Source organism: Mustela lutreola, chromosome 4, assembly GCF_030435805.1.
Source record: "Mustela lutreola isolate mMusLut2 chromosome 4, mMusLut2.pri, whole genome shotgun sequence".
In the NCBI taxonomy this organism is placed as follows: Eukaryota; Metazoa; Chordata; class Mammalia; order Carnivora; family Mustelidae; genus Mustela; species Mustela lutreola.
This window is the reverse complement of record NC_081293.1, coordinates 63,927,069-63,999,157: the sequence shown is the minus strand read 5'-3', so window position 1 is coordinate 63,999,157 and position 72,089 is coordinate 63,927,069. Positions and strand designations below refer to the sequence as shown.

At 36.6% G+C, this 72,089-nt stretch overlaps 1 protein-coding gene across 2 annotated transcripts; it reads right to left on the bottom strand.

Moving 5' to 3' along the window:
• Positions 1-15,900: 15,900 nt before the first annotated feature.
• TMEM26 (transmembrane protein 26) lies at positions 15,901-63,909 on the bottom strand. Of its 2 annotated transcripts, XM_059170165.1 has the most exons (7): positions 63,806-63,909; positions 62,000-62,816; positions 45,875-45,953; positions 38,991-39,104; positions 36,850-37,070; positions 22,850-22,926; positions 15,901-19,971 (listed from the first exon to the last, which is right to left on the bottom strand). In XM_059170165.1, the coding sequence occupies exons 2-7, from the start codon at positions 62,188-62,190 to the stop codon at positions 19,547-19,549; spliced, it is 1,107 nt and encodes a 368-aa protein (XP_059026148.1). In that variant the 5' UTR covers positions 62,191-62,816; positions 63,806-63,909; the 3' UTR covers positions 15,901-19,546. The 2 variants fall into 2 exon arrangements, with proteins under 2 accessions (XP_059026148.1, XP_059026149.1); XM_059170166.1 differs by lacking the exon at positions 63,806-63,909 and having other exon boundaries at positions 62,000-62,838.
• Positions 63,910-72,089: the final 8,180 nt, after the last annotated feature.

Below are 72,089 nucleotides of genomic sequence, written 5' to 3'. Positions count from 1 at the left end.
GAAGTCTCTCCAAACTCTCACGTCCAAGTCCTTACTTCTTACTTCACCTTTCTACTTAGATGTCTAATTGTTGTTAACATTTTACCATATCCAAAATGAAACTCATCTTTTCCCCCACTTCAATGGCTTCTGATCCTGTAATCTTCCCTCAGCTCATCAGCAACAGCTCCATTGGTCTATTGGGCCAAAATCTTTACTCTTCCTTTACCCCCATCTTCTCTCAAACCCATTTCAAACCATCAGCAAGCTCTGAAGCTTCTGCCTTCAAATCCAATGAAAATCTGGCCCTTTCTTATTCCTCTATAGCCATCGTTCTTAGCTGAGCCACCCAAACCCATCTGCTGGACCACCGCAGTGGCTCCAGGAAAGTTTCCTTGCTTCACCTTTCCTTTGACTGTCTGTTCTTCATGCAGGATCTCAAGAATCCTTTCAAAATGGAAGTCAAATCATGCCAAGTCTCTCCTTAAAACACCCATTAGTTTTCCACCTCACTCAGAGTAAAGTTAGAAGTCCTTACCATAGTGTAACAGCCACTCCTGGATCCCATCTTCTACCATGTCACTCGGGTCTTCTTTCTGTTCCCCAACTGCAATACGTCCACACCTTCCCCTGGGCTTTTGCATTACTTTTCCCTCCTCTGGAATGCTGTTCTCCAGATGGCTCCCTATCTCACTCCCTAATTTGTTTCATGTCTCAGATGTTAATAAATTATTGAGGCTTTCTCTAACTAATCTACCTAAAATAACAACCCTTCACCTCCATCATTCCCTGCCACCTTTACACTACTTTTTAAAATTTCCTTTTATCACCTGTCATACAATATATTTACTTGCTTTTTAACTTTTCACTTTATATTTCCCTCCTCCAGAATATAAATTCCACGTGGCAATGCTTTATTTTATTATTTATTTATTTACTCAGTGCTCTATTCTTATGTCTAAGGTAGTGTCAGAAGCAGTGGATGCCCAGTAAACATTTTTTGGTCAAAGAAATGAGCTTGTAAGTTGTTAACAACAAAGAATATTGTCATGAACTAACTTTCTGCTTCCACAAATCCATGATGATAGTGGGTCAGGATTTTTAGTTCCATGGTAGAAAAAGTCAAGACTTCAAGGAGTATCTTAGGACTCTTGTGGTCAAAGGTAACAAAAACCCACAAAAATCTTAAAAAAAAAAAAAAAAAGATAAAACTCTAGCACTAAGACATAGGGGGTCTCATAGAACCACAGGGTAGGTGTGCTGGCAAATCTTAGGTATGATCTAAATGGAGACTGTGAGATAGGAATGCTGCCAAGATGACATTCCCTCCTTCCCTATGTTAGGTTAAGAAGCATTAGGATTCAGTTTTCCTTTCCTTATTTGTTCTTCTCTTCCTTTCTACCATATTATTTTCTTCCTGCGATAGCTTTTCCTGCTTTGTTCATATGGCGGAAAGGAGCTTTTCACAGCTTACCTTTTATCAGCTCTGCTGGGGGAGAAAATCTGATGAATAAAATCCAATTAGCTATAGATAAGGAGTATGCAGACAAGACAGGCATGGCTTCCCAGAGAAGTGGGAACCATTTAAAGCTAGTCAGATACCCTTAAAACTATCTAGTAAAAAGTAGAAAAGATATTTTCCCAAAGTAAGACATCAAAGAAGGGGCAGAGGTTGGGCTTCACTGGGGTCTTTTGTTCTGTATCTTGGGCTTCTCAAATTTCCCCATATGTATGCTCTAGTCAGTTAGCGTGAAGCTTTTGATGACTGTAAGCAAGAGTAGTTACATTTAGGAAAAGGATAAAATAAAATTAAAGGGGTTATGGGAAGAAATAAATCAGCATATGAAGAGGGGGAATTTGATGTACTGAGAACCCAACCCCAACCGCCATGCAGCTAGAAAGACGGCTGCTGTAGCCAGACAGTCTGCTCATTCTGTTGACTTATATATGTGGTACTGGAGAGTTTGGGGCTAGGGAAGTATTTGCTTCATATGTGGTTCTGGAGATTGTGCCCAGCGGAGCATCAGGGGCATTGATCTGGCATAATTCCACCACTGGTGAGCACAGGCCTGCTCTGTAAAATATTTATTTTGTCAAATTTATTTCAACTTCATTCCTTTCTGAAAAAGAAAGGGCGGTAGCTCAGTGCTGCTATTGGCTTATAAAAAATGTAATTTACTTTACTTTCTGCCCACAGTTAATTTAGCCCCATTGTGTCCTTGCACCAAGTTCATGGAAATGTGACTTCACTAAGGAAGAATCCATGTAAAGATTGTACATTATACTTTAATGTCGGAAAGGTGGATGAGTTGACATCATATAATGGAGAGTGTATCACCCTTTTACCAAGAGATGTAATAGCAGAAACAGTCTTGACTGTGGAACTGCCATAATAACTGCTATGCTCATTTTTTATTGATGATGGATAAAAATTCTCATAATACTGAAGCACAGTAACTTGCTGGAATATAGCTTCAGGCTGCCCCTGGGGCAGACTTTATTTATGCATTCCTACTTTCACTATTTGTAATGATAATAATAATAATATTAATATTACTAATAATAAATATTAGTACTTTCTGAATTACAACAGGAAATAGAAGTTTCAGCTATTTTCCCCTCGACCTACCCTGCTGAATCTTCTTTTAAAGATGTAATGCACAAAAAACCATTATAACCCTCACCATTGTTCTAGTTGTTAATAGACCTATGCTAGCAATTTGGAACAGAAAGTGAAATCTGCCCACTGTGGGTTTTGCTGGTTTTGCAACTATTATTGTAGGCTTTTTAAAAATTATTAATTTATAAAGTGCCCTGAGTCTTACAGAATATAAGCTACTGGCTTGGCAAATAAAGTTACACAAATCGCTATTAAGTTAGTAGCACAAACCACAGTGACCCTACGATGGCTCAATATAGTAGCTTTGGGAGAAGAGGCACAATCAGAATTTTCAAAACTTATAAAAGAAAGTTCATTTCAAAATAAGTGTTTTTGTCTGAATATTTATAATAGAGGTGTCAAATGGAAATTAATAAAGATTCCAAAGAATCTGGAAAAAAAATACAATCAAGTCAGGATTGTGTATAAAATTCTTGTATACTTTGATATTTTGATAACTCTAGATTTCTTCATGAAAGAATCAAAATCTAGTCAGCAAAAAAAGCACAACGCATAATTGACAGCATGCTTTCCTGAGCTGGGCTTACCCAGACGGGAAATTCATCCCTGGATTTCTTGTTTGAATGCTGATGAGGAAAGCTGTTCAAAATACTGTGCACCAAGTAACTTTGACAGGCACAATGGGAGAAATTCCTGTCTGATCTTAACACCAGAAACAGTGTACTTCCTCTGAGTAATGGGTTTGTTTTTCTCTAATGGGCCATCAGAGCTGTGTAACTGACCAGGCTTCCTTTGACGGAGAGCCAATTTCTCTTGTGTAGCCTTCTTATAGCAATGCATAGGTCCTTCTAGGATGTGTTTTGTTATCATTTCTGAATCCATCTTATGTTCCCATAAGGTTTTATCATATATTAGATAACTATAATATATTATAGTTAGTTAGCTTTATACATCCAGTTATCTGCCTTACCTAAATCCTTGCTGGGATTAAATGTGAGGGGTTAGTGAGGAAAGAGAAAGAGGAAAAAATTGAATTGTTAGAACTTAGACATAAATACAATCTTCTAATGACAAATTACAAAATCTAATTTTTCTATATTTGCAAAAGAGGTAACTAAATTCCTCTTAAGAGATCCATATCCCTAATGCTAAGTAGCTCTGACAGTAAATAGTTTTAATTTGTATCATGTTTATGCATGTAACCATATTAATCCATAATGAATATTACCTCAGAGTTTAATACTATGAGATCCCTGTTAGCTTTCTTAATCTCGCTTTCAATTTATTCATCTATAACATGGTGGTAACTGCACATGCCTTGAACAAATTTTAAACTTCTTGCACCTCACTTTTCTCATCTGTCAAATGGCTATAAAATAATACCTATATTACAAGTAGGTTGTGAAGATTAAATAAGCAGGTATATCTAACACATTAGGAAAATTCTCTGCACAGTATATATGTAATTATATTCTTATTATTCCTCATATATTTATTTTACAAAGGTTTTATGATTATCCAATATTAATTTCCCCAACTTAAGGGCTGGAAATATAGGTTTACTGAAACTAGTACTATATTGGGCCGAAAATTACCATTAAAAAAATTCATGGTCTGCCATTGCCTCCATGGGGTTCTTTGTTCATATTGATCCTAAATACCACAAAAATTAGCTGCTATAGAGCAGTAGTTCTCAACCAGGTCATTTTGCACCCCCTCACCCCTAGAGACATTTGGTGATGCCTAGAGTTATTTTTGGTTGTCACAGCTGGGAAGGAGTGTGCTAATGTATTCTAGTGAATAGAGGCCAGAGAGGCTACTAAACATCCTATAATGCACAGGACAGGCTCTACAACTAAGAATGATATAGTCCCATTTGTACCCTGGTTGAAAAATCCTGGTATAGAGTTTCATAACCAAAAGGGGGTTAACAGAAGGAATTGTCATAGAACTTGTGGAAATAAAAATCTTTTTTACTCAGTTACTGCTGTTTTCTGTATATTTTTAAATTTTAGTCTTCACTTTTGTCAGAAGCTTAATAAAATATGGTAAAAAAAAAATGTGACATCATATAGTTCAAAGAGACCCAGAGACTGTCATTACCCACCTACCTTTAAATTCACAAATAATTCTATATTTTCAAAAAGTCACTTAGACCCAAACTAAGAATATCAAAGAAATCCATTAGAGTCTTCATCTAACATACATCCTAGAGAAACTTTTATGCAAATGAGTCTACAACATCATTGGTAATGGTGAAAATTAAGATACAATCTAAATACCCATGGGAAAAAAGTGGGTGGAAAAATTTAAAAGTAAATAAACTTTATTTATGTATCAATTGGATAAAGAGTGACATAATTTGAGTGAAAAAAAAGGTTGTTAAGGTAATATCATTTCTATAAAAATCTTAAAGACAAAATAATACATTAGCAGTTAAGATTGTGTTTGGCTGCATTTAAAGAAGTGTAATGACAGTGGCTTAACTAAAATGGCAGTTTATAATTTTGTCCTCTAAGAGTTCAGCTGAAGGTGATCCAGATGAAGTGGCTCCAAGGTGCCATCAGTCAAGTCCCACAACGTGAGAGATGGGACACTTGTACAATTAACTAGGTTCGGTTCAAAAGGAGAACAGGGTATGTACATGTCTAAATATGTTTAATTAGTCCATCTTTGCCAGAGGACTCAAAAAAATATTTTCAGAGGGGCTCAAACCTGAAGCCAGTGTCTTTTTTTCAAGGCTTGTTGCTCATTCTATCTCTTCTCTTCCATTCCCAAGATGACGAGATGATAGCTTCCATGTCACACATTGCATCCATGCCTCAGAGCTGAATCTGAATGTATCCTCTTTACCAAGAAAGCAATGGTTTTTCTAGAAACCTCACATTCTGACCTTCTGCGTAAAGCTTCTTGACCCAAACTAGGTCACATTCTTTCCTACCTATCCCTTCACTCCTTAGCTATACCACAGACGTGTGTGTGTGTGCCTTCCTGACCCACTTCTTCCTAGATAGGACCAGGCTTCTGATAGAATGGTAGAAGGCAATGTGACAGTGATTAAGTGGACAGTTAGAGGTATCTGCTTCAAATATTATATCATATTTAAAGACACATAGTAAAGATATAAAAATGTGGACTGGGAGATTATATCCCAAATTTATGAAAACATGTGCCTCTAGAGAGAGAGAAAGAAGAATGCAACTAAGTAGGAGTACAAAGACGATTTCTATTTAATCGTTACTTTATTTATATATTTAACATGAGAAAATTGAAAGCAAATGTGGCAAAATATTAAAATTATTTTGGGTTGGATGTTAGATGCACACATCTTATCCTCAGTTTTATGCAATTTTTCTAAATTAAGGAAAAATCTTAAAAAACTTTTGTTAACCTTCAATATACTGTGGTTAGTGGTCGATATTCTTTTGCCTTGGGAGAAGAGAGAAATGAAAGTATCTGGCCAAATAATGAGACAGGAGAGTTCTGAGATGAAATTTCCAGGGAACTACATTCCCACTGGCCACTAAGCTGGACAATTTTTGGAGGCTCCAACGCACAAACCCATATTGTATACAGCATCTCCCAGGTGCATATTCTGAAACAATTAAATGAGGATTCAAGCCGAACCATGGGGAAAGAATTTTAAGTATTCATGATTCATCTTGTTCTCACTGAAAGTCAGCATAAAAGCTTGCACGTACAGTGTTTCCAAATAGCTGACTGTCCTAACATTTTCTTTCATAAGAGATAGGTCATGCAGGATACTCATGCAAGAGGTGCTTTTATGAAGGGAACTTTATCCACCCCACCACCAAAAAAAAAAGTATAATGAATTATTTTCTAAAGCTGATGATTTCGGAGCATTCATTTTTATGAAAGTCAAAGTCACCCCCACTCAGTAATGAATTCCTTTTGGATGCAATTCAGACTTTCCAAGGTTACCAATACAAATTTTACAGAAAAAAAAAAAATCCTACTAGTCTGACAAGAGATATCCATGAGAGGTTGAGGGACAAAAAGTTAAGGAAGCCAAAAACAGGATGAGATGACTGGGCATTTAATGAGTACTTGAAGAACTTACTTTTATGCCAAAGGAAAGAAGCCAGTTTAGGATGGGTTTTAATTTATGCAAATGAAGAAGTCAGAGGAAGAAAAGAAAGAAAGACTTACTGGTTTCCTTTTACTTTTACCTGCTGTAGAGTCCTGTCCTTGTGACCTAAAGTACTCTTGTGAAAGGGAAGATTCTGGAAGGGGAGGGAAGGGAGAAGTCTGTCAAGGAAACTACAAAGGTCTGTAAATGAACCCTATATCTTCCCTGTCACTATGCCTTTCCTTTATTATCTTACTTGTTTTAGAAAATATGGAAAGGGTTTCTGTGTGGGGAAAAGGAAACTTGAGTTTTATTTTTCCCAGCTCCATTATATATAGAAAAGGAGGCAATCAAAAGAAAACACTCAGATATAATTAATCCCAGTACCACAGAAACAACAGCAACAGTTGTCTTTGAACGAATATGCACAATACCGGTCTCTCTTTGCGAAGAGGCAGTCCTATTACTTGAATGCTCCTGAGGATGGAAGCTGCTGGGAGCAAACCAGTTTAGGGACCAAAGAAATAGAGTCATAATTTAATCCTGTTCTGATTAGGCTGACAGATGGTGTCATCTCTGGATGCATGGCTTTGGACCCACTCCCTGGGACATTAGAACAATATTGCTGGTCAAAGCTAGGTTTGGAAAATTTCAGACCAACTGGAAAAGCAAATCTATTAGATTTTTAAGTTGATTTATGGGCAGGGCTGCTTACTGTTGGAATAGAATCATTTCACAAAACTTACTGGCCTGGGGATCAAAACCTTTGGCTACGAGCCCCTGTGCAGACCCCAAATCCTGACCTTTGCAAGTGTTCTAGCCATTCTGAGTGCTCATTTCCTCATTTGTTTAAGGCATTAAAAAAAAAAAAAAAAGAGTTTCTAGAGCAGTTGTGAGGATCGAAACAACTTATGTGAAAACATTGTATAAACTCTAAAATGATGGGTAGGTAAGATTATATTTAGGTTATTATAGATACTCAGTGTTATTAGATAACTAAACATAATTAATTTTTTGTTTTGTTGTATATTTTTGTTTGTATTTTGCTTTTTTGGTACAGGTCATTTTGTTCTAAAATTTCCCATTTGCTAGGGTATATCTAGGATGACCCTGCTCTTCTTCCAGCTTTTATTTCTTCACTTTTTTTTTTTTTTTATTTCTTCACTTTCAAAGAAGTAAGGAGATCTAACATCGGTTCAAGCTCAAACACTCCAAAGGTATGTGACTCAAAGCACAAATATAGAGCAGAATCTGTCTTGAGTAAAATCCTATGTGGACAACATCTGAAAGGAAGTCAACAGGATGACACTAAGTGAGGCACTTGAAACTAAAATATAGAACTTTTAATAGTTGATGTTTGCTTTGGCTTCTCCAAGAAAAGTTGGAGAAATGAGGTCTGTATTCTTTGGAAGATTCTGATTGAAAACAGGATTTTTATTAAGTTTTAGAAAAGCCATAAGGCGAGGATGAATTCTCTGATAGCCGTTCAAATATTTCCTGAACATTATCCCTTTCGAGGGATTGGAGCTTTGATGAATGTGGCTGTCACCCCCAGAGATGACATGTACTGTATAACAAATGGATCTGCGCCTGGGTGTTTAGTCTTCTATGGAAGAACACAGAATACAAAGATTTGAGGGTAAGCTTATTTTGCTTGGTGCTGATTTTACATCTGTGCAGGTAGGTGTGCAATTTTAAAACACAAATTACCTGGATGCTATAGATCTCTAGCAGTCGGGCCGTGAAGAGACACATGTGTGCAGCAGAACCAGAGATGTCTGTGAGTTCAGTCAGGTCTGACTCAATAGTCTCTAAAGTAGAAGCTATAACAGATCCAGAAATACCAGCCATTGCCCACTCATGGCTGCTGACTCTCAAGCCAAAATAAACTGGGCTGACTGAACTTTTTTGTCACATCTGATTCAGCAGCATGCAGCTTAATGGACTGCTTCCCCCAAAGAGAAAAGTGGTGGACATCTGCTCTTAAAAATGACTGACATGTTCTCCAAGCTAGCGTTTTCTCTAAGGCTTTCATGCCATGTATTGCTTCAGTAAAATTTAAAACTTTTTGAAAAGTATTTTTCAAAAACTTAAGGAGAGATTATGCTTTTCGAGTGTAGGGCAGGCATGTCTTCCTTCCAAGACTCTTTTGCTGTAATTGAGATCACTAGGATGTGATCTTCCCAAGTGTTCTTCCTTTCAGGCCAGTGGATTTGTAAAAATAAATCTCTCTGCTCCCTTACATGTAACAAATGAGCATCTTCTGCCTTGGACATCTGCTAGGAATGCACTTTAGATTATCCTGAAGGTCCACATGATGCTTTTAAGTCTCCCATGGTGCTTTCACATGAATGGTGTCCCACCACTTTGAGCCTAGAAATATGGCTGGGTTCAGACAGAAGCCTCTGCAGAATGGCTGCATCCTGTGAAAAGAAGGCAGCAGATTACAGCCAAAATCATTATATGACCACGATGAGCTCTTGCAATGTTTGAGGGATCCCACGGTGGCCATCCTACAGTGATCAAGGGCCATGAAACTACAAAATATGTTTTCAGAAAACAAACAATGTTCATTCCTTTTAAACCTGTTCTCTCAGATCTGCTCTCTTTTTTGCATCCACTCTCACATATCAAAGTGCATGTTGGGAGCAAGGCCAAGGACTACAGGTTCTACACAAAACCCACAGAGAACCAAAAGGAGCCCTTCACAGGCATGAAGATAGGTGGGAGGTAATGAAGTTTATGGAGGTTATAGTGGCATTTTTGGGGAAAGATTATGGATATAAATTTTCTCAATAGCAAGGGAAATATCTTATTCATGTGTGTATCTCACACATAGCTGGCAGTGGCTTGTGTACAGTAGGTATTAAAAGATATTTGTTGATGCCATTGATCATTCACAGAGCAAAAAATTGCTCCACATGTGCCATTTGAGTCGCCATGGGGCATGAAAAGATGAATAAAATAAGGTCCCAATTCCAGAGTTTACCACAGGGGCACCATTTGGTCCAGGCTTCAAATTCACAAAAGGCCTAAAATGTGGACATTTTTCATTTTTGAACATAAGATTATATATGCCTTCCTAGAGGTAAAACTGACAAGACTGAGGACTGAAATTGTTCATCATACAGATTTAAATGAAGCCACAATTTTTTGCAACTCCTTCTATGGTTTTTATTTTAAAGAGTTAATTAGCCTTTTATCTTATTTATGTAAACTTGTTTATGTATCCAAATATTGTCTATCATTTTCCTATCTGAAATAAAAGATTAACAAAAAGTTGGCTTTTATTAATGATGGCATTATTCATGGTAAACATTGTAGTTAGGAGGTTGCTGTTCCTTGTGATTTTTACCTTCTTTTTTGTTTTCTAAACATTTGAAGCATTACATGGAACACATATGACTTATATAATCAGAGAAAAGCAATAAAATTATATTCATTATGCAAAACAAAAAATATTCAGCAAATGTGTGAATGAGGAAAGTCAATCATAGATGACAACTTAGTTTGAACTAAAATGGCTGGAAGGATCATAAATAGAAAGTTCAAGAAAAGGAACTGATTTGGAAGAGGGCATGTTCCAATCGTGGAATGTTGATCTGGAAGTGGCAGAAGAGCATCTACATGGAAATGTGGAAGAGAGGCTTGGGGAAAAGCTGGCAATAGAGACTTAAGGGATCATTGATGAGAGCAAAATTGCAAAGGTAGGGTTGAGCCCAGATGGACAAGATAGAGCTTATACATTTAGAGAGCACAAGAGTCAACAGACCCATGGAAGAGAAGGATCAAACAATGAGAGAATATGAGACTCAGAGGTGGGGATCGCACATCACCACAGGAGTGGAGGAAGCCACAAAGAAGAGGCATTTCACAGCACCAAAGGCAAAATGTCAAGGAGGAGGGTGGTTGGGAAAGCCTATGGTGCTTTTGTTGTTTTTTTCCTTTCTTTCTTTTTTGTCTTTCTGTTTTTTAAAAAGATTTTATTCATTTATTTGAGAGAGGGAGAGAGCGCATGGATGGGGGATGGAGAGGGGCAGAGAGAGAGGGAGAAGCAGACTCCTGGCTGAGCAAGGAGCCCAATGTGGGGCTCCATCCCAGGATCTTGACCTGAGCCGAAGGCAGATTCTTGACTGATTGAGCCACGCAGGTGCCCTGGTTTTTTCTACATTCACCCAGAGGAGTAGGTAAATACTATGCTCTCAAAGAATAATTAACTTTAGGAAAATATCAAGAAATTATAATAAATGAACAAAGTAGAATATATACATAAATAGTATGGTTTCGGTTTTGTAAAAGAATTAAAGATATAAATAAGCACAGAAAAAATAACGCACTCAACAGTAGTTTCTGAGCAGCTAGTTACCATGTGCTAGTCTCTGGGACACAGAGGTGAATAAGAGATACACTTGACCTTTATATTTTCATTATAAGAAGGATAGACAGTAAATAAATTTATAAAGTAAAGATAATTTCACCTAGTGTAGGAAAAAAATAAAGATTGATGTCATGGGGATGATTGAGGAAGGCAAAAGTGATGGTCTCTTTGAGGACCTTGCATTTAAGCTGGAATCCAAATAAAAAGAAAGAGTCAGAAAAAAAAAAAAAAAGAAAGAAAGAAAGAGTCAGGGTAAGGGTTGCTGGAAGCACCAGCAAGAACAAAGTCCCCAAGACAGAAAAAAACTTGTTTTCTGGGAACAGATAAAATTTCAGTATGTCTGGAGCTGTGTGGTTTTATGATAGATTATAAGAGATGGTATAAGAGATGGCCTATGCCCCCAAACAGCTCATAGGCACAGGAGAGACAGACACATAAAGAAATCATTACATATATTATGATAAACACTGAGACAGAGGCAAGTACAAAGTGCTATGAATACACAGGAAGGAAGGAGAGTCACTCAGTTCTGGAAGCTGTGAAGTTGTGAGAAGTAAAGGAGGAAACTTCTGAGAGTCATTGGCCTGCTGCCTCTCCTATAGCCTCTAGTCTGGGACCATGATAATTGATGAATCCCCCAGTTCTACACAGAGTTGTTTCTTGGAAGGAAACCCTAGAAATCAGAGACCTGAGACTAGAGCATTCTCTACTCTCCAATAATACTTGTGTTCACTCTCCTAGAATTCCTACAGCATGAAGAACAATCTTGGCCAATGGGATTGTGTCTCCTCCCCTTATCTATCAACTCTGGATGGTGAAATGGGCCACCCAAGAGAGATGAGGGCTGAGTAGACAAAGAATCACTAATAGACTAGTAGTAATGAAGTGCATCACTGAAAAGAAAAATAGCAAAGTGTGCCAACTTTACATTGTTATGTGAAATATAATGACATATTTAGGGGAGCATGAGTACTATTTACAGCAGAAGGGGTGTGTGTGTGTGTGTATGTGTGTGTGTGTGTGTGGATGTGTGTTTGTGTGTGTGTGCACACACATGTACATGGTGATGGTAAACGAAGTTGAAAAGTCAAGTTAGGGTCAGCTTATGAAAGGTCTTCAGTGATTTTCCTGGGACTTTATACTTGATCTTGTTGGCAATGAGGCACCATCATTTTAAATAGAAGAGATACACGATCCATTGCGCATTTTGGAACAGCTCTAAATGCCGTTTGCAATATTTATGGGGGATTAACCAGGAGGTTGGAGGGTCAGTTGGGAAATGACAACAGTCACCGATGCAAGAAATGATGAGACGCTAAAAGAGGACAGTAGCTGTTGAAAAAGAGAGGACAGGTTAAAGATTTAACGAAATTATGAGCAGCATCACTGAAAGAATGAGGTGATTACTTGGGTAGGAAGGATAAGAAAGAAGAGCAGAAGGTCAGGGATATCTCCAGATTTAGTGTGGGTGCCTGTGTGGCTAGTGATGCTGCTAGACATTAGATGGAACACAGGGAAGAGAGTCTATTGGTAGTGGAGTGTGTCAAATATATATTCTATATAGACTGAGTGTGAGATGCTTACAGAGCAGCTGAGGGAGATGCAAATCCAGGCATGGAGTTCAGGAAAGAGGTTGAAGTTAAATACCAAAATCCCCACAAGCTACAGAAGTTAGTTGAAACCAAGAGAGCTGATGATATAATTATAGCTTTTGACCCAGCTGTTAGCTGTCATTCAGGTCATATGGGAACCTTTGAATAATAGGGAAGAACATTCTTTGCCAGAAGGTAGAAACAATGCCCAAGATCCCAGAACCACAACCATCTGAATTCTCCAGCTATGCACTTGGCAGACACTAAACAACAGCATCCACAGAGAAAACATATTTTGTCTTGTAGATTCAAATTTCCTTGCCCCAAATTCTTAGTTTGGATACAAAGACTATACGATATCTGACATATGGTTGGTTTAGGAATTTTTGTTTTCCTCAATAATGTGATCTGATTTACATATGATCCATTTGACCACTTACACAATCAATTTTAAGTTTAGTAAATATTTGACAAAGATATGAAAAGCTTATATACACAAGTTAGATGGACTATGAATATGGACTTGGGAACAGATGCACAGATTCCTTCTGACTTCTCTTTCAGGGCTCTTTCAGCTCTCCGTCTCTCCTGGGAAAATCAGTTTGACTCTGTAATTCAATTGGGAAATTTCTCTGTGGTTTGTTTTGGTGGCTTCAAAAATGTAAGGAGGTGTGAAAGTATCAGACTGGCCATTGCAAAGTAGTCTTCGTGGTACCCATCGAGAACCAGTGAATCGTTTTGGTCAGTTTGACTTTTCTGTGGTCTTGTAAGTCTATTCATTACTTAATTACCTAAGGTTTGACGCTTCATAAGGCAAGCAGAATTTGACATGGTTTTAACGGTTGATTCACCTAAAGAGTCCAAAGATTGTTCTTAGTTATAATGACAAAGTCTATATTTTCTTTAGTGAAAATGATTGATGTGCTTTTGCTCTATTTGCAAAATGATATCAGAGTGTCTCTACATGGCAAAAGGCTCTGTAAGTTGGTGAGGTTTCTTTTTTATTAATGATTATTTTTAAAATCACTAAAGTAATGAATACTTAAGACTTTCAAACTATGAAAAGTATAAAAGCTAAAAAAAGAAACCTCAGGAAAGGTGAGAATGTCTATGATCATCAGAAACGTGGGGATCATTTTCTAGGTTTACCAGGCACTTATAAAGGTATGAATAACATTCATAAAAATAGCGACATACTAACCGCATGGTTTGATCCCTTGGTGTTACCTAACAAAATTTTAAAGTGGTTTTTCCTTATCAGCACTTACGGATCTACTTTATTCCCTTAAAAAGCTACACACTATTATGTAGTATGGATATTTCATAATTTAATAATGACCCTACGGATGGACACTGTGCTGTTGCTACAGAAAATACTGCTTTGATCAGTCTTATACACACATTCTTGTGCACATTGTCTGTAGAATACTTCCTTAGAAGTTGAGTTGCTGGGTCAGATGACAAATGTATTTTTAATTCAGACTGTTACTGCCAAATCATTTTCCAAGTTATATCCTCACTAGCATTAAGAATTCCTACTTCCCTTGAGCCCCTCTAATGCAGCATCCTAAAACATTTTTGAATCTTTGCCAAGCTGATAATTGAAAAATGGTATCTTGTGGTTTCATCTGCATTTGAAAAATGGTATTTCATTGTGGTTTGATTTGCATTTCCTTGACTATTCCTTTCACATTGAATCATGTATCTTTGGCTGATTTTTCCAAAGGATTTTTTTTTTTCTTATTTGTAAGAGCTCTTTGCTCATTAAGAAAACTAATGCTTTGTTACATTTGTTGAAAGAGTAGTTACCCAGTTCATTGTTCAATTTTTGAATTCACTTATGGTATATTCGTGATTCTAAAACTTTCTAATTTTACAAGTTGAAATTTATTCATTGCCTATGGTTTCTGGTTTTGTATCTTGCTTAGAAAACATTCTCATCATCGCAGGGTTTTGTTTTGTTTTTTAATTTGAGTGTTTAATTCTTTGGTCCCTCTGGAAATATTTTGGACATATAGGTTGAGATAGGTATTTAATTTGATATTTTAAAGACCTTAAGGCACTTACAATACTTTATCCCTCCCCACTCATGATTTATCATATATCAAAATCCTTATGTACTTCAGTTTATTTCTTGACCTTATTCTGTTCCATTTTCTGCCTGACAGAATTGAATTTTCTTGGTTATTGTAGATCTATAATATATTTAAATATCCTTAAAGCTCATTCTCATTTTTCTCTTTACTTTTAATGTTTCCCAGGTATTCTTTCATGCTTTAGTCATAAAATCTTTAGAATTAACATGGTTCATCTTTAAAAATAAAAATCTTGTTGCTGTCATTGTGGAGATTGTGCTAAATTTGTAGATCAATTTAGGAGAAATTAATACTTTTTAAAATACCAAGGTATCTAACCATTCCCTAATAGAAATATAACCTTCAGTTTGTTAAATTATCCATTGATGCTTTTCAAAATCATTTTGAAGTTTTCTTCACATGGATCTTGCACATTTACTAAGTCTATTCTTATATATTTTATGGTTCTAATTTATATTACAATGGAACTCTCTCCTTCAAATACCTTATGTAATCTTTGTTTATGTATAGAAAAGCATTGATTTTGGCATAATTTTAGATTATTATTTTTAATAGTTTCTTATGTTTTTATGTGCTTTTCTTGGAGTTCAAGTTTCAATCTTCTACAATTAAGTGATAAATTTGACTCCTTTCTAACTTCTATAACTCTCATTTCTCTTGTATAACTGCACTGACACCATTCCCCAGAAAGGAGAGTAATAGATATATTTATGACACCTTCAGCCATATAGAAATTTTAAACCTTTATGTAGAAAAATCTGTCCATCTTTTCTCTCAGAGCTTCTGGGTTTCACGTCTTGCTTTGGAAGATCTTTTCCATTCCCTGAATGCTAAAGACACATCCTGTATTTTCTTCTAATATTTTATAGTTTTCACTTTTATATTTAGTTCTTTAATCCATCTGGAATTTATTTCTATATATTGCGTGAGATAAAAATCTAACTTTATTTTTTCCAGATGGTTCACAAATTCCCCAACATCATTTATAAAGTTGGTCAGCCTTTCCTCACTAGTTTGAAATGCCACTTTAGTCACATTCTAAATAGATCTGTTTTTTAAAATCAAAGCTTAAAAATGAAATGAAATGAATGACAGTAGAGAACAAAGACAAGAAATGCAGACAAAAAACATACATCAAGATAATGTTGTATACAAACTCTTTAATGTATATAATAAAATACAAAGGTCATTCGTAGTAAAATAGTATTGATATAAATAATTTGGAGAAAATACTCTCACAAAATATTCTAGAAAGGACTTAGAGGATGGACATGCGTAAAATATAAGGCTGCAGCCGTAGATTATTTGAACACTGTTTAAAGTTCCTCCCATCATATGGAATGTTATTTGAAGCCTCAGGGCTATAAATGTCCTCCAGCTGCCGAGTTTTACCCCCAAATAGGATATTTGCAAGAGTGGATCAGAATGGCCCAAAGTACAAAGAAATCAGCAAAACCAAACCAAAACAAAAAACCCAAACAAAACAAAAAATGTAACAGTCTCTTCTTATAATTCAAGATTTTTTGTGTGTGTACGTCATTAAGTCTCTGCAATATATTTCAGCATTTCACTTTCCTAGCGCCAAAGCAGAGTGAAGGTGGACAGACACTTGGTCTTCTACAATTCTTTCTCTCTCTTAACCAGAGAATAGATTAAGAATTGAAACTAAGTGCCAAAGGGAATAGATGTCAGTGCTGAAATCTGATACCTTGGAGGAAACTTAAACCATGTGCACCTATAATGCATACTTTTCCAGAGCTTTGGAAGCTTTCTATTAAATCACAAATCCACAATTAATATTACAGTAGAGAATCCCAATGCTTCTTGGTTGTGTCTTTCTGTTTTACAGGGCCTGAAGTGCTGCAACATGTTAGTGGAAGCACTACAGGTCCGACCAGTAAATTTGTGTAAGAGTCTTCATTTTGGAAGATTAGCTAGAATGTTATTGGCCAATACAAATATTTAATTTCCTATGTTAGCAGTTCCAGCTGAAATAAAAATTCACAGAATAATGAAAGATAAAGACAGTTTAAGGATCTTTCAATGGGAAGTCATCTTTGGGACTCATCTAGTCAGGGTCAAAAGAAAACCCATGCCATGTTTACGTTTCCATGCAACATCATTAAAATATGTACCCTGTGTTTCCTCATGAGTAGAATGATATGTTTTTAGGAAAGACATTTGATTGAATTTCCATCAAGGAATTAGGTAAAAACAACCACAACAATAACGACACTACCACAAACGAGCCACTCTCCTCACTGGCTGGGGATTGGTGTGTTGTGGGTCTGTGAGGGATCGTAGAGAGGTATGGCTTGCGACACATCGTACAGATGATCTGAATAGTTATCTGCTTACACATACCATGGAAGCAGGTCCCGGGTTGTCAATATACGCATGGCAACTGCTGTTCTAATCACTTTATAGGAAATGCTGGACTGTTTTCAAACACTACGTTTAGCAATCTAGAATAAAAACGACAATTACTGAATACAAGGTTAACTCTTTTCATCAGGGGTCTTAGATTTAGGTTGGACTTAGGTTTTGTTTTTAAATGAACTAAATGACTATAAAAATAGTCCATGAGAGTAGAAGTACCCACGGTTAGGTTAACGAATGTTGCCCTTCACAGATTTTCCTGGAAAACCTGTGGGAGCGTGTGTCTATTCTGCCACCATTTATTGCTGAGATGGTCCTCCATGCCCTTTGCCTTCCTGGAACGCTAAGTAAAGCCAGACTCTGGACTTCCCATTTCCAAGGCCTTTGGAGGAGTGCTAATTACAAAATACTTTACTGAAACACTAGGAACTCATTCACGAAGCCAAGCCAAGTCTCAGATTTGAAAATGTTTAAAAATATCCTTGCAACAGCCGTACTACTTTATAGTTTATCTATTTTTAGATGCTCAATGTTTGTTTTGCTGGAAGAAAAAAATTAAAACATGAAAAGTATGCCATGAGCAAATCTGCAATAATAAGCAGCACATACATGTTGTAGAAGAAAACATTCAACATAAAATAGTCAACAGAAAAACAGATTCTGCCGAGGCGTTTTTATAAATAGTAGCACTTATTATTTTGCTTCCAATTGCTAAGCATTTTAAATAACATGCCCTTAAAAGTTGTCAAGTTCTTTTCTTTATATAAATATAATTTCCTGATCTTAACGTTCATAAAATTATTATGAAAATTATAAATGTATTCCACTCGTCTCATGTGTAATATTATAATCATCATACTGTTAAAATTAGAAACACAAGGAAAAAAAGGATGAAATAAAAACATGCTATCAGGCACTGAAAAAGCCAAGGAGTGGAAAATATTAATTTCTCTGTATAAAAATAGAATTTGCCTTTGAAACGTTTGAATCAGATATTTTGAACAGATATCCTGTCACACAGATTTATAGATAAAATTGTCCCCAGTGGTTGTCAAACAGTTACACCCAATTTAAGGTCATACTCCGGTCTTATCTTTCATGTCCCTTTGAATTCCTCAGCATAATAACAAGGAGGAATTCTGCTTTGAACCCTAAAAGAGCAGTTTCGTAACTGCTTGCCTCGAATGTAATCATTGCTATACAGTCAGGTAAATTTTCACACTGTATCTTTAAAAGCAAAAATCATTTAAAAATGTTCTGAATGACCTCCATCTGGAAAGTACAGAGGTGTGTAAGGGGAAAGAGTGTCTATTTCAACACTGGGGAGGTGAAGTCTTAATGCAGGGAAGAAAAGCGAATTTCCTGATTTCCACAATGCCGTGGCGTGGCGTACTCTGCACCCGGTCACCAGTCAAGGGCTGCTGGCTGCGTGTCCGGCTGATGCAAGCCTCTATCCCTGACACCTTACCAGAGACCAAAGGCCGACTCAGGCTCCCATAGCCGCAGTTGGGAGGGGTTCCATCTACCTCTGGCTGACTCCAGAAACTATGGTAACACTTAAAGGGCCTGAAACACCTTTACTCCCTGTTTCAGTGTTTCCTTGCATCAACCCACATAATTCGACTTGGCAATACAGAAAATGGCAAAGTAGAGTTAAGAAAAATACTGATGAATACCGCAAATCATGTTTCAGAGTGGAAATTGTGACTTTGCTAGCATTACCAGTATTTCCTGCCTCACAACCGAAATGGCTTGCTGTGAATTTTGCAGTGCCCAAGCCAAAAGCAATAAAATTTCTGTAAGAGCATATGCACCATGACAGAATACCACATCAGCCCAGAAAAATGATTTTCCTGGGAAGGTCTGTGCAGCGATGGAGAGGGCTCTCAATGCTATGGAAGCTGGGCAGAGATTTTCACTGCTTCCAGCTCACAGTGAGGTAATTTTAAAAGCACTTTTCCCTTCATTTGTTCTGCATTCACTGAATGTACATTTTTTGATGTCAGGGACATTGCAGGAAAGATCAGATGAGATAGTCTGACAATGGAGCCAAAGTTCAAAGCTTCTCTATTTTCAGGTAACAGCCGTGACAGTTTGTCTGCACTAAATCTTTTGAGGGCATGTCACTGTAACCCTGTCCATAGCTTTTCAAACAGTTCAAGACAAACAAATCACTTAGTCGTTGAACAACTGTAACATCTGATACCATCGCACAGAAGTTGTAGCGATAGCCACTAATCAAAGTTCTTTCCATTCAGTTGAAAAAAGAAAATTCCTCAGCTTTGGTTTAAGATCACTTTTTATGTTGTTCTTTTGAAAATTATTATATGCCAAAGTTAAAAAAGAGGGAGAGAGTGGAGATTCTGTCCATAAGAAGGAACATTCTAGTGGCTGCTTTCTGTCAGTAAGGAGCTATGGGGTGGACTGCGAGTCTTCAGGGGTGACTGGTAAAGTCTGCAAGGGGACCCCCAAGTCACCCTTAGAGCCGCTCTCCGGGTCTCCAGATGAGATCTCACTTGCAGTGGGTTCACACGGGCAGTGATGTTTTGCTTTCAGGCTGCCGGGCTGATGTAGCAAGGAAGTGCGGACATCCATCGCCAGCACCACCAGGCGGTAGAGCTGTAACACCACCACAAGGAAATTCTTGGCGGCAAAGAACACAAGCATCTGGTTTATGACTTTGAAGTAGGTCATCAATATGAGACGCACGATGAGGAAGGGGCCGTCTTGTATGAAGATGCTGATCCCAATGTTCCAAAGATCGGCGCTGTATTGGCAAAAGAAGAAGCTGGGGAACCCCCTCATTGCCATGGACAAGGGGCAGACCACATGCTGTACTGAGAGCACAAGACAGACCAATTAGTGCACCTCTGAAATGTGTAAGACAGAATGAAATGGGGACAAGTCATCAACGATGGGGGCTGTAGTACTTAACAGTTAGGACTGATTCTATAGTTTAATTCTGGGGGGAAAGAGTGAGCTCATCCTTAACATTGAATACCACGTTTAGCCACCCCTTAACCACTTAACATCTGTGGTCATTTTATGTTTAAAATCAATTGTCTGTTTTAATTTCAATAAAACACACAAAAGAAAGCCAGTCCTCAGCTTTCCATCCATGTCACAAATTTTAGATCACCTTCTAGTCCCCATCCTGGGGACACCACCTTTTCTGTCCCTAGGGTCTGCAGTGTCAAGAGAGAGCACAGCAGGGCATTTTAGGCCTCAAGCCAGATAGGCTGGCTGCCTCGTTTTTTTCTTAGTAAGATGGGGGCCAAGTTACTTAACCTTCCTGGGCCCCAGTTTTTTCCTTAGAAAACCAAGGTAACAATGATGTCTGTGAGGAGGGGGCCCCAATTCCTTGGCTCTTTTTATTTCCATGAGAGTAACATCCTTGGCTCCTCTCTGATTTCTCACTTCTCTCTTTCCCTTGGGATAATGAATGACTTTGCTGATGCTGAGTTTGGGATCCTTCTGTATCCTCCCTTTGGGATTTACCTGTTTCCTGGTTGACTCACTTAGCCACACGTATAAATTATGTTGTGGAAATGCAAGTGTTTATAATTCAAATTCAAACCTAATTCATGTTAAACATATTTTTCTAATGGTGGGTGGACAAAAGCCCAAAATAAATGCCATTGTTATTTTATTTTGTCTAATGCCGTATGGTTTCATTTCACGGTTTACAAGAAACACTGGATATAATTACTGATTTTCCAGTTGAACAAAAGGAGGCCCAATCAACAGATGAACCTTTTTGTTTTAATTTCTAAAATGCTAATTTAATTCAAGGTCAAGGGCATAAAATAATCCTTTATAATAATGAAGCCTTCCATTTGGAATTTTCAAACAAAGAATGCTTTCGTCTACTGGAGCCTGCAAATATCATGAAGCTGCTTTAATATGGGTGAACATAATGTACTGTTTGTTGGAAAATACAATAGTGATTTAGTCAGAAGTAACATTTGGTCTTTGTTTTTCAAACAGCTGCATAACATTATCACCCCTGAAAGTTTATACAATTTCTTTCCCAAATAAAAATTTTCTTAGCAAGGCTATAAACCACAAGATATAGGAGGGTGAGGAGGAACAGTGTGAATAAAAAAAGAAAACCTAACATAAGATCAATAGTGGCCTCTCTCTCTTTTTAAAAAAAATTTATTTATCTTTTTTAGAGGGTGAGGAGAGAGGAGGAGAGAGATAGGGAGAGAGAATCTCAAGCAGAATCCCTGCTGAGGGCAAAACCTACACAGGGCTTGATCCCACAACACTGGGATCATGACCTGAGCTGAAAACAAGAGTCAGATGCTTAACTGACTGAGCCACCCAGGTGCCCCAATAGTGGCTTCTCTTAAGAAGTTAGGGTCAGGAAATGATTCCAAGGGACCTCCTAAGAGTGTTCTTCAACATCTAAAGTGATGGTACCAAATATTCTGTCAGGAAACACCACCTGATCAAGAGGTATAGATTGGGCACATTACAACAAAATGTGTGTGTGTGTGTGTTATTAGCATACATTTGTTTGTAATTATTAACCGGTAATTAGATTTTGGGTATTTCTAAAACTCCACCCCCATTCTTTCCATCTATTTTGATGACAGTTTTGTTTCAGAGAGTGTTTGCTAAATTCTAAAATGGCCTCCGAAAACTCTGGGCCTCTTAAAGTAAGCCAAAAGAAGATGCAGGAAGATTAAATATCTCTGTTTTAGATTAATTTTAATCCTGAGGCCATCGAGTAGGGTGCCATAAAAAAAGAAGTCAGGCTTAAGGAAAATGTAATTATTAAATCCCAGAATTTCTTCAGGGTAAAGTAGCATCCTAGAGAATTCTCAAGTCAGAATTCCAGATATCTTTCCTGGAAGTTAGGAAATGGCTCCAATTGACCTTCCTGAGATGGTAAAAAATGTTCTGCCTAATGCACTGCCTACTACAGCAGCCATATGCAATAGATGAGCACTTAAATTGTGGCTAGTGTGACCGAGGAACTGAACTTTTAATTTTATCTCATTTTAATTAATTTAAATTTAAACAGCCACATGTGGCTAGTGGATGCTATATTGGACAAGCAGCTCTAGATCATCACTAGTATGATATGCTTGGTAAACAGTTTCTTCTTACGAAGTCTTAGGAGTTGATGTATTTATTAATATGACCAATGGAATTCGAAGGGCCACTACTGAGGAAAATTTTAATTTTCCTTGTGGCCCCCAAACTGCTCTTACTCCCTGTGATATTCTAAGATATGGGTCTGACAAAAGAATGAAAATGAGGTCTTAAAATATCAAGAAGTAACATTTGTATCCCAGCAACTATGCTAAGTACTTCACAAACTCTATCTTATTTAGTTATCACAAGAAACTTCAACTCTAGTTTCTATGATTAACAGTCCCATTTCATTGGTGAAAATTGAGGCACAAAGGTCTTACGTAATTTGTGGGAGATTTTACAATGCATAGGTGATGGAACCACTCTTTGAAGTGAGTGTAAACCTGTGCTTCAGTACACGCAACTCTCTCAGGATCACCAGGTCCCAGAATGGATCCACTAGCAGTTTTCTTAAGTTTCAGTCAACTTTTCTTCTAAACTGAACCAGAACTAACACTGGAATATCAAAATGATTAAAAATGATAATCTTCTCAAATGCCTACAAAGATTATAGCTTGTAATCAGGAGTTATAATTTTCTGTTTCTTTGAGCAAATATTGAGACATTTACCTGCCAGGTCGAGTGGAAACTGTAGCATGCTCCAGGTCCATATGACAAGGATGGCATAGACCAGGGCAGGACTATTCCTAGAACACAGACAAAATTTTAAATTAGTAATAAAAAATATGATCATTTTTAAAGAAATATTTTCTCTTTTTTATCATATTTGAGCATACCTTAATAAACCTCTCAAGTGTTGTCAAAATATCTTGGTGATATAAGAAACCCATGAAAAAAATCCATTCATGATAATAATGGATTAATGAAAAAGTAAAAAAAAACTCTGAGACTTAAAATCCAACTTCCACCTGTGCCAACATCTGTGTAAATTATGGCAAAGCCTCTTTGTCCCATATTTTCATCTTTAGTTTTACAAAATCATGGAAACATTATTGGAGATAGATGCTAGGGTGAATGTTAGACTTTGACTCAGAAATTCAGAGGGCTGACTTCAAGAATTTTCAAGAAGAAAATTTAAATTTTTTTTTCTAAGATCATGATACGCTAACCTAAAGATACATCTCAAAAGGACTACATGATGCCCCCAAATTAAAAGTTCAACACATAAAAGAAAACTACCTTCAGCCGGGAAAAGAAAGTGGGAAGATAAATCCAATAATAAAAAATTTACACCAATTTCTAGGATGTAAGTCAGGGAATGTGACAGTTTCATTCACTATTGTATCCCCAGTGCCTGGAACAGCAAATAAGAGAACCTCAACAAATATTTATGGAAGAAATTATTGAATGTACGAAAGAAGGGCCGTACTTGGCAAATATACAAATACACAAACGTCATTGACCTATGAGAATGGTCTTGAAGACTGAAGTCAGAAAGAATATGTGTTATAAAAATACAAAGGATATTAAAGAAATATCAAAATTAATTTTTTTTAGCAAAAATACAAAGGAAGGTAGCAATTTGAGGTTAGTGGTATAATAGCAGATTTTATTGCCAACTTCTCTGTCAAGAGAGATTTTCAGATTGGAGGGGGATAGAAAGGCATCAAGTTGAAACCAAATATAAATGAGGTGGTTGCAAGAGATATCTTTAAATGCTTCAAGTATTGAGGCCTGGAAAAATTGGATCTCAAAAACTATGAGAGAAATTGTAAATGACATTTCTAAGCCTCGTTATCTTGGTAGTTAGTGGCAGAGACAAGGGTGATGACAAAAAAAATAAATAAATAAAGTCTTAATTTTCAAAATGAAGCAGAAGTGTATCTTAAAGTACAAAATGCACATTTACAATTAATCCCTAGTTAGGTTATATAAGTGGTTATTTAGAAGATTTCTGAAAGCCCTTATAGAAGACAATAATTACTAGGCATTAGCACGGGTTACTTGGAACAATTACACTCAGCACTAAGATTTTCTCTCTCTGTCTCTCTCTCTCCAATAGAGTTAGGATTACCAAGCAAGTAATGATATATAAATTAATATAAGACATTTGGATTTAAATAAGACTTGTGAAAAGGCCTCCCACAGTGTTCTTATTAACAAGATTAAGAAATGTTCTGGGTATAAGCACAGTTAGGTGGATTCCTAACTGTGTAAATGACTCCCCAAAGAGAACTCTCTAAGGGTTGCTGCAGGCTCTGCCTTTGATTCGATTCCACTTCACATTTCACCAATGACTTGGTTGCCACATTGATGGAAGGCTTCTCATATGCACATATGACATTAAGGCTGGATAGAAAACAATTACCCCAGAAGACACAATCAGGATCTCAAAAGATCCTGACAAGATATAACCGGATGACCTAGAACAGGATAGAAGAGGTAGCATTTCACAGCAGCTGCCATAAAAAAGGCTCAAGGATTTTCCCTTACTATGATCTAATTATAAGTTCACAGTATGACACGGATTTATGACTTTCCAAAATTAAATGTAATCATAGGTCATATCATAAGAAGTATAAAGTCTAGAATTTTAAGTGGAGTCACCTAGGGAATGCAGTCTATAACTTTATTCCATCTTTATAATGTCAATGTCTATACATAATAGACCTTCAATAAGTAGTTGAATTATTCAATAATTTTACCTACAGTTTCTGAAGTCATACTGTTTCAGGAAGTTTCTAATGATTTAACTATGATCACACTTAATCCTCATACCAATTTCACAAGATAATTATACTTGTCCCTATTTGACCAGTGAGGGAGGCATAGAGTTGTAGAAACTCTAGTTGTCCAAAGTAATGTGGTTATTTTAAGTGTTGGAAGCAGAAGTCAGAATTGGATCGCTTGTTTCAGCATCCACACTTTTAACCATGGTACCATACTATTTCCATAAAGGAAACTAAATTTTAGCCCTGCTGTATCTATAATGTTCAGAATATATCAGAAATATTACATATTGTGCCTAATGTTTTAAGTAAATTTATAAAGTTTTTGGGCTAAGGGAGAGAGGCTAGGATGGTGAGAGATCTCAGAGTCATGTCATATGTGGGATAGCTCAAGAAATTTTATATATTTAAAAGGCTATCATATGGGGGCGCCTGGGGGGCTCAGTGGGTTAAAGCCTCTGCCTTCCGCTCAGGTCATAATCTCAGGGTCCTGGGATCCAGTCGGGGCGGGCTCTCTGCTCAGCGGGGAACTTGCTTCCCTCTCTCTCTCTGCCTGCCTCTCTGCCTGCTTGTAATCTCTCTCCCCTGTCAAATAAATGAATAAAATCTTAAAAAAAAAAGGCTATCATATGGAAAAGAAATTAAACTTATTTCTTCTGACTTCAGAAGACCAATTCAGATTCAAAGAACTTTAGTGGTGCCTATAAGAATGCAAATTTTATCACAATAGAGAAAAGTACTCTCTAATAATACCAACTCAAAATGGAATGAGTTGCCCTGAGGTTTAGTGAAAATTTTCAAAGAAAGTCTGGACAAAAATTTGTTGAGAAAATTCTGGAGAGGATTTTGCAACAGATGTAAAATAGATTGTTCAATAGATGGCTACTTTTGAAGTTTCTTCTAATCCCAAACTTCAATAATTCTACCAAAAACTCACATGCAATTTGTCTGCAAGGCAGCAGGAAGCAATGGTAAAGAACAAGGTCTGGTGGTAGGTTGCTGGAGTTCAAATACCAGCTCCAACCCTCACCAGAGAGGTAGGATGTGGGCCTTCAGTCCCAGATCCATATTTACTGATACATGAACATGAACAAGTAATTTCACATCTATATGCTTTAGTTTATCCATATTCCATGTGAGGATAATGATAATAATTTAATAGCTACTAGATTTTCTATGACAATTACATTAAATATATTATAAAAATGTATTAAACATATAAAGCTCTTAACAGACTAGTTATGAAGGTTAGGTTTTATTTTTTATTACCATATAACCTTGAGACCTTCTCAACTTCTCTTGCCTGCCACAGTTCAACTTATGAAATGGTGATGACAGTATCTACCTCATAGTTTATTGTAAAGACTAAATAACTTATCATAACTAAAACCCTAGAAGAGTACTTGGAGCACAGAAAGGTATACCTAGCAGTAGTAGCAAGCGGCAGCAGCAGAAGCAGCAGCAATGTTAGCAGTAGTATTTTTATTATGTGAATATATCTCTTAAATCTTTTGTTTTAATTCTATCATTTTACAAAATAAGGATAAATAATGAACACTAGCCCTTAGTAAGCCAAATTCTAACCCTACAATATAAACATATATCTTTTGCATATGCAATATCTGAGCACACACAAAATATAGGAAACTCTGAGTGTTGAGAAACATATTACTAAATTTATCAAAAATAACTTTGGAAAAAACGGCCAGAAAAATTTTAAAGCAGACAAATTTGTACTAAGTCAGATAGTATACGTTACTCAGGAAGGTTAAAAGGAAAGTAAATAAATCACTGAGCTTAAATGACGATCACGCAAAATGTGAAGGAATTTTGGAGTAAATTTATTCAACATTATTTCTATTGTGTAATTGTCTCCTCTAATTGTCTGACCCCATTTTCTCATGTGTAATGTCTTCATAAATGTCAACTGAGAAGCATGTAAGCAATGGTCTCTACTTATAAAGAGACAAAAGATCTTGACAAATATAATTATATATGTGAGTATCACTTCTCTACTTGGAAAATTAGGAGGATAAAAGACTGGAATTTGGTAGATCAGTGCACCAGATTTTATGGGTGTAAAGTAAAAATAAAGTCATACATTGCTAATTTGCTTAACTGTTTCTTTTTGGACTTGTAAATGTTCCTATAAAAAAGAGATAACCAGTGGATAGAATTCACCTCATTTTTACTTTAAAAAAATGTTTATTTATTTTAGAGAGAGTGTGTGTGAGTATGGGGAGAGGGGCAGAGGGAGAGAGAAATGAGTGCAGAGCCCCAACATAGGACTCAATCTCACAGCCCTGCAATAACAACCTGAGTTGAAACCAAGAGTTGGAATTTTAATTGATTGTACCACTCAGACTCTTCTAATTCACCTAGTTTTTAGGAAATCATCAACCTCTTCAGAAAAGGGAAAAAAATAAAGGGAAAAAGTAAATGAGAAAATGAAGTATTAACTGACCTTAGAAGAAAAGCAAAAAGAGTTAAATGAAAAGAAAATACAGTGTAAACATAGAAAAATTCTCCTTTGTGGGGTCAAACACAGTGAGATAACAGTAATGTTATGAGAATGGACTTTTTCCTCTTTAAAAAATGATCTGTGCTCAAAAAAAGACTGCACATTAAAAATTATCTCTAGAAGTGTAAATAACCAGTTAGCTCTTCCTGGCAATGGTATTGACATTCAGAATTGTTAAAAGTGTTGGAAGATAGATGGCTGTAGCAGAATGAAAAGTTCAAAAACCTCTCTGCAACAAACATACTTGACAAATTGTCAAAAATAACCACTTTAGATCTCTAAAAAATCAACCAAAGGCAAAAAACAAATTGAATGACATTTATTTATGAGAAACTGGTAGAACTTCAGTTAAGAAGAGTGGGAGTTTGAGGCATTCTTTTCCATGGGATATTTTCACACCTCTCCAGCATGGCTATGTTAAAGAAAAATTGCATCAGATTCTGTCTGATGTTTAATTCTTTAAACAGGCAAGGAAGACTTTATTGTAGATTATTGCAAAGGAGAGAAATATTGAGTTCATCCCTACTAAAACAAAAGGCAAGAGAGGCTTTAAGCACTGGAGTGAGCTAGTGCAAAGCTACTAAAGGACATTAGAGGGGGAGATTGGTCAACAGGATTTGACCATTTTTTGTGTGTGTGTGTTTGCTAAATGGCATTGAGGTAAGTTATGGTTCTAATATCACAAAGAGACAGAGAGATAGGAGTGCTATCTTTCTTGATGATCACATTTTGAAGGATTACTCTTTCATCCATTAGAAAGATTTCTGGGGGGGCACCTGGGTGGTTCAGTGGGTTAAGCCGATGCCTTCGGCTCAGGTCATGATCTCAGGGTCCTGGGATTGAGTCCCGCATCGGGCTCTCTGCTCAGCAGGGAACCTGTTTCCCTCTCTCTCTCTCTCTCTCTGCCTGCCTCTCTGCCTACTTGTGATCTCTCTCTGTCAAATAAATAAATAAAAAATTTAAAAAAAAAAAGAAAGATTTCTGGGTAGTAAAATAAGAAAAAGGTTGGAAGAAGACTTAATCTTGAAGGGACAGAGAAATAACTTATAATAGCAAGTTTTCTAAAGTAAATGCTATAAGAAAAGGGAAGTCAAAGGTCTATACTCAGCAATAGATCTTTTTTTTGATTTTTAAAATTGTATACCATCATTCTCATTTAATTTAAAAACTTTTAAAAATACTTCATTTTTTATTTTTATTTTTTCATAAAACGTTTCTTTTTTTTTTTTTATGTTCAGTTAGCCAACATATAGTACATGATTAGTTTTTGATGTTTTGTTCCAATGATTCTTTAGTTGCAACAGATCTTTGAAAGCTTAGTCAAACTGAGAGGAATGTTAAGGCTTTCTTGGTAGAATAGTAGTTTTACGAGGGAGGGTTTGACAGTGAAAACCAGAGGCCTCTCATGGCCATAGTGTGCGGATTTGGCTTGGAGTGGATTGTGAAATCTTATGCTTAGAGGTGTGGTCAGCAAGAGTAATAAACTTTGTTGGAAATGAATGGGAGAGACCACAGCCTTGCTACTTTATGGTTGCAATCCCATTTGGGGTGAATGGTAGACTAACTTGAATTTTAATGGAGAGATTTGAAAATAAGAGCCTTAGATGGGCTATATAATGTCTCCACATATGCCAGACATGTGTCAGGAAGATCAATGCAAACCCAGTGGAAATTGAAAACTGAGTATATATGAAAACTTTCTGAATTTAAATGTGCTATCCAACTCATACACAGATCCATTGGCAGAGAGTATAGGTGATAAGGGCTTGAAGTGTTTGATCACAAATCCTGTCCAAATCATTGGCTAATCACAAGCTCTGTAGTCATAGCTACAATCCTAATAGGCCATGCTAAAAACAAATAAGCAAAAGAAGGATTAGGGGGAGAAAAAAAGGCAGAGACATCAGTGGCTACAATCTAAGAGATGAGAGATTCCTTAGATTAAGTTCAGAAAATTTACTGAGACAACAAAAACAACAACACTCAGAAACCTAAAGTACAGGGGAAGTTTGAGGCTAATACATTGCTACAAAATATAATCTAAAATGTCCAGTTTCCACCAAAAATATAAAACATCAAAAAAAAAAAATAGTGGCTGACCTATACACAGGGAAAAAAAAATCAATAGAAACTGACTAATGGGGTTCAGATGTTGGGCTTAATAGATGAAGGCATCAAAGCAACTATTATAAGTGTGTTCAAATGATAAAATAAAACTATGTTCCACAAACTAAAGAAGAATATGATGACAATGACTCAACAAACAGATAATCTAAATAAAGATATATAAACTGTAAAAATAAATAGAAATTCTGTAGTTGAAAATACAAGACCCAAAATGAAAAATTCATAAGTCTACTCTACAATTTGAGTCTGGACATAGATTTAAGATGGTAGAAGAAAGAATCAGTGATCTGGAAGGTAAATCAATGAAAATTATCCAAATTGAAGAAAAGAGAGTAAAACGGATGGGAGACAAAACAGAGTGTCAGAAACCTATGGAACACATTTAAGCATATTATCTGTAATAGGAGACTCATAAGGAAGGTGAGAGAATAGATCAGAAAATATGTTTGAATAGGTGATGACTGAAAATTCCTAAATTTTGAGGAAAAACACAATTTACAGATTCAAGATCAATAATCAACAAACTTATAGTAAGGTTAAGGAGACAAGGAGAAATACACTGACATACATCAGTGTCAAATATCCCATGCCAACAGTATCATAAGAGAATAGAGTACCTAAATTCATATGAGACAAAATAGACTTTCAGACATATTACTAGAGAAAGAGTGACATTTCATAATGGAAAAATAGTTACTTCCTCAGGAGGATGTTTTAAAAAATTAACGTATGCACACCTAAAAACAGAGCCTCGAAATACTTGAAGCAAAAACTGACAGTATTGAAAAAGGAAATAGATAATTCAACAACTAGAGTTGAAGATTTCAATGTCCCACTCTCAAAAGTTGATAGAATAACTGCACAAAAAATCAGTAAGGATACAGAAGAATTAAATAGCTTAATAACCAACATGACACAACTGACATTTACAGAACACTTAACCAAACAACAGATAAATACACATTTTTTTCAAGTATATGTAGAACATTCTCCAGGATAAGCCATACACTAGGTCATAAGATAAGTCTCAATAGGTTTTAAAAGATTAAAATAATTTAAAGACTACAGCAGAGCTAAAATAGAAAACAACAGGAAGGAATTTGGGAAATCTCCATATGGAAATTAAATAGCTTACTTCTAAATAACCCATGTGCCAAAAGATAAATCACAATGGAAAATATTTTGAACCATATTAAACAAAAAGATAACATATCAAAGCTTATGGGACACAGATAAAGCAACAGTTAGAGGAAAATCTGTAGCTTTGAATGTCATGTTAGAAAAGCAGAAAGAGGGCACCTGGGTGGCTCAGTGGGTTAAGCCACTGCCTTCGGCTCAGGTCATGATCTCAGGGTCCTGGGATCGAGTCCCGCATCGGGGCTCTCTGCTCAGCAGGGAGCCTGCTTCCTTCTCTCTCTCTCTCTGCCTGCCTCTCTGCCTACTTGTGATCTCTCTCTGTCAAATAAATAAATAAATAAATCTTTAAAAAAAAAAGAAAAGCAGAAAGATCTCAAATCAATAATCTAAGCTTCCATCTCAAGACACTTGGGGGAAAAAGAGCAAATTACATCCAAAGCAAGCAGAAGAAAGGAAAAATTGAACATCAGAGCACAAATCAATGAAATAGAGAACAGAATAACAATAGAGAAAAATCAATTAAGTCAAAAGTTGGTTATTTTAGAACATCAACAAAATTGATAAATCTAAAAAAAAAGAAAAGAAACAAGAAACAAAAAGCAGAGAAGACACAAATGACCAACTGAGAATATAAAATAGGGCATAATAAGTGACCCTATAGAAACGGACACAAGTTTAAGGGAATAATATAAAAAACCCTTAATATTAAAAATTTTATATGTAAAACTAGATAATTTATTTGAAATGGAAAAATTCTTAGGAATAAAAAAAGAAAAATGTAATCAAAATTTACTCAGGAAGAAATAGAATAACTGAGTAGGCTTATAATGAAATAATTATGCCAAATTTGTAATAAAATATCTTCCCAAAAGTAAAATCTGGGCCCAGATGGCTTCATAGGTAAATTCTACAAAATATTCAAAGAAAAAACAGTACTAATCCTTTACAAAGCTTTTGGAAAATAAAGAAAGAAGGGATGCTTCCTGAGGCATTCACTGAGTCTAATATTATCCTAATACTAAAACCAGAAAAACATGCCATTAGAAAATATTACTATAGATCAATATGCTCATGAGCATAAACATAAAAATTATTAATAAAGTGTAATTTTACCCATATAAGTGATACACTGAAACCATTATGCACCATAATCAAATTTGATTTATCCCAGGAAGTCAAAGTTGGTTTAGCATCTGAAAGTTATAATATACCATATTTATAGAATGAATACACCCATGACATAATAATCTTGATAAAAATAGAAAAAGAATTTAACAAAATTCAATGTCCAAAAGAGAGAGAAAGGAAGGAAGGAAGGAAGGATGAAAAGAAGGAAAAAAGAAGGAAGGAAGGAAGAGACCCTCAGTAACCTAGAAATAAATAGAAGTTCCCTCCAACTGATCAAGGGCATCTACAAAGGGTATCTGTGCAAAACCTATACCTATCACATCATCCTTAATAGTGAAAGACAGAATGTTTATCCTTTGAGATTGAAATGCCCACTCTTACACTTCTATTTAATATTTTACTAGAAATCCTAGCTAGTGTAATAGAGTAAGAAAAATCAATTAAAATCATACAGACTAGAAAGAATGAAAGCTACTTTTACTTACAAATGGCATTATCCTGTAAGTAAAAAATACTAAGAATATACAAAACTAATAAAGAAGCTGACATTATTGCTGGGTACAAGATCATCATATAAAAATCAATTATATTTCTATGTAGTACCAATAAGAACACGAAAATGATATTACAAAATTAAGAAAATAATTCTATAGAAAAAGAATAAAATACTTAAGAATAAGTTTAGGAAAAGTAGGACAAGACCTATATTTTGAAAATGATAAAACATTACTGAGAGAAATTAATGGATATTTGAATAAATGATGAGATCATTCATGTTCACACATTAAAAGACTTAATATTAAGATGTCATTTCTTCATAGTTTTCTGCTTAAATTTAATACAATCTTATCAAGACTCCAGCAAGCTTTGACAAGCTGATAATAACTTAAACAGAAATACAGAGGACCTAGGATATCCCCCTCACTCCCCAAAATTAAAAGAACAATGTTAGAAGATTTACAGCATCTACTTTCAAACTTACATAAAATTCCAGTAATCACAATAGTGTAGTGCTGGCATAAGGATAAATATATAGAACAATGAAATACAATAGAAAGTCTATAAAAACTCTAACACGTGTTGCCAATTGATTTTTGACAAATATATCAAGGAAATTTAATAGGGAAAGGGTAGTCTTTTCAGCAAATATTGTAGAGACAATTGGTCTCAGGTAGGACAAAAAAATCTTCTGGGACAGTGTAAAAAATGAGACAAAATAAGACAAAACACGAATTTAGATCCTTACTACACACACACAAAAGTCAAGTCAGAATATTATAGAGGGAAATATTTCTGATTTGGGGTGAGGAAAATATCTCTTAGGTATGACTCCCAAAACACTACTTAAAATTAAAAAAAAAAAAAGATACATAGGACTTTATCAAAAAATTTTCAAAAATACTCTTCTTTTTTTAACTCAGACAGATGCAAACCTTAAGAGACTCTTAACTACAGGAAACAAACTGAGGATTGCTGGAGGGTATGTGGGTTGAGGGCATGGAGTTGTGAACACTGGTTGTTGTATGCAACTGATAAATCACTAAATTCTCTGAAACTAATAATATAGTATATGTTCATTAAATTGAATTTAAATAAAGAAATTTAAAAGGACTTTTTAAATGACAAAAATGAAAAGCAAGCTGTACACTGGGGAAAAAATGTACATTTATGTATCTAATGAAGGACTTTTGTCCAGAATATAAAGAATATAAAGATCTCTTAGAATCTCTCACAATTCAACAACAAAAAAATCAATCCAACCCCCCAAAATGGGCAAAAATTTGAACAGGCACTTCACTGAAGGAAGATATAGGATTAGCTAATTAGCACATGAAAAGATGTTCATTTAGTAATTAGAGAAACAAAAATGAAAACTACAGTATGATACCACAAAAACCCAATAGAATGGTCAGAATCAAAATATTGAAAAAAATGGTAAGGATGTGAAGAAATGGAATATAAAAAGGTACAGCCACTTTGGAAAAGAATTTGGGAGTTTCTTAAAAAGTTAAACATGTACTTAAAATAAACTCATTCATTCTAATCCTAGGTATAGACCCAAGAAAAATGAAAACTCATCTATTCAAAGGATTTTAGTGTATGTTTATAAGCAATATCATTCTTAATAGCAAGAAGGTAGTAGTACGCATGTATATCAATGAATGAATGAATCAATTTGAATGAACAAATAAAATGTGGTGTATGCATGTGGTATATGCATCTATTCAGCAATTAAAAAGGAGCTCACTACTAATACATGCTATAGTGTGAATGAATCCTAAAAGCATGCTAAGTGAAAAAGCCACACACAAAATGCTACATATTTTATGATCCCATTTGTGCAAAATTTCTGGAAAAGGAGACTCGGTACAGAAAGAAAGCATATCAGGAGTTGCTTAGGGTTGGTCATGGGAGGAATGAGAATTGACTCCAACCAGCTACAAGGAATCTAGATTCTCACGATGGTTGCACATCAATAAATTTACTAAATATCATTGGACCACAGAATAGTTGAATTTTATGGTGGGTAAAATCAAGCTCTTAAGAAAAATTTGTAGCATCTCACAAGTCCATGTAAATTCATAAGAATTAGTCAAATGAACTTAAAGTGGGCATATGGAAAGAAATTGACATGTTAAAAAAAAAAAACTGGATTTGAGGTATTTAGCAAGGATACAGGAAAGAGAAGTAGACATCATTTCAGTGTACGCATTATTGAAGGTTTTCTCCTAAATCTTTCAGCCCAAATTATGGAATTAAATAAAATAGAAAATAAAATGTTATAAAATAGGTAAATGTTAAGCAGGTTATAATTAAGAAGCCAAACAAGTGAACATCTTTTATGGTACCTTAAATTTATTTTTCATGATGGTCTTTTTGAATCTAAAGGGGAAAGCTCTGCCTCGGTGTGAGTTTGTCTGTCCTTTGAAGAGACAGATACTTGTTGTGTCAATTCTTACAGTATAGATGAGACCAGTGCCAAAATCACGAGTCAGAAAGTGAGTTTTAAGAGGGAGAGAAAATTCTAGGTTCTTTCTGGGCCTCAACTTTGGAGTGATGGAGACATGTGGGAGAAGAGACTACATATACACTGACACAATGCAGTTATATTAAAAATAAAATGACTTTAGTCTGAGACCACAAAGCCTGAGAAGAAATTTTAAAACAATAACCATGGCGTACTTTATTTGATCCCTTCTCAGAATATAATGCAAGTTTGAAATAAGAAAAAAAGATTTTTGAAACATATGATTAATTTGTATGTGGCAGAAGAAATTGCTGAATTGAAATCACCTATGTTGGGAGAGGACAGTGTGTCCAGAATTTCTCTCACCACTTACCATTTGCTCCCAGTCTCCACCTAGCACATTGCCTGGTACCTACTAGATAATCAATCTGCAGTTGATGAATTAATAAATGCCTCATTATTTTTGAAGATTTTTTTTCTGGGAAATTAAGATTTTATCGATTACCTTATTGAATATTTAACATCTATTGGCAAATACTGATCTATAAAATGCATACTGGTGTTATTTGTGGATGGGCCTAATAAACAGATCAATTAAGTAGCCAAGTTTGACATTTCTCACATTTATATTACCAGCTCCACAAAACATATCCCTCCTGAATACTCCATTTCCTATCCCATATCCTTCTCATCTCCCTAGATATTAAGCATGTATGTGTTTATTTCTATATAGGTATAGCTAGTCATATTTCTTGTTTTATGTCCTTGTCACTGTGCCTGTAGTTATTTATTGTTTTTACGTTCTTGGTTATGATTTCTTCATATTTTTCTTGTAACTCCATTGTATTACAACTGTTTTAAAGTATCTGAGAATTTGTTATACAATGTACAGCACTGACCAAATATAAGATATTAAAGATACAAAATTGACATCAATATTTTGAGGACAGCAAATCAACTTAATCTGTATTCTTTTTAAAATTCTATGTCTTCTTAATAAAGTGTAAGAAATTAGTATAACTGAAACAGGAAATGATCATGTAAAGGTAACCCCTGGTTACAGATATACTTTGTGCTATAATTGGGATATTAAGTTTACTCAGTAAGTTAGTGTATTTTGCTCAGCTTTATGTTTCATTATTTGAGAAACACAGCATAAAGTAAACTGTAGCATTAAAAGCCAGCTTCATTGCAATTTATTTTTATAGCATAGTGCAAAACAACCCAAGCTGAAAGTACATTCAGGCAGTGAGACTTAAATCCCTAAAGGTAAGAAAGTGGTTCCATAAACAGATGTGATCATGGATTCTGAGTTTATTTGCTTGTGGCAAAAATAAAAGTACCAACTCAATAAGTTTTAATTTATAGGCATCTACACCAGAAGGCCTTTAGGCACTTTGAACAAAACTGACTAAAAATAAAATTTAGTAAAATAAACCCAATCTGCCCCATTCTCCATTCACACCAGGGAATATAAATTCCCAGCAAGGTAAAGAGGAGAGATTTCTCCATGTCTTTTCTAGGTGCTTTCTTGGAATTGTAGCTATGCTATGCTCTAGAAGAGAATTTTGCGATTGGCTGCATTTCAGGACACTTGAGAACATGAGAGAGGAACTGCGGATGATCATTCCAGCTCCTGAAGGTTTTCTAACAACCATGGCCCCACCTGCACATGGTCACGCAGAAGCATAGAGCTTTTCTGTTCTCACCCAAAGGAAATATTACTTGCCCTTTTTCTTCAGCAGGAAGTTCAAATATATATATATATATATATACATACATACATACATACATACATATATACATACATATACATACATATATACATATATACATATATACATACTGGCTGGTACCTAATATGTATCTGACCTTTAGGAAATTCTATGATTCTATCATTGGACATATAATAAACTGAAAATCATTTGTGTAGAATATAAATACATATATTTATATTCATATAATAAACTGAAATAGACATATAATAGACTGAAAATCCTTATTTGTGTAGAATATAAATAGACAAGTATGGGGGTCCTGACTTTGTAGACCTCCTTACCTCACATTTTGTTCTTCCAGGGTCTCACTTGTGAATTCCAGTATGTCAGCAGCTGTCCCCACAAACATAAGGAGAAGTTGAGAGAGTTGGTCCCGAGTGATCCCTCCTCCAATGGGTAGAAGCCATCTTCCAATTATGAGCATTAACAAGAATGTCTGATGGAGTCCCAAAGTCCAAACTTTCTCACATACTGTAGATAAGTTATTTACAAAAACTTGGGCCTGTGTAACAAAAATGTCATACAGGGAGAAGACTGTGAGCTACCACCTTGGAGAGATATGCCTTCTTCACCATGGCTTTCAATCAAGAGTTAGCTTTTGTGGAAGGTCATTTTCAGAAAAATGATTCCTCATTTACTAAAGAAAATAAAACTCCTTTCAACTGGACATTCTGGGGGGAATAAAAGGCTAAGATGGTCGTAAAAAGGGGCAGCCTTATAACAGGAAATAATTTAAACCTCACACTTGCTAGTAGGATTGTAACATTTGGTACTTAAAGAGCCAATTTGGTGATGTTTTAAAGATCATTTCTCGTTTTACTCTTCTCCATAACAAAGTATTGCACACAGCAAAACTGTTTAAATACCATATTAAAATCACACACACAAAAATCCTATATTTTTCTTTCAGGGATTTCAAGTCTGAATTTACTAATCTGGGACTATTTTAACATAGTACAGATATCTTGTTTTTTATTGGTTTAGAGCACTACTACATCAAATAAGAAAATGCACATTAATGCTTATTCATTACCTAAATGCAAAGAAAGAGATTAACTGTAGTTATTATTTTTATTCTGAATATTTAACATACTATTGAAAAAGTACATAAACTAGCAACCAAATTTTATTCTGGCCTTAATCTTGAACTCAGAGAAAAATTTACATCCTTTTCATGGATTCTGAATGATATCTCTTGCCCATTTAATTTCCAAATAAGTTTTAAAATATATAAATTATTGGCCGTAAAGTCTATAATCTTTTTTAAAAAGATTTTATTTATTTATTTATTTATTTATTTGACAGAGAGAGATCACAAGTAGGCAGGGAGGCAGGCAGAGAGAGAGGGGGAAGCAGGCTCCCTGCCAAGCAGAGAGCTCGATGTGGAACTGGATCCCAGGACCCTTGAGATCATGACCTGAGCCGAAGGCAGAGGCTTAACCCACTGAGCCACCCAGGTGCCCCTAAAGTCTATAATCTTTTAAGGGACTATGGGATTGTGGGTCTCCAGTGGCTTGGATAGTTGATTCCAACTAATTTATACAAGTAACTTAGCTATGTCTATGCAAAGCCTATTTATTACCCTATTGATGACTTACAGATGTTGAGTGTAGAGGTAGAGGGAGGATAAAGGACAAGGCAGGATGCTAACGTGATTGAAGCCATGCGTGAAGATCAATGATTTTTCATTTACACAGTGTTTCATACTTTTTCTATTGGACTTCACATACATCCTACTTGATTCTCACAGGAAGATTACTAGGCAGGGTGAATATTAATATTTTCAATTAGATGAAAAACTGAGATACAGAGTGATTAAGTGACTTGTTCCAAGTGATATCAGTCAATTGTGATTGGAGCTTGAATTAGAATCCGATGCTAATTCAATTAAACCTCTTAGAATCAATAATCTATCATATTGTTGAAAATGTGACTTTTTGGTAGGGAGGGGTCTGGGCCTTGGGTCTCTCCCATATACCATTTTAGAATAGGCCATGGTTAGTTTGACAAATATCAGGCAAGTAAAGAACAAAAACTGATTCATTTTGACTAGAAATCTTCCCTATTTTGTTAATACACACTCTTAAAAATATATAGGCCAGGTCTCAAACTTTTAAATATATCATTCATTCACAAATAATATGTATCTCACCTTGTGCATGTAATATCTGACCTGTTAAAGGCTACTTAATGCTGCAAGTTAAATATATCTATTAATATATATAAGATATATGTGACTATTATGATATTAAATGTGTTTAATAAATAAAAATACAATTATTTCATAAATTCCTGAGCCAAACAATTAAACAACTGACAAATTTCCTTAGGGAAGAGTGAGCTGAAAGGTGTAGAGCATGTTATTCTCTGAATGAAAGGTGATTTCCTAGATCCTTTAAAATACAATGGAAAAATCTCTCACCGTCCTAATGAGATCATCTGCTCCATTGTCTTGGTCACTTGATATCAGAGTTTGATTGAAGTTTTCTTTGCTACTGGAATTTTGTGATGTTTCTTCAGGTTGGCTACTGCAATACTAAGAATTTGGTAGAAAGTCAATATGTTAAAAAAAAAAAATTTGTTTTGCCCAAGATTTTTCAATGTATGAGCCTATGAACATTTGTAGGTTGTGAATAATAAGTTTAACAAGTAAATAAAAGGCAGGACCATTAAAAAAAAAAAAAAAACAACACACAGTATGTAGAATTTAAAATGGCTTCAATTATCTAAGAGATTATGAGTAGATATGTGTATTTACACAATATGCACAAATATTTCAAGTTACAGTCTTAAAATAGAAAACCACTTTTTAATTAATATGAGATGAAAATCAACTATACATGTTTTATTTTCCCACAAGTCTATAAGGATGTAGTCTCCAAGGTCATTGTACAGAGCTGTAGAATTTTTTAAGTTCTTATTTGAATTTCAGTTAGTACACATAGAGTATTATATTAGTTCCAGGTTACAATATAGCGACTCAACAATTGCATACATCACTTGGTGGTCATCATAACAAGTCACTGCTTAATCTCTGTCACCAGTTTCCCCCACTCCCCCATCCACCTCCATTCTGGTGAATATCAGTTTGTTCTCTATAGTTTGTTTCTTCATTTGTCTTTCATTTTTCCCCTTTGATCACTTGTTTTCTTTCTTAAACTCCATGAGTGAAATCAATGATATTTGTCTTTCTCTGAATAATTTATGTAACTTAACATTATACTCTCTAGTTCCATCCATGTCCTTGAAAATGGCAAATGGCAAGACTTCATTCTTTTTTGTGGCTGAATACACACACACACACACACACACACACATATATATGCATGCCACATCTTCTTTATCCATTCTTCTGTCAGTGGATGCTTTGGGCTGCTTCCGTATCTTGGCTATTGTAAATAATGCTGCTATAATTATAGGGGTGTATGTATCCCTTTGAATTAGTGTTTTTTTAATTCTTTGGGTAAATACCCAGTAGTGCAATTGCTGGATCATAAGGTAGATCTATTTCTAACTTTTTGAGGAGGCTCCATACTGCTCTTTACATTGGCTGCGTTCCCATCAACAGCGCACAGCGGTTCCTTTCTCTTCATATCTTCACCAACACCTGTTGTTTCTTGTGTTGTTGATTTTAGCCCTTCTGATAGGTGTGAGGTGCTATCTCATTGTAGTTTTGATCTGTAATCAAAGTGATGATGAACATCTTTTCATAGATCTATTGGCTATCTGGATGTATTCTTTGGAGAAATGTCTATTTATGTCTTATACCCATTTCTTTTTCCATATTCACATAACTTTTATTATAGTACATTATTTAAGTGTTCTATTTTATTATTAGCTATTGTTAATACCTTGCTGTGCTTAATTTATAAATTAAACTTTATCATAAGTATATACATATAGGAAAAAACAGTGTATATTGACTTTGATACTACACACATTTTTAGGCATCCACTGGGGAAACTTAGAACTTATCCCTCATGGATAAGTGGGGGGCAATGTATTTCTTCAGCTGAGAATTAAGAACTATGGGTATATCATTCACTTTCTTTATGCTATCCAATGTATTTTTATTTATTTCTCTATCTATCTATTCATTTATCTATCTATCGTCTTAGATAGCCTATGTGAGCAGAGTGGGGAAGGGGTACTGGGAAAGGAGGAGAGAATCCTAAGCAGGTTCCAGGAGAATTAGCATGGAGCCTGACGTGGGGCTTGATCTCAAGACCCTGAGATCATGCACTGAGCCAAAATCAAAAGTCAATCTCTTAACTGACTGAGCCACCTACGCACCCAGATCCAATGCATTTTAAAGCAGTTATCTAAATGTGCAGTCACTGAATTCCTCTTAACTTTCATAGTTAGTACTTAATGACTGCATTTGGACTGTACCCTGAGGCTTTGTTTCCAATGATTGACCACAGATTATAATGAATAAGACATTTAGGTCTGGTGCTAAAATACATGCCATTTAGGATTCCTTCTTAAAATGCAAATGAAATTGTACTATCATTTTGCTATCCATTTTTTAAAATTGGAATATTTGTTTTTTGAATTTTCTAAGTTCTTCATATATTTTGGATACTAACCCTTTAACAGATATGTCATTTGCAAATATCTCTTCCCATTCTATACATTAGCTTTTAAGTTTATTGATTGTATCCTTCACTGTGCAGATCTTTTTATTTTGATGTAATCCCAATAGTTTATTTTTGTTTCTGTTTCCCTTGCCTTAGGAGACATAACTAGAAAAAGTTGCTATGGCTGATGTTAAGGAATTTAGTGTCTGTTGTAGGATTTAATAGTTTTAGGTCTCATATTTAGGTCTTTACTCGATTTTGAATTTGTTTTTGTGTATGATGTGAGAAAGTGGTCCAGTTTCCTCCTTCTGTGAGTTACTGTTCAATTTTCCCAACACCAGGTGTTGAAGAGACTGGTTTTTCCCATTGGATATTCTTTACTGTTTTGTTGAAGATTAACTGATGATATAATTATGGGTTTACTTCTTGGTTTTCTATTCTGTTCTATTGATCTATGTATCCTGTTTTGTTCCAGTAGCATACTGTTCTGATTACTACAGTTTTGTAATATAATATGAAGTCTGGAATTGTAATGCCTCCAGCTTTACCTTCCTTTTTCAAGATTGCTTAGCCTATTCAGAGTCTTTGGTTCCATGCAAATTTTAGGATTGTTTGTTTTGGTTCTGTGAAAAATGCTGTTGGTATTTGAGAGCTGTACAATTCACAGAGTAATAACTGGGGTTCCTTTTTTGAAACCTGGACCAGTTGTAGAACAAACAAATCAGCAATGACAACATGAAAACACGTATGATCTGGTCAGAACATCTATTCTAAGAGTTTATTTCTTGTCCAGAAGGATATTTATCTAAAATAACATTTGCTTAAGCAGGTAATCCAATTATTTTCAATCTTGCCTGTTAAACACTGAGACAACCAAAAAAATTAACATGTTCCTCTATTAAAATATGTATTTTAGTGTCATTTTGGAGGTCAACTTGGGTTTATGGAAACTTTGACAAAGACCCAAACTTGATGTTTTACCCTTTTTGTTCCTTCATTTTGCACGTAAATTTCTACAAGTTAACTGTGCATGATTTTTATCCAGATGCTAGGAATCTGAGTAGAGAAAAAATATGTAAGAGAAAAAAAGAGTGGTACTTGAAAATACAAGTGTAACTAATGATTATTTCACAAATTAAATAAAAAAAGTTTTAAAAAAAGTTGATTTTTTTCAAACACCTGCAAGGCTAATGTACTTTTGAAACACACACATACATATACACACATCACTACCACCATCATCACCACCACATAACCACACTCACATATTTGGACTTAGAGAAAGTATTTTTTTTTAATGCTAATACTATAAGAAGTGTATTTTTCTTAATTAGTCTAGATACCACATCAATCAATCTATAAGCTACTTGAAAAAATAAAAGAAAGTCTGTCAAGAAGCTATTTTTTTCTACTCCCCATCAAAACAACTAGTGTTATGGGTGAAATGACAGGAGTACTTAGGAAAGATGGCCATGTGCCATATCTCCAGGAGCAAAAAATCCAGCTGTTTGCACACTTTTTTTTTTCTGTGCAGCTAAGACTCCATGGAAAGATAATGAAGATAAAAAGTTAAATCTTTGAACCAAGCAATAAATCCTCATTGCAGAGTAGCTTTGTGAGAATCAAAAGGGCACGAGGAAATAATTTTGACCACTTTATTCCATAGGCATGAAATCTATTTATTAGCACATATATTAAAAGTGGTGACCTTGATATTTTTTTTTAATCCTTAGCACCAAAAATTTATAGACATCTCATTACTACAAAAAAAAAAAAACAAAAAAAAAAAAAAACAAAAACCAAAACCAAAACAAACAAACAAAAAAACCCCAAAACTTCATCTGCCCTGCAGTGGCCAATAGCTTGTAGTCCACATTATGATAATGCAACCTGAGTTCCATTCCATTCTTGTAATTCTACTTGTTACAAATTGATGAAATTTTTCCTTTAAGTGACAGCTGCTTGGGACTGCAAAGATCAACCGGTTTGATTCCTACAACCTAACCTGGCTTGTATTGTTTTTATGGTAATATTATTTCCACTTAGCATTGTATAGGTGAGTTCATTTAGATGATCTGGATACAAACAAGCCACTTTTTCATGGGTCTGAAAAACTCTTATTGCTTCAAGAATATTCTTTTGGGTCAAACCAGACCCTAACCCCACCAAGACCAGAAAGTTTCCATTGTTTAAATTCTGCCACTTCACAGATAGATCTAAGAATTATGGTCATAACTCTTGTCATAATCATGCTGTTTCTAGTCATGTGGACCTAGGCAGATGCAGAAATGAAGGTACAGAACTGATCACCTCGTAGGAATGTCTTCATGAGATAGGTCAGGATGCTTTCCTAATGCCAAGACATAGGTTAGAACATTTAGGATGTAGAATACGTGGAAACTGTGAAAAGAAATTAAATCACTAACTTGTCATGAAAAAAAATCAGGTAATTTTGATAACGCCTCTAAAATATAGAACACATAACAGAGAAAGGTAGTGTGGTTTAACAGAGTAGGGGTTAAGACCTAGGTGCTAAGCCCCAGGACTGTTATTGATTAGCTGTGTGACCTTGAGAAAATTACTTAATGTTTCTGTTTCAGTGTCCTCCTCTGTAAAGTAGAAATATATATAACATGCCTAACTCATGGAGTTGATGAGTTCATAAAGGAGAAAATACATTTGAAAAATACTTTGAAAGAAAGGATTACATAAAGAAAAGTGGTTATTATCACAACCAAATTTTTTTAAATGAATGGACTAAGAGAATTGCTGTACCTTCCTTTATTCTGCCATTTCTCCTTTCTTTAAATGCAATTCCAATACTGTTTTGTCTCCTTTACGCTTACTTTTTTCTACTTCCATCGCTGCCCACCCTGCCCAATTCAATCTTTGGGCATTCATTTTAATTCTTAGTGTCAAAATGAGTCAAATCCATTACTACTAAAGGTCCAATTTCTTTTGTAGTATGAAAATTAGAGAGGTACTGCCTGGGGCTCAAAAATCTTTTTTTATTAAAAAGAGAGCTTTTGGTTGCATGCTATTTGTTGTAATGGGATTTGACCTGTATATCAATTAACTGTGCAACGCATTTATATTATAAAAGCATTTGGGGAAATGAATTGTTATTGTGGATGATAGTCATGTTATAGAATTGGATATGAAAGAAAGAAATGATTCAAATCACCAGAGCTTATTTCCATCCCCCTGAAAGTAGTAAGTAGTAAGGAAATTGAAACAGTCCCCTAACTCTTATGGTATGGTTTTTAAAAACCATGATAACTTGAACCAGCCAATCTAGTGCTACAAAAATATTTTGCTACAGTCATAGAGATAGCCTATGACTTTAATATTTTTAAACAGGGTTAAAACAGATAAATGTTTTCCTCAGGCCTATTTTATTGGTATGTGCTTGTGGAATTCTTCAGAAATAGTCCACAGAGCTAAATTCCCCTGTGTGTGCCTAAAATTTGGAGCAAGCATTTTCCAGACAAGGTTTGGATATCTGAAACATATATCAGAGGCTTAACTTTACTATAAAATGACCAACTGCAGCAAAGAAATCTGTATAGGGGCAAATTCTTATCTTGAATAATGCATTGTATCAGTGAAAATACTATAATAATATTATATCATAACTATAGCTTATCTATAACATAGCCCTATGTTATGACCCAGAAGATATGAAGTCCAGGCTGGCATCTGCTAGAGTCTGCCTTTCACAGTGTGGTACAGGAGCATTAATAGTAATAGATTGTGAATCTAATCCAGATCCTGATTCCTGGGGCTGCCCATCTAAGCAGCAACTCACTTAAAAATCTTTCTCTCTCTATAGATTAGGGACTCTCATTGGAAGCCATTGTTTATTTTTTAAGTCAGTCCTTATACACGTAGCCCACCTCTCCCAATGGTAGATCTCATACTCCTCTTTTTAATTCTTCATATCTGGCTCCAGAGTAGAATACCCATTTCACTAAAACAGCTCATGGGACCCTCAAAAAGGAATCTTTTGTAATCTGTAAGGCCTGTATTTTAAGACAGACGTTTTTTAGTAGCCCCACCAAGTTTGATTGTATTTGCATAACAGAGTCTAGACAATGGGGTTTATTTTTAATTTCTGCTACTTTTATTTTATAGGATGCTAGATTATTGAGCCCTGCCCATTTTCAGTACAATATAGGAATTCATTGAATATGTGAAGTTTAAAGCCAAATTTTTACACACAACCTTCCCGTACCTCACGTAAAAAACTCTAGCATATTTGAGGTCAGGAGTGCTTAAGAACAAGATCTTTTTTTTTTTCTTTTTTTTAAAAAATATTTTATTTATTTATTTGAGAGAGAGACAGTGAGAGAGCATGAGCGAGGAGAAGGTCAAAGGGAGAAGCAGGCTCCCCATGGAGCTGGGAGCCAGATGCGGGACTTGATCCTGGGACTCCGAGACCATGACATGAGCCGAAGGCAGCCGTCCAACCAACTGAGCCACCCAGGCGTCCCAAGAACAGATCTTTAACATAAGTTATTAATTAATTATAAATCTTAACGCTTAACTATAACATTTTTATTGGCTTTGATAGATCATGAATTCACTTTCTTTTGTTAATGGCCTCTTACTTTTTCAATTCTTGATAACTACCATTCCTTTGAGAAGTGCATTTCTGAAATAAATTATAGTATGAAAATAGTTTACTGATAAATATTCCACTTTCTTACTTTCCAAAGGGACATACCTGGGTCTCATCGTGCATTTCAAGAAGCCATAATGATGGAACAATGCTAATCAGATATAAAAATATGGCTGGTGAAAACCTGTAAAAGAGAGAAAAAAAGTTCAGTTTTTACAAAAAAAAAACCCTCTTTTTTAATTAAAGAAAAACAAATACACATACCCTGATCACATTGAGTTAAACCTTTTTATCTCAAGTGTTTATTTCAATGGGGATAAAAGCATTATGTGATTTCTGCCATATGGATTGTAGAGAAACAAAGTAACTGCAAAAGGCACTAGCAGCTGTCATTCTCACTGAATTTCTAATCCAATTAATAGAAGTTAATTTTAATATGGCTTAATGGGACACTGCCAACTAGTTTCAGGCACAAAACTGGATATTTTGTATTTAATATGTTTTACAACAAGCAAATACAGCAATAGTAAATCTTCTTGGATTTTTTCAACATTGCAATTTCAAGAAGATTAGCTACATTTTTAAATATTAACCTGGAATTCTGAAAGCCCAAATAGTAACATCCTACTAGAAGACAAAAATCAGATGATAATGAATAGGAATGAACAAAATCAACTGACTTTGTGATATCTGAGAAACCTAGTAAAAATTAAAATGCAAAGAAACAACAACAGATGAAGTGCTTGGTATTGTTTTAAAAGGCTATCTATATTCATTATTTGCTGGCTTAAAATTCAGAGGGTAGTCCAAAAAGTGAGCTTTTATAGTCAAACATATTTAGGTTCAGATACCAGTGGCTCTGTCTGCTTCTTAGTCCACAAAATGGAGACAGTCACTTAATAGCATACCAGTATACCACAGACTGGGTAGCTTAAACATCAGATAGTTATTTTCTCATGGTTCTGGAGGTTGGAAGCATGGTGAGGTCTCCCTTCCTGGTTTATAGATAGCCACCCTCTTGCTGTATCCTGGCCTCACATGGCCCTTCCTTGGGGCATGCACATCACAAGCAGAGAGAGACAGAGATCACTCTCTTCTCCTCTTAAAAGTTGACCAATCTTAATGGATTAAGATCCTACCCTTATGACATCTTTTACCTGTAATAAATTCCTAAAAGCTATATCTCAAAATAGAGTCACACTGGGGGTTAGGGCTTCAGCATACAAATTTTTGGGAAACACAGTTTAGTCCAGAGTGGTCCCATTTATCTCATAGAGGTCTTTATTACACTTTCTTTAAAGCAGTGCATGGCAGAGGTGGGTATTCCATAATAGATAACTATTATTAGTATTTTATAGGACATTATATAATAAAAATATGCCTTTAGAAATTCAAAACAAGAAAAAAGTAACATACTTTCCAAATTTATTTCTTAAAATTGCACCTCTATCGTTTTAGATAGGACTATTGCTTTATAGGCCATCTCAAAGAAAAACATTGTGAGTTAATATAATTTTATTAAAATACTTTAAGTATATGCATGTGATGGTTTAAAATGGTTTGAAAAACAGAAATGTTAATTGCTCAACAAATAGAATTACTTTAGATGAAATGGTATTAAAACCATATTATCATAATCCAGGAGAGAAAAGTGAGCAAACCTAAATGGAAGACAGCATCTAGAATGGGCTTTTTCAAGACTGTTAACAATTTCACTAATACTACATTTCAGCTTTTGGAAAGAAGGGAGAAAGAACAAAAGAAAGTGAGGTCTTTTAAAAAAAATCAATATTTCATATAGATACTCTTCCACCTTTGATTTCCTGCAAAGAACCAATTTTGAAACAAAAGGTTATGGCTCATGATATTATTGAAATCTGACTTGGAAGATGGCTGGGCGACAGAGAGATAGCAAAAGCCCCCATGTTGAACATACTCTTAAAAGAATAGGGAGAACTTGGTGTGCCTGGGTGGTTCAGTCGTTAAGCCTTCTGCTCAGGTCATGATCCCAAGGTCCTGGGATTGAGCCCTGCATCAGGCTCCCTCCTCAGCGGGAAGCCTGCTTCTCCCTCACCCACTCCCACTTGTGATCCCTCTCTCGTCCTGTGTCTATGTCAAATAAGTAAATAAAATTTTAAAAAAATAAGGAAAATTTTTATAAAAAATAAAAAATTTAAAAAAAAAATAAGGAAAATTTATTCCTTGGCCTTACATATCAAGGGAAACATCAGGAGAGAGTATTTCCTTTGTGAGATTGAGAAAGGAAATGAATTCCAATTGCAAGGACATTTGGAATATGTAAATGTTTATTTGGCTATGTCAAATGTTGACTGGATTGCAATTTTGTTGACTCTCTAGGAATTAATTTTGGGATTGACTCCCCTAAAAATATCATAACAATAATATCCAGGGAAACCATGGACTGACCATATAATAACTCTTGAAAGAGGTTCAACATGAAACAAACAACATTTAACATCTTGTATGCATAAGAATGATTTCTATAATTGGAAAAAAAATACTACCCTATTTCAAGGTATTGCCTCTAATTAGGAATCTAGATATTTAAAAACAAAAACAAACCTAAAAAACAAAAACAACAACAAACTTTAAGACCTGAGATTGTCTATATTACCTGCCACAGAACGTCTAAATTCCATAATCGGACATTCAAAGCCTCCGTATTCTAGTTTTTCCACTTCCCGTTTCTCTTCTTGCACTACATCCTCAGAACAAAATGTTTTCTACAAAGTTCCCCTCACTTTAATCTGTCTTCATAATCTTTTTCGACATAGGTGAGAAGGGGGTAGAAAGAAGGTATCAGGCTGAGAGTCTAGGAATTTACCATATTCAACTTAGTCCGTAGCGTTTCTCCCCATATGTTCCACCCTCCTAACCCTATACCAGAGAGGATTTGCTGGAATTTCAGGAGGCTTCCAGAAGAGTTACTGGGGATGTGGATAGCATGCCTAAGTGATCAAGAACAAATCACCACCCAGAACTTCCTCCTGTCCTTCCTCTCTAACTCCCCTGTAGTCAGCAACAGTAGTTGTACAGCTGAAATTAAAACAACAAAACTTATGGAGAAAATATAAGTCCCTCTTATCTAGGGAAGTATTAAAACATGTCTAAATATATTTTATTTTTTCGATATGAGGAATACATTTCAGCCACATATAGCATATGTTTTGTTGGACCGTTCATCCCTGTTAAGAACAAAGTGTTCCATGCTCCGTCAGCTTGATTAATCTGAAGAGAGGTTCTGAAATGACTTTAGAGGAAACGTCCCTCCAAATTATGACTGTCTGTTTTGGAACGCTCTCCTCTTGCCTCTCCAGCCATCAACATCCTACCTGTATTTCAGAGGCATAGTAGGAATTAATCTTAGCTTATATTTCCCTTGTGACCTAACAACACATTCTCCACTATTTCATGATTATGTGTGTATTAGCCTTAGCTTTCCTAATACAGGCTCTTTGAAGGCAGATTCTGTCTTATTTACATTTATCTCCCTCTCTTCTTTCTTCTCGTTCATCTTTTCTTCTTCTCAGTGATGTCAGATGTCTTACTAAGTCTTTAATAAACGCTTATTAAGAAAATACTTAAGCGGTTCCTGGGTGGCTCAATGAGTTAAGCCTCTGCCTTCGGCTCAGGTCACCATCCCCGGCGTCCTGGGGTCAAGCCCTGCATCGGGCGCTCTGCTCAGCAGGGAGCCTGCTTCCTCCTCTCTCTCTCTGCCTGTCTCTCTGCCTACTGTGATCTCTCTCTGTCAAATAAATAAATTTAAAAATGCTTCAGTGCCTGAATTTATGAATAAAATGGAGGGCATGGAGGGTACTGGCATCTACAAAGACCTTTTTTATTCCCATTTCAGGAGATCCAGTAGCAAGTACACCCCTGGAGTTGTGGCCTGAGAAGAATTACTACACAAACCTAGGAGACCCAGATTTGAATCACCTGTTCCAAGGCACATCTTCCAAGGTAGTGGAAATTTGCTACCTTCCCTATGAGTCAATGTCCTCATCTATAGAACGGAGATAAAATATCCAGGTCATAGGATGGTTGTGAGGATGAGAAGAGAGAGTGTGTGCCATGGGCCTGATAGTGTATGGCTCAACACATGCACATTGCTGCCTTACCTAGGCTCAGCTCTGCAAGTAAACTCATAGCTACATATTCAAGACCTACACCTAAAGAGGACCAGAGGATGCCAGGTTAGAAGGCTGTTTCTTCAAATAAATAACTCACAATCAATCCTATTGTCAATTCCCCAAATGAAAATTCCCCAAATGAAACCTGTTTAAGACCTCTTGAATCAGAGGAAATTGTTTGCACTGCTAAAGACATCAATATCCTTAACTCCACATTTGATGCTAAGGCCAATCCTGTCATCCAGTCATGGTTTGCACGGGTCATTTGCCCACAATGGCCTACAGAATGCTGCACAGTCAGGGCCCTGCCTACCTCTTGGGCTTTGCCGCTTGCCATTTTTCCTCACTGTGCTCCCATAACATTGTTTTTCATTCGGTTCTGGAGAAAACCTACGTACCTTCCCAACTCAGGACTTCACACATGTGTTTCTCTCTTGAAACATCTCTTTACCCCTACTCTTCACCTGATTATTTCCTTCTCGTAGTTCATGTCAGGTGTATGAGACCCTGTGGAAGAACTTTCCTGGTCCTCCAGTCTAAATTAGATCTCCTTGTTATACTTGTCCTATAGCATTCTTCATTATTACCCTGTAGATCTTCGAAATTTAAAATTATATATGTGCACATGTGTGAGTGTTCCCTGGCACTTAACTGTCTCCCAGCAAATGTAAGTAGTATAAGCACCAAAGTTGTGTGTTCATCCTTATATCCTCAGTGCCTCCCACAGTACTTGGCTGTGTGTTCTCCACAAATATTTGTTGACATGGTAAGGTCCTGGTTGATTTAAAATTTCTATTTTTTTCACACTCTATTGCTTGTTTGACTAGAAACCTCTTCCTGATATATCACATTAGTTGATTCTTATCAAAAGTTTTTTGAGGGAAACTAATTATTCTGTTCTTACATGAATTTAATATTGTTTTGCTACTATGAAAGATTTAATATTCCAAGGTAACATTCCAGCCATTACTTTTTAGTTGATTCTTGATCATGTGTTGTCTATGCAATTCAGTTTCAGAATCTGAAACTGAGACTCTGAGTCTCATTCAGATTCAGGAGAATCTGAGCTCTAAAAATTAAAAACTATGCCTGATCGTACCTTTTTCTGTGTAATTAATCAGATTGCATGCCTTTTATTAACAGCTACAAAATAATTTTACTCCAGACTTTATGTCAACAGCATCAGAAGTAAGCCAATGCCAAGCATTTTGTATAAAGTCTAAAACCATAGAGGGGGCTAGCCAATCCAGAAATAAATTAGGTTTCTGGATACTTGTTTATGAAAATAAGATATACTATTTATTAATAAGCTAACAAAAACTGATAAACATGATAAATTCATAAGACACGTTCAAGTAGGAAATTTTTAGAAAGTGTGTAACACCTTACTACTATACTAATCAGCTATTTGGCCTTAGAGGCTCAAATATACTATGATACAAATTACCACTATCCTGTCAGAAGACAAAAGGTTCCCAACATTAATAGTTTAATGATAAATTTTGTTGCTTAGTTTTTTTTTTCTTCAAATTAAAACCTTTCAAAAGATACTCTTTCTTTCCAAGAAGTTTGGTGTTTTTGTTTTGTTATTCATTTATTTATAAAGTTTTTTAAAGACTGTATTTATTTATTTGATAGAGAGAGTACACACACACAAAGAGCTATAGACAGAGAGAGGGAGAAGCAGTCTCCCCACTGAGTGGAGAGCCTGATGAAGGACTTGATGCCAGGACCCTGAGATCATAACCTGAGCCAAAGGCAGGTGCTTAAACAACTGAGCCACCCAGGCACCCCTTGTTTTGGTTTTTAAACCACAGCCCTTATCCAACCCACCAGTTTTCTCTGAAGTACATGGCAGGAGCAACCTCTTAAAGCATTTTTTTATCCATTTGTTTATGTACTCATTTGTTTACTAATCAAATGTGTTAAAGGTCTTGCTACCTGCTAGACACTGCCCTGAGCTCTTAAAGAACTATCCTCATTTTTGTTTGTTTGTTTCATCCAAAAATAAAATATTAATCATACAAAGTTGTCATTTCAACAAATTACAGTGTTCTTCACGAAATGATTATGTCATGACATTTAGCAGTTTAGCCCTACAAGACATCTTATTTACTTTATCTCATCATTAGTCTACAGTTAGGGTTCCATTTTCTTTTTTCAAAAAATGACAGTTACTATTTTCTTATTGGGAAGTAACCTTTGTTCCTTTTTCGAAATGTATTATAATATATATCAGCAAATAGAAAAATTAACCATATTATCCCCACTACCCTGTACGGCTTTTCTCTCTGCGAACAGTGAGGATTCTAGTCTTCTAACCATACGCATAGATCTGAAAATAGATAATATTTAAGAGAAACAAAACTACGGTTCCAAGATGACTTCGGTGTGGATCACGGTTTTATTTGCACTTCATTCCTCAGTATTTCCTAAGGTAGAAAGCCAGACTGGAATTGTAAGGATACTACACCTAAGTTTCACAGTCTCATATTAAACTGCTTTGAGTGTCCTCAATAAAATTTCCAGAGCACTTTATAATAATAGGCCTATTTTCATGGAATCAAGAAACTAGGTCAAGATACCCTTTCATGAGCCCCCAAACGGTGTCTAACTGTTTAAGGATTGTCTGTTCTCCTTTCACACAGACTACTTTGTCTAAGTGGGCCTTAACATCCGCGATTTCCCTCTGGGCTGTTCAGCAGCGGCTTGGTGTCCGTCCACGCTGGGAAGAGCAGCTGGCATGACAGCCTCCACACACACCTGAAGATAGGCTTGCAGAACACAGAACCCTGCACACATGGAAGACATGGATCCAACCCCAGATATCCCCCCGTCTGTCTTCTTAAGCAGCTCACCCTCCCACAGCCTTTGCCTGTGTTTGCCTGTTAGGCAGGGGAGGAGGCCATACCAATGGGCCGTAAGTTCATGAGAGCTCCCTCCGAAAGGAAAACTGAGTAAGGGTTGACCATGATTTAATTGGTACCCAAATCAGTTGATTGGTTTGTGTTCTCCGTGATCTTCTAGGAGAACAGGTGAAGTACAAGATCACAGGAGACTGGATGAATTTCATGTGGGCTGGGAATGCCCCTTCTTTATGCTGTGAAAGCCCTTCACAAACGCCTACGTTTGGGTTTGCCAAGAGAATACTTCTGGAGGTGAATAGTAGGTCTCTTCATTGTAATTTTCACTGTTATTGCCAGTTGTTTTTCTAATAAAGTCATATTCCCAAATTATGATATAAACTGGTGGCAAAATTAGTAATACATTCTTCACTTAAAAATTTCCCAACGTAGGGGCGCCTGGGTGGCCCAGTGGGTTAAAGCCTCTGCTTTCGGCTCAGGTCATGATCCCGGGGTCCTGGGATCGAGCCCCGCATCGGGCTCTCTACTCAGCAGGGAGCCTGCTTCCCTCTCTCTCTCTGCCTGCTTCTCTGCCTACTTGTGATCTGTCTGTCAAATAAATAAATAAATATATTTTTTTTAAATTTCCCAAAGTATATTTAAAGCAAGAATAAGTTTTATTAAATTTGAAGCTGTTCACATTCAAAACGCAGCAGTATGCTTCAATATGACTAAACAATTTAAAGGAACAAAATATGCATCAATTTTAAGATCTATGTACTATTTCTCTTGTAAAATTTCTGAGGCAAAGAAAATCACAACATCTTCTTAAATGAATTGGTTCCAACTAAAACCCTAAGTGCTGCCGTCATGATATTCCCCCAACCTGAAAAACCTTTCTCTCTTTCCTGCACTCTTGTAAAACCCCCAGCTATTACAAAGGCCAGTACATAAATCACTTACCTGAGAAGTTTCCCTTGTCTAACAAGCCTACTGTAATGATTGTATCTTTATTCTGCAAACATTCTTCAGTCTTGGACTTAATTTGTGGAAAATTATTTGGTTCTTCAGGGTGTGGTTTTTTTCCTGTTCTCATATAACTGCATGTATTTTATATTCCTTGAGAAGAACATCATTATAGCACTTAGTACAATAACTGATTGTTTAATGATTAAGTGAACCTAAGTGCTAATGACTACAGGAATTTTAATGGTCTCTGAGAGGATAAAATGCATGATGGATGTTATTTATGTAATGCTGTAACTCATTTCATTCTATAAAAGACAGTGGTATTTATTTCTGTTCTGTAGAGGAGCTTATTTCTTCACCTTAGGAACAAAAATACAGACGCTCGAGGATTTTCCCTCTTCTGTTTTGTTTTATATCCTGTGTTGGCTTTCCAAGCATGTCTACTTGTACAAGAGTGTCTCTGAGCCATGTCCATGTGTAGCCTGACTCCTCTACATTCCGTTCTAAGCAAAATCATCCCACTGCTCATTGTCAAGTCACCCCAATTTTGAAAAAGACAAAATACTTTGACCCTTTGCCCGCTATCGGGAATCCTTGATCCTAAAAATCTATGTAGTTGTATTTTCCACAGATAAACCCCAGTCTGCTTATTGAATGCAGAGCACAAGAAATCAGCTGATGGCGTTCAGAGCTGGGATGAAGATGCCTCTGAGCCTTTGCTTCCTTCTGCGCATGTGGAAGCAAGAATAGTGCCTCCGGGGCTCTAGCGAGGACCGGATGAGGTAATGTGGGCCATGTACGCTCCCGGCTCAATAAATGTGAGCGCTCTCTCCCTTCTCTTTTATAACGCACTTTCTGAAATGGAAATAAAACATGCAAACAGAAAAAAAATAAATAAATGGGAGCACTAACCAGATGCTGGGAATTGTTCTGTGATTTAGTATAATTAGTTGTGACCTTAGACAAGAGGTGGAGCCTTGCTAAGCAGCAGCATCCTCCTCATCAAATGGTAATAAAGAGTAAAGCTCTCGTCTAGGGTCCTCGTGAGGATCACTGACATAACGGATAGGAAGCAGGCTTGGAGCATTGTCAGTACTCAGTAGCTGATAACAGTTTCCACCCCCATTGTCACCATCACCATCACCTTCATCATCATGCTCATCACTACTATGAACGGACTGTCAGAAAATGGCACAGCCAATTTATTAGGAGGCTGTTCGAGGCAGATTAAAACAGGTTTGTGAGCCAGGAAGCTCAATCAGGGACCTACAAAAGCAAAGGAATACTGGAAGGACCCGACCAGGACTGGCAGCAAGGCTGATAGTAGAGAGGACTCCTCCCCCTAAAGAATACTAATTTTATTCTAATAAGCATACAACATTAAGTCAGTTATATCTCCATGGTCTTTTAAAAATCAGTTGGACAAACTGAAGATAAAATACAAGACTCTTCTCTAAACAATTACTGTAGGTTTGTATTCAGAGAAAAGAAACCAAATCAACCCCACCCTGGCATTTTATACTAATAATCTGTGTGTCCTTAATATCACTTCAATGTGACTTTCAAAGAAAGTTCAATTTTCAATACCTGCATATAAAAACCCCTGTTTTTAAAAACAAAACAAAACAAAAAACAAAACACTGTTTTTTGCACCACACCCAGTGCTCCATGCAATACCTGCCCTCCTTAATACCCACCACCTGGTGCAAAAACAATGAATACTGTTACGCTGAAAAGAAAAAAAAATGATAAAAAAGTTTAATTGTATATATATTTTTTAATTGTATACCTTAGTTAAGGTATAGGGTATACTGTGTGATATGTGACTTGTATCTCAATAAAAAAAGAAAAAAAATAATACACTTTTTTTTTTTAAAAACCAAAACTTATATCCCCTAAGTCTCACCCTTCTGATACCTGTACTCCAGAGAAATTTCTGGAGTAATGAGGGTCATGCACATGAGGAGAAGTGAAGTGACCTTGAGTAAAAGGTGAAATTTCCATTGTTGGAAAAGAAGTTAAACTATTCAGATTTGTCCTGATGCCGTATGCAAATAATGGCACTGCATGAGAAGGAGAAATGCATGAAATTGAGCATGAGCTCATGGGAGCTGCCCACATCAATTTGCACTTTGTTTTTCTCTCTGTCAAGTATAAGAAGTTACAAAATACTAGAACCTTAATTTTTAGTTCTAAATGTCTATGTTGAACATACTCTTGAAAAAAGCATGGACATCACCTTAATGGTTCGGTTTCCTGGGGTTCCCATTCTAAATGCAGACATAATTATTGCTTTGATCCCAAGACCATTGCAAAATAAAATAAGAAAATATGACAATTTCTTAGGAGGGAAGCATTTTACTAATTCAAGTTAAGGTAAGACTCTTCTTCCTAAACCGTGAGTCAGATCACTAAAAACAAAATCATTTGCTGATGACATTCAATGTGTGCTTCCAAAACAGATGCAAACCTGTCATCCTTGTGCATTGAACTCAAGGCTCAGGATATAAAAACACATACATGCAACCTGCGAAGACAATGAATATTATAAAACTCTGGATACATGCTTCAGACAGGGCTGATAAATCCAAAGCACAGTGGAAAGTGTTCCTAGAATAACTTAAAAGCTAAAGAGAGATTTCAAGAAATCTGGACAGCAAGTGCGAACAATAAGAGAAATAGTCTATCTGCTGGGAGAATTTCCATTGTCCAAGATGGCCATATGGAAATCACAGGGTCTCCTTCTAAATCTCTCCCTTTCATCCTCCCTGATATCTGAAAAGATCAGCAAGAGAAGAGTGCTTTTATTTCCCAACTTTCTCACTGGTTAAACAATTTTGATGAAGGAAGATACACATTGTCAAATACTACAGAATGACAAAGATTCTCCTACACTACCCAAGACTTGTTCAAGGTTAGGCTTTGTATGGTTTCTGTCAAGTCTGTGTTTCCACTTCTGCTGTTGAGCCTCCTAAATACAATTGAGTATTCAGAACAGACTACACTGAGGTGTTTTGTTTGTTTGTTTGTTTTGTTACAAAATTGGTTTGAATTTGAAATCCTTTTAGGATAGAATCTCTTCTGACTCCCCTTTTGTCTTTCCTATTTGTAGTTGGGGCCACCCATACACTGTCTAACACATGGTGTCTCAAATGAGATATGGTAACATAAAATTTAAAAGGAATTTTTCACGACCTGGGGAAGAGTAGAGACCTGAAAGAAGAGAAAAGAAATGCAGTTTTATCTGTCTTCTGGGGATTATGTCAGAAATGTCCCAGGGCACACTTGGCCTTTCTCTCTCCCTTTTTTCATTGCCCTGGCTATTCCCACATTGACTCCTTCTCCTCTCTAAACAGACAAACCTCAGATGTCTCCTCTCAGCCAGGCTTCTCTAACCACCCAGTGGGAACCCCCCCGCCCCCCGCTCCTTTATCCCTCTGTGACTGCTACCACTTAGGCCTCCAGAGTTGAGATCCCTCTTTGTTACTTATTAGCTCCCTTGTTTCTTATTGACTTCTTTATTTTCTGAGTCCCTGGACTAAAACGTGAGTTCCTTCAGGGAAGAATTTTACCTGTTTTTTTTCCCCCTCCATACTCTTGACACTCAGTGTCTAATACCCATTAGCTAGTCCATATACGTTTGTTGAATGAAGACTGATAAGGCTTTCCAGAAAAATCTGCTCAAGGTTTCCTACACTCCCCTCCCTCAGGACATCTTTAACTACACAGCCTTTGCACTCCTGTCTCTTACCCATTATCTCCTGTTCCAGCTCAAACGCCCTACTCACCCCACCCCATACACGTCATCACATTCCTTCTCCCCTAAACAGTTGGACTCTTGATAACCGGCTCCTTCAATTGCCAGCTAAGGAGTTGTGAATAAAATGACTTCATAACTCTGTGCCTCAGTTTCCTCATCTAAAAATGGGGAAAAACAGAGAAACAGAAAATCAGTGCGGCTGCTGTCAGGATCACATGGAATAGTCTGTGTAGGACGAAAGAGCCTGATCATCAACAAATGCTAAATTATTCATAATTATTCCTACACATTTGAGCACTTAATCAGAATGCTACCCTTAAATTTAAAACCTCAAATATTTTGGTTTTCTGTTCTTTCTGCCTGTTCACACAGAGTCTAGCATAGTATCATATGTACTTATTGTACCCAATAAGTTCAATAATTGTACCCAATTCAACAAATAGACATTTGGTTAAGCTCAATAAAGGAAATAGTAAAGAGATATAATGAAGAAAGTTGACCAGGTAGGTAAGGTCTTTTATTAACTCAATTATATTTACCTTATATTCTTAAATTCTGATGAGGAAATCTAAAGGCTTAATGAATATTTTTTGCCAATAAATCCAACTTAGATTTGAGGATACTGCCTCCTTTCAAGTAAACAGGCTTCAAACTTTTCACAATCTTGGTCCTTTTTCTTACTTCTGAGAAATATTTTATTGGTATTGGCAAATAAGCAACAGAAACATTGTCTTGTGTTTGACTTTACCTAAATGGCAATTCATAGATCTATTAGACTGTTACCTGGATAATAGAAAATAAAATCAAGAAAACAAAAAAGCAAGCAATACTAATCTCCATCGTATAGGAATGTAAGTGAATGTTCATGTGAAATTAATAAATGCCAGGTGAAAGTGAGCAAATTACACCAGCACACATTTATTGGGCTTGACAAGGGATGTGTCATTGGCTTACCCTCTCTATCCTATAGGATTCCAACAAATTAAACTTCTCCAACTGAAAGTTATGAGTGTTGACGTAATGTTGCTGTCCCTGGACGGCTGAGCTCAGCAGCACTAGTTCCATGTTTCCTTTCCAAAGGATAGCTAAAGAAACATTCTTTTGACAAGTGTAATATGTTTGCTATGTTTCAGGAATTTTTTTTCACATTTTCCTCTATAGCTCAATGTATCGTTCCATGATTTCTGTGGGTTTGATTTATGTGGGGTCAGGTGCAAAAGTTAGTAAAAAGCACAATGTTCAGAATAGACCAGAGTAATCTAAATGAGGGTCATAGATTTGATGCTCTGGAAAAGAAATGTTCACCTCCTGTATGTATGGAGCTTCATCTACCATCCAGGCATTATTTGACTGGTTGATTGATTTTAAGTATGGAAAGGTTTCACCTTATTCTTCTTCTTAACTTGTAAATGGATAATGTATCCAACTGATACAAAGGATAATTCTTTTACAAGTCCTTTTAAAAAATTAACCCATAGTATACATAATTCTGTAACTTTATTCTCCTGACAATATGTCATAGGCATCTTTCTAGGTCAATAGCTAAATTCCAGCTCATCACTTTTAATACCAACAAAATATACACAGTATGGGTATATTAACAATTTTCAACCAGTCTTTTGATGGCTAATCAGGTTGTTTTTAGGTTTATTTTTTACTTACTACAAGATGGAAATTAATATTTTCGTATATATGTCTTTACATATGACCACCTTGGGTTCTATAGGGTAGATTCCAGATTATAAGACCAATGGATCAAAAGGTATACAATATGTAGATCTGTACATAAATCTATATATTTATATTTTTTCTATAGAAAGATCTAGATACTGTCATATTTACTTGGGTTTTTTTGTTTTGTTTTGTTTTTGTTTTTACTTCATCAGTCTTGATTTCCTGATGGAAATTGTTTTTTTAATCACACAAAAATAACAAGAAGTCATGCCTTGCCTTACTCAGAGAACTTCCACCCAGCAATGAAATATGTCTCAAATCAAATATTTTTTAATTGTTACCATGTTATACATGGATAATTGTCTATATTTTTTCAGCATCCTATCTTCTGATTTTTTTCCCCCTCAAACTTACTGACAATAGTGTATGAGCTTTGTCCACCACAAAAATGACCACATTTTCAGGCTCAGCAGAACAAAGCATTTAGTAATATCAGTAGAACAAAGCATTATTCATCACATTTTTATTTAGATCATTTACAAAGACTCAGTTCTTGAAATTTTATAAGTCAAATCTACTATTTTCTTTGCTTATTTTCAAATATTAGTTTAGATATTAAGCCAGCACAATTTTTTCAATAAATGCTAAAATATACAGTGTACATCATGGCCTGCTCTGAAATAAAGGTGAGAAATTTTTTCTACTTTTTGATTCTGAGCCAATGGTTTATTGGCCAGTCCCTCAAGTAAAGTTGTTGGACTTGTACAGACAGAAAATGTGTCCAATTGACTCATAATATTTTTTAATAAGAAGAAGAAAAGAGAGAAATCCTAGTATTTAAAAAAATAATTCCTTTTTTATTCATCAACCATAAAATATATTATTTCATTTAATTTATAATGACCTATAAGTATTTATAGATGAGGAAACCGAGGGTCAGAGAGTTTCAGTAACATGCCCAATGCCTCAGAGCAAATAAGTATTGCTCCATTGCTCCATTTTCCTTTTGATTTTGAGACCACACTACACACGGAAAGGTCCCTAGTTTCCTATTTAATTCTATACATTGATCACCTATTTTTGCCCCAATCATTTTTCCTCTCATAGTTGTAATCAGCTGCCAGTGATGGTATAGACATGAAGGTAAAGTTTCAATGGGCTATAGTATTTCTACATAACTGGTTGGGAATTCTGACTTAACATGAGTGAAGGCCTCTGGTCTACTCTTGGAGCACAAGGGAGAATATTTCACGGACCATTGGGTTGGTCCCCCTTTTAAGGCTGACCTTTCTTCCAGAAGCTGTGCTGGTTGGTGACAGAACTACGTTCCATGGAACACTTTTTAGCCTCAGATTGCAGGCTCCTGCTATGAAGATATTTTCTACCTTAGCATTGCAAAGCTGCTCAGTAAAAATGAAATAAATCTCATATGGCCTGCAGGGTGAACATTCTTCTCCCCTTCTGTTTTTTTAACTTATTGGCTTATTGGGGAAGCTAATGACCATTTTTTTGAGGTTTTTAAAGGACACATTGGAAAGTACTTCAGATCTCTCCTCCTTAATAAGCTGATCATAGGGTGGGGGGAGGGGTTGTAACATTTCCATCCTTATTGTATTACATTAGGATTCTACCTGAATAATTTTTTCACTGATAATTCTGGTAATTTTTAAAAGTGGAAAATTTAAGCAAGATTCACATAATCTTAAGAGACACAACAACACATTCTCACCCTTGGACTGTCACAAAATACAAAGCTTTTTGCAGTTTAATATGCAAAATTGTAGATAGGAGGTTTTATCCCCCCCTTAATATGGTTGGTGGCTGACCATAATGTCCTTGTGTATGTAATTCTTTGATTTAACTAATAATATTTTCTTCCAGCATTAAATATTTTTAAAACTACTGACATATGTGAAAATACTGCCTTACTGTTTTTTTTTTAAACTAATGTATAGTATAATTTTACTGAATTTTTATGTGACTGTAGTCTTACTCTTTTTAAAAATTAATGCAGGAAGAAGCCTAGCTTGGAGAAGTTTGTATGAAAATCTACTGGGAGTGGAGGGATGGAGGTGGAAACTCTTTGTAAATGGCAAGAAACTCTCTTTCTCAACTCTTCTATTGCCAGTCAAGTCTTCCGGGAGGGAATAAAACATCACACAGAGCCTGTCGTTCCTGCAGGTTGAGGTTAAGTTTGAACCTATCTTGCTCGTCCCTCCACCAGTGTGGCAACCCTTCTCTGACCAGGTGAACTTGCATTAACCAAGCTCCCACGGAACCAACCTGCGGCACCTGAAGCTTATGCAGAGCGGCACAGAAGTGCTTCGAGGAGCTTCTTGCCCCACGCGACTGTTTTATGCACACAAGCTCTTTCAAAAGTCGCTTGTGCTCAGCGAAAGGCATCCCCCCACCTGCAGGCAGAGATTAACGAGTGCACACCCACACACCCTAAGTTCGGGAAGCTGGGCTCAGGAACATCTCCCCTGCCCCACGACTCCCCCGCTCTGGAGCACCTTCCACAGAGAAGGCAAGCTTTTCCCTTCTTTTTTTCACATCTTCCAAGTTGCCAAACCTGGGACTGGGTGACACCGGGCAGAGACTGAGCGTTTCCTGTGTTGCCCTGGAACAGGAAGGACCCTGAGGTACTGCGGCGTGTCCCAGAGATGCGCAAGCATCTCGCGCTCCTAGGAAGCTCCCGGCGAGGACAAAGGGTCAGAATCCGAGTAAGAAATGGGCGGGCTGCGGGGAGACTGGCTCTTGGGCTGCTGGCGAATGCCATAGGGAACAGTGCCCAGGGACTCCGCGCGCCCTCCCTTTCCCGGGGTGCGCTCACCATTTGTAGCCTCTGCCGCGCTTGAACTTGAGGGTGAGCCCGGTCTCCAGAAAGAGCAAGAGGTTGAGCAGCGCGAGCAGCCAGTACCGCGGCTCCTTCTTCACCTCGGTCACTCGCCAGACCCCAACCAGAGAGTGCAGCACGAACAGCAGCCGGGTGGCCAGATTGTTGAGCAGGACCAGTCCCTCCATGCCGGCCCGCGCGCTCTGCCCGCGGCCCCCAGACCCCCGCCTGCGCCCCCGCGGGCCCCTTCGGGAGCCCCGGAGCCCGCCCGTGGGCGGGAACCTGACAGCTCGAGACCCGCCGCTGCTGCCGTCCCTCCTCAGCCTCCGGAGCAGGGAGAACTGGAGACAGCGGTTCGCCCCTCCCCCAAACTTCCTGACAACTCTCAAAGAGGGGAGAATCTAAACCCAGCCTGTCTAGACTGCTGGGGAGTTCTGGGGCTGCGCCTCCGGGATCTCCGGGGCGTTATTCCCCGGCGCTGCCCATCTCCTTCTCAATCCCGGGAGCCAGGCTCCAACCCTGCAATCTACCCCATCCCACCCTCGCAGGGTGTCCTCCAAAACTTCCCGACTCCCAGAGATAGGGTGGAGTGAGGGTCGAGGTGCTACATAGCCTGAGAGGGGGGAGGAGGACGCATCCGTGCCATCTCCTCCCTGGCTTTTCCAGCGAAGTAGTTTGATTCACTCACACTTCTTATGGGAACAAGCTGTCATAGTAACTCTAAGCTGGAACGGAGGAGGGCCAAAGAATCCGCTGTCCAAGCAGTTTTGGAAACGCTGTTCCTGCGCGGTTTGAAGAATGAAACTTCACAGGACTAGAGGAAATCAGATGGGGGTTTTCTGAGAGCGGTCCCTGCACCTCGTTTAAGGAGTGGGTAGCCCGGGTTACTGCCACTCTTTGGTCAATGTGTTATCAAAGCAAAGAGATGTTCTTTATTATGTCGTCCCTACTCTCACTCCCCCCCCCCACCCCCCACCTCTAGGAATTTCTTCTGAAAGTTGGAGGTTAGCAAGGCAGGAAGGCAGAGGGGAGACAGAGGAAGGAAGGAGAGGATAAAGCCAGGGGTTGGACTTGTGGGAGCAACTCATGCAGCTGGGAAGGCACCCTTGAGATCAATGACCAATGAATTCAACTCTGGTCTTTCTAGCATCCAAGGTGAAGAGGAAACTGAAGTCAGGGTTTCCTAAAACACCCTTCATGATTTCTGTTCCCTTGTTTCCCTACTGCCTGTACCACTATTTATTTGACACTTTTCTTTAAATGAACTCAAATTTTTACTGAAATAATTTTTAAATGAAACTTTATATCACTTACAAATGGAAAAACCAGTAGAGTAGGCCAGAGGTAGAAGGTATTACAAAAACAAATAAAATAAAATGAAACCAAGTTATTGAAATCTCAGTAGATATTAATTATTGCCTTCTAAGACTCTGTACCTCAGCCTCCTTCTTTCTGGGGAGATAAAGCAATGCCAGGGGCACCTGGGTGGTTCAGTGGGTTAAGCCTCTGCCTTCCCCTCAGGTTATAATCCCAGGGTTCTGGTATCAAGCCCCACATTGGGCTCTCGGCTCAGCAGGGAGCCTCCTTCTCTCTCTCTCTCTCTCTGCTTTTCTGCCTACTTGTGATTTCTGTCTGTCAAATAAATAAAAATAAATAAATCTTAAAAAAAAAAAAAAGAAATTCCAGTCATATTACTACCAAACAGGGATGTTTACATTAGTAATGTTTACATTAGTAAAACTGAGAGAAAAACACAAAAGAAGTATCTTGGTTAGGTTTATTCAACTTATGATCATCCCTTACCTTTCTTAAAATTAGGTTGAAAACTCTGAATTATATGATTAGTGTTTTCATGAAGTAAAAAAAATCCAGTTGCTTAGAAGCTCAGTTACTTCTGATACTATTGTCAGGAAGATTTTCTTTTCCCTGTGGGTGTGTATTCTTCCATATTTTTCAGGAAACCCAGCAGTGATTTCCTGGGACTTCTTATCATAGTGCTTTTCATTGTGGGGTGATGGCATAGTGACCAGTGACCTCACGCTATTCAGTGACACACAAGAGCACAGTGTACCAGTGCAGTGGGAGGCAGGGTGGTGTGGACATTGGAGCCTAGAGCCAGGCCAGCTGGCTGCCTTGGAGTCCCGGCTCAGCCACTTAGTAGTGTATAACCATTGTACCTCAATTTCCTTATTAAGCCTATTAACTTATAGGGCCATTGAGAGGATCAAATGAGTTAATCTATACAGAGCACCTGGCAGGTAAAAAGTACTCAGTAACACTGGTGATTATTGCTGGACCAAAAAAAGTTAGTCTGGACAAGTAACACTAAGAGTGAAGCAGACAAACAGAAGACCCGTCAAAGCCTCAGGCTGAACACCATCAGGAATACGTCTGTTGCTGAACAAGTTGGGTTTACTGGTCTTTTAGGGAGAAAGAGCACACTCCAGGGAGAACTGTGGGCATCTCAGGAAGAAGATATTAGAAGGATTAGAGAGAACTTACTAGAAAGGATATGGGCTTGTGTTAGGTGCTTTAAAGAGGACTAAGAAAGTAGGGCTTGACTTTAATTGGATGCTCTCCGGAAGTGGGGTTAATTCTGTAATGGGTTGTCTTAATAAAGCTTACTTAGATAGGGGACTGTTTGGGCAGTTAGGACAATGTTCATGTTTTGTTTCAGTTCAGACACAATGACAGAGTGATCCTGTCTTTATCTTGATCAATCAGGCTCACAAAATGGCTTTGCTTGATATTCATACTCTGTGAAGGTTTTGTGTTCAACAGGAGAGTGGCAAGGCCTGGCTGCTGGGCAGACCAGTTTCCTGCTGTCAGGGTTTGTTTCTCTCTTTCTCAGGCTTCCTAGGAAGGGCTGCAGGAGAAGGGTTTAACAAGAAAGGAAGAAAGTCAGTCTAACAGCTTCCAAACATCTTTGCTGCTCTCTGTTTTGAAGGTTTAGGTCAGTATAGGCTCCATTTCCTCTGGGTCTGAAAAAGAAAACTGTCATTAAATGGAACTTTGAAGTTATTTAAAAAAAAAAAAAAAAATTCTCCTAAGCTCATTTTAGAAGACTGGAGGCAGGGGTACCTGTGTGGCTCAATCATCATTTGGGTGTCTGACTCTTGGTTTTGGCTCAAGTCATGATCTCAGAGTCAGGATCTCTGGGTCATAACATTGAGCCCTGCCTCAAGGCTGTATGCTCAGCACAGAGTGTGCTTAAGATCTTCTCTCTCCCTCTCATGTATGTGGTCTCTCTTTCTCTCTAGTATAAATAAATAAATTTATCTATCTATCTATCTAAAAGAAGACTGAAAGCTTTGAGAACTATCTTGAGATCTCCAATCCAAACTACTCTTCTCAAAAAATTGTTTCACCTCATGCAGCCAGTTCTTGTGGTATAGGATTGGGGTGCACAAAGTGGAGCTCACCTTATTATCCCAGGGGACAGTAGTCACCAGGCCTCTCTTGCCTTCTGAAAGCAAATTGAAACCCTTGTCAATCATTTCTTTCATTTAGAGTGATTTTGGTTGCATGCAAGAGTTTGTCTCAAGCTAATTCAAGTAAAAGGAGTAGTTATTAGAAGAGTACATATGGCCTTATAGGAGATGGAACCCCTTGGAAATCAAGCACAGGCATTAGAGTAGAGCTTTGGGCTAGAAATGTAAGACAGCTGTGGACTTGAGTGACTCTGGGATCTCATGGTTACAGTTTGTAGACCTTTTCTAGCAGCTCTCTGACCCTGTCCACCTCCAGGCAAGTCTTTCCACATTCTGAGTTCAAATTCCTAAGAAAAGGAATTCACCAAACTCTTTCAACTCTAGTTACCAGGTCACATTATGGACAATGAGTAAGCTACTGAATGACTGTAATCTGGTTACTGATCATCCCTAAGGGAAAGACCAACATTGATGCTACTTTATCATCTTTCAACATGGGATTCTGGGTAGGGCAGTATGAGCAATGGAGGAAGGGTCATAGCAGGCACATTGACTAACATCTAGGACCATTCACAGCTCAGCTGATATGCACACATCCTATGCCTACAGTCCTAGAGATGTCCCTCTCTGAAACTACTTAAACACTGTACATGAAGTTATGGGCTCACCTATGACCTCCCAACAACAATGCAATCCAAAATCATCTTCATCCTGAGGTCATCAAAGCTGCAGTGGATCTCAAAAGCTACAGCTTCCTAGTGGATCTCAAAAGCTACAGCTTCCTAGTAATTTTCATGCCTCCCTTTGCTCCATTTTGATACTATTCAGACATCATTCTTTTAAAATTATTTATTTATTGTTACTTATTTATTTATTTGAGAGAGTGAGAATGTGTGTGTGTGTGTGTGTGTGTGTGTGTGTGCACAAGTTGGGGAAGGGTGAGTGCAGAGTCCAAGATGGGGCTCCATCTCATGACCCTGAGATCATGACATGAGCTGAAACAAAGAGTTAGAAGCTCAACTGACTGAGCCACCCTGGCACCCCCATACATCATTCTTATACATATATACACATATGTATATATGTGTCTGTATACATAATATGATGTATGGTAAAAATCATACGGTATAGGAAAGTACACTTCTACTCCTCAGAGAAATTATTCATAATTAATACCTTCCTTTTGTATTTATTCTGGTAGTTACAATTATATTTTTAAAAATATACCTTATGGTTCTCCATTTTTTAATTTTTCAGCTTACCAAATTGTTGACTTCTCAGTTTAAAAGCTGGGGAATCCAATACTTTCACAGTATTTTCTTTCTTCTGCACTCCACCTCTACTACCCAAATTTTGTTAATGATGATCCTGTCTATCGTAACAACACTTTGTTCTCCCCATATAATTAAGTATACTGTGCTGATACTAAAAATTGAGAATCAACAAAAAATATTTAAAATATGTAATTATTATTCAATGCATTTTTAATATGCAATGTATATTTCCCCTGAACTTTGAAGACATCCATTATCTTCTGGAATCCAGTACTACTGACAGGAAATCTCATGTACATCTCATTGTCTTCTCTTTGTAGATAAGAACTTTTTAAATCTCTGGACTTTAGAATTTTTTTCAAACCTTGGAAGGCTTATCATTTGAATGTGCATAGATATTGGACTTTTTCCATACACTCTACCCCACATAGCAGTCATGTGTCTTTACACAAGGAAGTTAAAACCTCTGTTCTTTATTTGATAACTTCATTTCTATTGTTTCTGTTTTCTCCTTCTGGAATGCCTTATGTTTTTCTTCTTTTTCTTTTTGATCTATGTCCTAGTAGACTTTCCTAACCTTATCTTCTTGATGTCTAACTTAATCTTCAGATAATTTTATTTTATTGTTTAACTCTATCAATGATTCTTTGGGCCAATTTATTTTGTAACAAGATTTTCTTATTAATTGATTAGTTAATTGGTATCTCAATTTTTTCACAACAGCTTGTTCTTATTTGATGGATGCAATAGCTTTAAAAATTCCTCTAAGAATATTACTTCTAACTTCAAATTTTCTCTTTCTTGAATTATTTCTGCTTTCATCTTATTGATTGCTCAGTTTATTCCATTCTTTCTTTCACTTTCAGGGTTTTATAATCTGGTAATCCTCAAATAATCAAATGATCCCTTGCTGTCTATTTATATTTGCAAATAATGAACTAGGCTGGCCAGAAGAACATATTTGGTATCGGTGTTCTGAGTTGCTATCTAATAAATGGGAGAGTTGGTTATGGTCCTAAGGACTAGGGCAGGATACCCTTATTAGTTCAGCTTTCCTGTCGGATTCAATTAGGAGAAGCAGGCTGTGCCAAGGTAAGGAAGGTTCCTCTCACAGATGGTGCTAAGTGCACTTCATTCTGTCCTTGGTAGAGCTTCCTTGATTTATCTTCTCTACTTCATCCCCCATCCCTGGCTGTTGTGCATATCCACACTCCTCAAGGATGCTCTGATTCTTTTTATACTTTTACTAGGAGTCTTATCCCATTCCTATCTGTGTCCAAAGAACAGCTCCCAGATTTAGCTGGAAATCATTGATGACTTTGAGTAAGGGAAGCAGACAAGATCTTCAACCATTTCTGCTGTCCTGAATGCAGTGATTTCACAGACCCCTTAGGCACGACTTCTCTTTGCTCTCGCTGGTGGACTTCAGCTCTGTGGGGGCTCTCACAGAAGAACCGTGCTCACCTCTGCTAGCTTTGGCTGTTTTCCTTTGCTCTCGTTGCACCATGAACTCCAACCCTATCTGTTCAATGTTATATTCCTGGAAGTCCTCAACATTCTGGGTCCACCCCTTCCTTCTTCCTAGTACTGGTTTTATTGCCTACTCTTTGGTTTCAAAAATTATTTCTAATATTTCAAAGATGAAGTCTTAGTTTCTAGACCAAAATTTGAATCAGAAGACTCACAGATTTCTTTGTTCTTGTGAAATATGTGGATTAGATAGAAATATGTGGATTAGGTAGCAACTGCATCTCTTATACGTTATGTATGACAGTGGAGGAAAGCAGAGCTTTATTAAGTTAGAATTAACAGTAATGATTACTCTTCTTTTAAAAAAGAAACTAAAGGTCAGTGGAATGATAAAGTTTCAGAGCTAGCAAGGAAGTTCCAAAGCTAGCAAGGAAGGGAAGTCTAAAGTGCCAGTGAAGGAACAGGAGTGAGGTTTCCTTCTTCAAATTGCCTTCTTGGGCCCTGGCCTCACTTCCTGAATGATGCAACTATAGGTCACAGATTCCTTAATCTCCTTGAGCCTTGGTTTCTTATCCATAAGGTAAAAATGATAGCATCTTCGTGTCTACTATAAGGGTTAAATTGGTTGATGTTTCAAAAGTGCTTATAAAAATTCCTGAAATATAGCAGGCACTCAGTAAATATTTGTTGAATAAGAAGATATGAGCGAGGGTTGAATAAACAACATCTGAAAACAGAAATGTGTTATTCTCCAGCTGGTACCATCACTGAGTCTTCTTCTAAGGCCAGCTGCTTGTACATGATAGGGGAAGTAATAAAGCCAGTAAATGTCATTGGTCGGAGCTCAAGGCTTCATTCCTGGAGGAGATCCCGAAGATATCACAGATAAGTAGAGACCACTGCATGTTTGCTGGTGATGATAAGCACGTCTAACAATGCTGGTGGTTTTACTACCCTGAGTAGTGTGAGACTCATCTCCCAGGAGAGCTGAGCTGTTATGAATAGTTAGGATTTTGACTTTGGAGTCATACAGCTTGGGTTTGAATCACAGCTCCTATATGGACTGACTTATGTTCCCCCAGACCCACATGTTAAATCCTAACTTTCAGTGCCTCAGAATGTAACCGGATTTTAAGATAAGGTCTTTAAATAAGTAATTAAATAAAAATGCAGCCATTAGTGTAGGTCCTAATCCAGTTTGACTAGTGTCTTTCTAAAAAGAAGAAATTTGGGCACACAGAGAGATATTGGGGATACACCAGCACAGAAGAAAGACCATGTGAAGACACAGCAGGAAGGCTGCCATCTGCAAGACAAGGAGGGAAGCTTTAGAAGAAATCAAACCTGCCAACACCTTGATCTTGGACTGGACTTTCTGTGATCCAGGTTGAGAGGAAGTAAATACCTATGGTTTCAGCTACCCCATCTGTGCTGATTTGTTACAGTAGTCAGAGCAAACTAAAGCTTCAAGCATATGATCTCAGTAAATGTGGGTAGGTTTCACTCTCTCTCAGAGCCTCAGTTAACTCATTGGCAGAATGTGGATATTAGCAGGACTCAATCTATAGATTTTTGAGGATGAAATGAGGTTGACATTTAACACAAAGTCTGCCTCACAGTAAGAGCCTAACATGTTAGCTATCATTATTATTATTATTGCTATAAACAGTGTTAGTTATTATTGTTGTTATTAATGTCTTCAGAGGGTACAGTTATCAGGCACCTTCCCTATGTGGTTTGAAAGTGAGCAGTACGGTTACACACCCAAAACAGTGCATCTTTTTTTTGTAATCACAATCCTATTTTACAGATGTGAAAATAACCCTTTTTTAAATGATTTTTGGGGTCTGGTAAAATGGCCTGAATATTTAATAGAATAAAGTATGACTATAAAACACAAAATAATCAGTTTGAAAAAGAAAGTTTATCTGAAACAGGGATTTAAATCATGATGCTTAGTTCATGTAGTTTGTGTGCACCGTTAAGTAAATGGACATTTTGATCCATTTTGAATTTGTTCAAATTAGCCAAGGGTGATAGCTATCGTTTGAAGATAGCTTTGAAAAGCTATCGTTTGAAAATTCTCTTATTCTAAGTTTTTTTTTTTTTATGTGTAGTTGACATACAATATTATATTAGTCTTAGGTGTGCAGCATAGTGGTTCAATAGTTATATACATTATTTGATGTTCACCATGATCAGCATAGTTACCATCTGTCACCATACAGTTATTACAATATTATGATAATATTCCCTATGCTGTACTTTCCATTGCAATGACTTATTTATTTTATAACTGGAATTTTGTTCCTCTTTTTCCACTTTACCTATTTCACCCATCCCCCTATACCCCTCCGTCTGGAAGTCACTAGTTTTTTCTCTTTAATGGTGAGTCTATTTCTACTTTTTTGTGTTGGTTCATTTGTTTTGTTTCGTAGATTCTACACGTAAGTGAAATCATGTGGTATTTTTTTTCCTGTCTGATTTATTTCACTTAACATAATATCTTGTAAATCCATCTGTGTTGTTGTGAATGGCAAGATTTCATTTCCTTTTTATGGCGGAGTAATATTCCATTGTGTTTATATACCACATCATTTTATCCATTTATCCATCGGTGAACAGTTAGATTGCTTGCATATTTTGGCTATTGTAAATAATGTTGCTATAAACATAGAGGAGCATATATCTTCTTGATTTACAGTTTTTGTTTTCATTAGTAAATACCCAGAAGTGGAATTACTGGTTCATATTAATCGTGAAAATTATTAACCACAGGAGCAGTAAAATGAATTTACACTGGAAACCATAATAAGATGTTGCTTCCTATAAATGCTTCTTTTAGGTTTGATTTAGAAGAAGTGGTCAGGGTGCAAAGAAGAGATTAATGGGGTAACAGTCATAATGCCTTAGTTCTAGCTCTGTTTCAGGATCTTCCTTTGTAAAATCGTGCTGAAAGGGCCAGTATTGTACACATCATGAACCTTTAAAGAGTCACATGAGGTAATGATTATGAAAATGCTCTGTGAAAATACATCAAGGTCAAGGTTAACATACTAGTGCTGGGTCGTGTCCATAGAATGTAACCTTGATATGATGTGATGAGAATGGCACTTGATCTCTGTGGTTTTACTCCTCCAAACCCATAACCCTAATCTAACCATGAGACAAACTTAAATCGGTGACATTCTACAGGATACCCTACCAGCACTTCTCTAAACTGTCATGGTTATGAAAAACAAGCAAAAGACTAAGAAACTCTCACAGACTGGAGGAAATTAAGTAGACATGATGACTAAGTGTATTGTGGTATCTTGGATGGGGTCCTGGAAGACAAAAAGGATATTAGCTGGAAAACAAGTGAAATCCAGATAAGATCTACAGTCGTTGGTAGTAATATACCAATGCTGGATCTATAGTGGTGACTAATTTAATTAATGTGATGATATGAGAAGAAGGAAACTGGGTGGGGGGTTATGGGAACTCTTTGAATTATCTTTGCAAATTTTATGAAAAAACTATGATAGAATTAAAAAGTTTATTTTAAAATGCATATATATTTTATTTGGTTATTTAATTTGATTTGAAAATGGCTTAAAAATTCAAACACTCACTTTAAAAATGTTAGAGAAAAGAATTATGTGATATTGTGAGAATATTTTCAGAATAGAAGAGTCAATTATTCTTTTCCTGTTTCCCATGAATAGAGTTTCTCCTTTATTATCATTGTCATCTACAAAATTATCTCAGTGCTGAAGAGACCAGAGAGTTTATCATCCTCCTTACCTTGCATACTGAGCCCCAGAATGGGCAGGTGACTTGTCCAAAGTCACAATTCATTTCACTTTTGGCAGTACTAAGAATGTGAAAGAAAAGACTTTTTTAATTGCACATAAAGTATTAAAAATATGG

Bases quoted from the DNA above. Each gene is read 5' to 3' on its own strand.
- TMEM26 (XM_059170165.1), bottom strand. From the start codon at position 62,190: ATGGAGGGACTGGTCCTGCTCAACAATCTGGCCACCCGGCTGCTGTTC. The intron at 39,105-45,874 runs GTATGTCCCTTT...CCAAATTCTTAG, and splicing joins AAATGCACGATGAGACCCAG to TATTGCAGTAGCCAACCTGA. The intron at 37,071-38,990 runs GTGAGAGATTTT...TTTGTTACACAG, and splicing joins CAGATGATCTCATTAGGACG to GCCCAAGTTTTTGTAAATAA.